Source organism: Chiloscyllium plagiosum, unplaced genomic scaffold, assembly GCF_037043375.1.
Source record: "Chiloscyllium plagiosum isolate Xiang-an unplaced genomic scaffold, Cpla_swu_hap1 HiC_scaffold_37, whole genome shotgun sequence".
Classification (NCBI taxonomy): Eukaryota; Metazoa; Chordata; class Chondrichthyes; order Orectolobiformes; family Hemiscylliidae; genus Chiloscyllium; species Chiloscyllium plagiosum.
In genome coordinates this window covers 10,409,298-10,481,386 of record NW_028270175.1, presented here as the reverse complement: position 1 = coordinate 10,481,386, position 72,089 = coordinate 10,409,298, and positions in this window count along the sequence as shown.

Genomic DNA, 72,089 nt, shown 5'->3' with positions numbered 1-72,089 from the left:
GTCCCCTTCCTATCAGAAGGATATTCTGAAACTTGAAAGGATTCAGAAAAGATTTACAAGGATGTTGCTAGGATTGGAGGATTTGAGCTATCAGGAGAGGTTGAATAGGCTGGGGCTGTTTTCCCTGGACCTTCAGAGGCTGAGGGGTGACCATATGGAGTTTATAAAATCATGAGGGGCATGGATAGAATAAATAGGCAAAGTCTTTTCCCTGGGGTGGGTGCTAGCAGGTTGGGATATCTGATCGGCATGGACGAGTTGGACCAAAGGGTCTGTTTCCGTGTTGTACATCTCTATGACTCGACGACTCTATCTGTCTTAAATGGGCAACTTTTTATTCTGGTATTAAGTCCTCTGATCCCACACTCTCACACAAAGGGAAATTACCTTACTGCAGCTGACTTGTCAAGTCCTCAAAGAATCTTATGTTTTAATAAGGCCTCCTCTCATTCTTCTAAACTCCAATGAGAACAAGCTCAACCTACTCAATTTTTCCTCATAAGAAAATCCCTCCTTTCTCACAATCAGCTGAGTGCAGCTTCTCCAAACTGCCTCCATTGTCAGTAAATTTCCTTTGAAACCTTTGTCTGGTCCCAACTTGTATCCTTCCTAAACCCTAAATGTGTTTGCTGATTCTGTACCCATTGTCATTGCCAAATGAAACCTTTGGGACTTATTTAGAAAGAGACAACTTGATGCTAATTCATAACATATGAAACCTGGGCATTAATTCACAAGCACTGCCGGCTTGGAATTGGTATTTACACCTTAATGGTGGATGGATTCTCTGACAGGGTGATTTTATTAGCTTGTGCAGACAGTGACTGCAATAAAACACTAAAAACGCTTTCACTACCAGCTAATGATGGTGCATTTGATGTACAAGGACCTTACTTTATGGCCTGAGATATTGCTTTGGAAAGTTTTTAGTTTACAACATGCTCTAGGCAGCAGCTGATAGTGTGACATTAGTTACAAGAGACAAGAACTATGAAGTGGAATCGCTTATTTTCTCGTGTTTGTTATGTCACAATATGCATTGTGAAGCAAATTATAGAACTTCAAAGAGGTTGCATTTGTACCACACCATAACGTAGTAAAACTTCCCAAGGTACCTCACAGGAGCATTATCAAGCAAATTTTTGATGGAGAGCCACATGAAGGCAGGGTATTCTTCTTGTATCCTCCTTGATACTCTGATCGCCTACCCAGTTATTAACACACAGATGTGGCCAAACTTCCTGTATCTCACCCAAATGAATGTTCAATATTCTTGTCTTCAAATCTCCCTACTCCATCATCTCTTGAGGCTTGACAACACTAAGACCTCTGCATTTCTGTAAATTAAACCTCTCTAATTTTGCTCACTCCATTACTAGCAGCTGTACCTTCAGCTGTGAAAGCATTAAATTCTGGAATTTCTTCCCTTGGTCTCTCCTTCTCAACTGCTATTGCTCCCTCAGCTTTGTTTAAGGCTTTCCTTTCATATTTGATCCAGTTTTTATCCATCTGATCTAATATGTCCTCATGTGGCTCAATGTTTTAAAGACAGTGGTTCCTATTGCACGTAATATTGGGAAAGTCACTAGAGTATCTGCAATACTCACTAGCTCTGAGTACTTTAGAACCCCAACTTAATGTTCTCAGGCTGGAGATTTGAATTCCTCCACGGAAGATGGTGAAATTTGAATTCTATAATAATCTGGAATAAAAAGCACACTGGTGACCATTTAACCATTGCAGCAATTATTGTATAATCTCATCTGGTTTGCTAATGTCGTCTTAGGGAAAGAAATCTGCCATCTTTACCTGGTCTGGCTGGCATATGACTCCAGACCCACAGCAATGGGGTAGATTCTTAACTGGGTATTTGGGATGAGCAATAAATTCTGGCCCAGGCCATGACAGAAAGGGTGGCATGTTGGCTCAGTGGTTCACGCCGCTACCTCACAGCACTAGGGATCCGGGTTCGGATTCCACACTCAGGCAACTGTCTGTATGGAGTTTGCACGTTCTCCCCTGTGTCTGCAGATTAGGTGGATTGGCCATGCTAAATTGCCCAAAATGTCTCAGGACATGCAGGCTAGGTGGATTTATCCTGGAAAATACAGGGATTGGGCAGGATGCTAGAGGGTTGGTGTGTACTTGAAGGCCTGAATGGCCTGCTTCCACGCTGTAAGAATTCTATGAAAGGAATGCATCTGAATGGAAATTAGGCCCAAAAGCCTGGGTGGCACAGTTGCTCAGTGGTTAGCACTGCAGCCTCACAGCACCAGGGTCCCAGGTTAGATTCCAGCCTTGGGTGAGTGTCTATGTGGAGCTTGCATGTTCTCTCCATGTGTGGGGTTCCTCCCACAGTCCAAAGATGTGCAGGTCAGGTGAATTGGCCATGCTAAATTGCCCGTAGTGTTAGGTGCATTAGTCAGATAGAAGTGGGTCTGGGTGGTTACTCTTTGGAGGGTTGGGTTGGACTGAAGGGAGCTGGAAAAGCGCAGCAGGTCAGGCAGCATCCAAGGAACAGGAGAATCGACGTTTCGGGCATAAGCACTTCTAGGAATCTAATCATAAACTTCTGTGCTAAAAATATGCAAATAGTAGCTTAAGTGTTGAAGAGGACATGAGGAAGCTATAAAGGAATATAAGTGGGTTAGGTGGATAGCTAATCAACTGTTAATATTAAGCATACAATTATTTTGACAGGAAGAATGAAAAAAGCATACCTCTCAATGGTGAGAGATTTCAGAACTCCAAGATGCAAATGGTTCTGGGTCTCCTACTGTATGTCTCTCAGAAGATTTGTCAGCAGATACACAAAGATATTTGGAAAACGAATTGAATGCTATTGTTTGTTTCAAGAAAAATTGAATATAAAAGTAGGGAGATTATTTCTCAGTCACAGAACATTGAGATCACAAAGTTATAGAAATGGCTAGGAGAAAGTGAGGACTGCAGATGCTGGAGATCAGAGCTGAAAGTGTGTTGCTGGAAAAGCGCAACAGGTCAGGCAGCATCCAAGGAGCAGGAGAATCGACGTTTCGGGCATAAGCCCTTCTTCAGGAATGAGGAGGGTGTGCCAAGCAGGTTAAGATAAAAGGTAGGGAGGAGGGACTTGGGGGAGGGTCATCGGGAATGCGATAGGTGGAAGGAGGTCAAGGTGAGGGTGATAGGCCGGAGTGGGGGTGGGGGCGGAGAGGTCAGGAAGAAGATTGCAGGTTAGGAATGCGGTGCTGAGTTCGAGGGTTGGGACTGAGACAAGGTGGGGGGAGGGGAAATGAGGAAACTGGAGAAATCTGAGTTCATCCCTTGTGGTTGGAGGGTGCCTAGGCGGAAGATGAGGCGCTCTTCCTCCAGCCGTCATGTTGCTATGGTCTGGCAATGGAGGAGTCCAAGGACCTGCATGACCTTGGTGGAGTGGGAGGGGGAGTTGAAGTGTTGAGCCACGGGGTGGTTGGGTTGGTTGGTCCAGGTGTCCCAGAGGTGTTCTCTGAAATGTTCCGCAAGTAGGCAGCCTGTCTCCCCAATATAGAGGAGGCCACATCGGGTGCAGCGGATGCAGTAAATGATGTGTGTGGAGGTGCAGGTGAATTTGTGGCGGATATGGAAGGATCCCTTGGGGCTTTGGAGGGAAGTAAGAGGGGAGGTGTGGCTGCAAGTTTTGCATTTTTTGCGGTTGCAGGGGAAGGTGCCGGGAGTGATAGCATGGAAACAGACCCTTCAGTCCAACTCATCCATGATGATCAGATATCCTAAACTGATCTAATCCCATTTGCCAGCCCATATCCCTCTAAACCCTTCCTTTTCATATACCCAGCCAGATGCCTTTGAAATGCTGTCATTGTACCAGCCTCCACCATTTCCTCTGGCAGCTCATTCCATACTCGCACCACCCTCTGCATGAACGAGTTGTCCCTTTTAAATCTTTCCCCTTTCACCTTAAACCTGTGCCTTCTAGTTTTGGACTCCCCCACACTGGGAAAAAGACCTTGTCTATTCACACTATCCATGCCCCTCAAGTGCTGTGTACTGTAATGCTCACCCTGTTTTTAAGGAATAGTGTAAATGCATTGGAGGCAGTTCAGACAACGTTCACTAGACTAATCCTTGGAATTGGTGGGTGGTCTTGAGGAAACACTGGACAGGCTGGGCTTAAATCTGCTGGAGTTTCAAAAGTAAGGGTGACTGAGCTGTAACATTCTGTTCCTAAGGGGTCCAAACAGTTATGGAGAAGCTGTTTCCTCTTGTGGAAGATTTTAGAATGAGGAATCACTTATTAAAAATAAGGAATTGCTCTGTTAAGGCAGATAAGGAGAATTCCTTTCTCTCAGTTGATTGAGTCTTAGGAACTTTTTCCTTCCTAAGGCAGTAGAAGCAGTGTCATTGAAAATCTTAAATACAGAGAAAGAAAAATTCTTAATGAGCAAGAGGGTGAAAGGATATTGAATGACTCCACATTACTGTCTCGTTCAGCCTGAATCTTATTGAAAATTTGAGGAAGAGAGTAGCCAATTGCTGCTCCTAGTTTGTAGGATTGCATGTATCCCTTTTGATTCACTTTCTAATCAACCTGTTTTGGAGTTGCTATCACACATCTCTGGAATACGTAAATCTAGGCCTCCTAGCCCAGAGGGAGAGGCACTACCATAGTGCCACAAGAGCCCTATCATACTTATTTATTTCTTTTTTTCGCATGTCCAGAACAACTGAACAGTTTCTTTCCCCTATCACCAAATCACCGTGACTTTGTTTTTTTCTATTAACCACCAATTATTAACTACCAGTTAAATCACCCGTGTGGCCAGTTGAATATGCCAGAGGAAGTGGTGGAGACTGGTACAATGACAGCATTTAAAAGGCATCTGGGTGGTGTATGAATAGGAAGGGTTGAGGGATATGGTCCAAGTGCAGCAAATAGGACTGGATTAGTTTAGGATATCTGGACGAATTGGACCCAAAGGTCTGTTTCTGTGCTGTACGTCTCCATGCATTAATGACTCTGTGTACTTGAAAAGCCTGTTTACGTGCAAGGTAAATCATTGAAGATGAGGAGTAGGTAGGGAAAACAGGAAGGGGCTGAATAAAAATGGAGTAAACTTGGAGTCTTCAGGCCTGTCCATCTCAGTGTACATAGAATATAGAACAGTACAGCACAGAACAGGACCTTCAGCCCACGATGTTGTGCCAACCATTGATCCTCATGTATGCACTCTCAAATTTCTGTGACCATATGCATGTCCAGTAATCTCTTAAATGTCCCCAATGACCTTGCTTCCACAACTGCTGCTGGCAACGCATTCCATGCTCTCACAACTCTCTGTGTAAAGAACTCACCTCTGACATCCCCTCTATACTTTCCTCCAACCAGCTTAAAACTATGACCCCTCGTGTTAGCCATTTCTGCCCTGGGAAATAGTCTCTGGCTATCGACTCTATCTATGCTTCTCATTAACTTGTACTCCTCAATTAGGTCCCCTCTCCTCCTCCTTTTCTCCAATGAGAAAAGTCCGAGCTCAGTCAACCTCCCTTCATAAGTTAAGCCCTCCAGTCCAGGCAGCATCCTGGTAAACCTCCTCTGAACCCTCCCCAAAGCATCCACATCTTTCCTATAATAGGGTGACTAGAACTGGACGCAGTATTCCAAGTGTGGTCTAACCAAAGTTTTATAGAGCTGCAACAAGATCTCACGACTCTTAAACTCAATCCCCTTGTTAATGAAAGCCAAAACACCATATGCTTTCTTAACAACCCTGTCCACTTGGATGGCCATTTTAAGGGATCTATGTACCTGCACACCAAGATCCCTCTGTTCCTCCACACTGCCAAGAATCCTATCCTTAATCCTGTACTCAGCTTTCAAATTCGACCTTCCAAAATGCATCACCTCGCATTTATCCAGGTTGAACTCCATCTGCCACCTCTTAGCCCATCTCTGCATCCTGTCAATGTCTCGCTGCAGCCTACAACAGCCCTCAATACTGTCAACGACACCTCCAACCTTTGTGTTGTCTGCAAACTTGCTGATCCATCCTTCAATCCCCTCATCCAAGTCATTAATAAAAATTACAAACAGTAGAGGCCCAAGGACAGAGCCCTTGTACACAGGACAATTTTTTTTAATCAGCTGAGGTTGGGACACTAACACTTTTAGTCTGTTGGGTCACATGACAATGGTGCCCCTCCATGTCCTTGCTAACCTGCCCTTTAATGAGCTGCTGGATTCAACTGACAGGATTCATTAGATCTTAGATACCCATCATTAAAGAAAATGCTTTAAAGGATAAATCTACAAATAAAATGTATTTGATGTGCAATGTGCATGTTCATGTATTGAATAAGGGAATTAATTTTGATTTTTGCATTTATAGGGCCCTCATGTGTTTGTATTTCAGATTTCCTCAACTGGGTATTTTTAACTAACGTCTAATCAAATGGGGCCTGTTTCATGAAAACTTAATTCTCCAGATCACCTAAGCTGACTGGATGGAACTGATTGCCATCACCTTGGGCCAGCCTTCTCCTCAGGGCAAGAACAATGCATGGCCTCAGACCAGCCCATGGAGACAGGCTGCTTGGCGTCAGACCTTTCAAGATAAACCTACAGGCAACGACAAGGGAGCTTGGCTCATCCCTTATGAGCTGGTTGGAGTGAACAATCCCGGACATTCTATTATTCCCTCTCGTTTAGCCTCACCTCCTGGGGTCTGTTCTATATAAACCTTATTTGTCTGGTAAAACTTTGACTAAGGCAGACATACAGTGGGGGGGCTTGGGTCAATATTGGTTTTGTGAACAGATGGAAAAACGTTGAAATGTTCAATTCTGTTCGGTTACCACTGTGCTATTTGTTTCGGCTCTGAAAGGCTCGGGAGTCTATTAGTGTAAACAGCCTTTTGTCTTAATGCTAAGGCTCTGGTAGGAGGCAAGAAACCGAAACAAAAGTCTCCAAGATTAAAGTCTAGCCAGGAGTGCAAAGGAATGAGAAAAGAAGTCAGGCTTTAAAGAGATGCGAATAAGAAAGGAAACCAAAGGACTCAGGAATCTATAAACTGATTGGGTAGAAGTTCAAGCAAAGTAACCAGATCCCTATCATATGTGTTTTTATTGGCAGAATCTGATGTTCTGGTTTTTCTTTCAAAAAGTATTAGCCCCTCTGGATATAAGTAGAGATTTACATCACTTTACTGGCTCCTCAATAGGTTCCACTCCCCTGCTCTCTTTCCCCATAGCCATGTAGTTCCTCTGCTTCATTATAACTTTCCCTTAAAGATATATGAAGTAGTCTGTCCAAGAGTCTAAGCACCTACATCCCTTTTTGTGGTCAGGAGCTTCTCCTACTCTTTCCCCACTCTCTCCGACCAGGTTTTAATAAGGAGCCCTCAAAGAACATAACCTTTCTCTATTCAATCACAATTCTTTACCATTTCAACTTGGATACCGTTGGTAACTCACTTGCTGATCGAGTCAGATGGGTTTAGGTTTAAATTGCATTCTGGGGCTTGAGCTCAAAAGTAAAGCTAATTCTCTGTTGCAGTCCTGAGGGTGTGTCTTTCAGATCAGATATTAACTCAATACCCTCTTACAATGTTGTAAAAGATCCAATTGCACTGTTTCAATGAGGAGCTGGGGAGGCAATGGTATTGTGGTATTACCACAGGGCTATTAATCCAGTGACCAGGTAATGTTCTGGGGGTTCTGGGATCAAATGCTATGTTGAAATTTGAGTTCAATTTTAAAAATCTGGAATTAAGAGTCTAATGATGATCATGAATCCATTGTCAATTGTAGGAAAAACTCATCTGGTTCACTAACGTCAGTTAGGGAAGGTAGCTGCTATCCTTACCTGCTCTGGCCTAGATGCCACTCCAGCTCCACAGCAATATGGTTGACTATTAAATACCCTCTGGGCAATTAGACAGTGATGCCATGTCCCGTGAATGTAATAATTATTCCATGATTGCTGCAGCCTTCTTCTGCACTAATCTAGAATGCTAAGAAAATCTTGAAAGAATGGGGGCATTTCTTGGTTGGGCCAGCATTAGCTGCCCATCCTTAATTGCCCTGGGAGAAGTGGTGGTGAGCTACTGCAGTCCATGGGGTAAGCAGCCCCACAGGGCTGGTAGGAAGGAAGTTTCAGGAATTTGGCTCAGGGACAGTAGGATGAGTTCCGACTCAAGTTGGTGTGAGGCTCAGAGAGGAACTTGCAGGTGGAGATGATTCCATACAACTGTTACTCTTTTGTTTTGAGGTGGTGGAGAGCCTTGATGATTTCCATCTTAGTGGTGGCTCACATTGTCGCCACTGTGCATCAGTGACGGAGGGACTGAATGCTCGACGGTATCAAGCTGCTTGTGTTGTTTAGAGCATCTTTCTCATTCAAGCTAATGGCAAGGATTCCATCACATTCCTGAGTTGAGCATTGCAGATAGTGAACAGGTTCTGGGCAGTCAGGAGTGAGTTACTCACCACAGTACTTCCAGCCTCTGAGTCCAAATGGGACAACCTCCTGGCTCAGGGCTGAGAGTGTCATCAAACTGGTTCATCCTCACAGGATGGTCAGGACTGGAGCTGGAGAATATCAGGCACCAGAGCAGCTGCATCACTGCAGGAATTTTCTTTATTTCAAATATATATTTTGTTCAAATCTTTGTATACACAGCCACTAAAGTTGTTTGGTTCTGTACAGTCTTAGCATATGGAGAACATACAAACATTGGAGTTTGACTTTTCCAACAGTTCCAACAAACAAACCCAAGACATTTTTTTCTTATGCAAGATATTATATACAGTACCACCTCGATTATCTGAAAATCAATTATCCAAACAAGATCGCAAGGTCCCATAAAAACGGCATTAGGCAACTCAGCATTTGGTTATCAATTCGACAGCATTATGGCGTGCATTGCTGGATAATCGAGAAATGTTCGGATAACCAGCACTCATAAATTACTGCTTGTTTACAATCAGATTGGTTATCCGAACAATCAATTATCCGAACAAAATACTCCCACCCATCTCATTCAGATAATCAAGGTTCTACTGCACATATGTTTGAGCCTCCAGGAGGGTCCAATAACTGAACAGAGCCCTGCTGTACTTTGGCCATAAGACCTCAGACAGTGGTCCTTCCCCACTGCACCTTGGCAGCAGCTGCCCCAGGCTTTAGTGCGTCCCTCAGCACGTAGTCCTGGACTTTGGAATGTGCAAGTCCGCAACACTTGGTCACAGTCAACTCCTTGCTCTGGAAGTCCACATTTCAGCCAGAGCAAAGAGTGCCTTTCACTGAGTTCATGGTCTTCTAGGTACAGTTGATGTTTGTTTGTCCCAGCACATGTCCTGGGGAACAGCCCGTAGAGCCCAGAGTCCTGTGTCACGGAGCTGCTCGGGCGACCCTTGAGGAAAAAGCACTGCATCTTTCTCCAGACTTCATTTGCAAAGGCACATTCCAGAAGGAGATGTGTGACAATCTCTACCCGCCACTGTTGCTTTGAGGACAGAGTGTGGTGGTGCACAGAGATTGGGCAGATGTGGGTGATGACATGTCTAGCTTTCTGTGCTCAGACAATGTCCTCATGGGCCTGTCTGCAGTCACCAAAAACTAACAATGACGGTGCAAAACAATGAGAGAAGTCCCATGATCAGATCCCTGTCATCGCTTCAGTGCAATAAACGGTCAGTGAGACAGAGAAAATCCTGCAGCAATTATCTGCATTAGTGACCCAGAAATAAAAAAATATCAAGACATAAAGGCATCCAGTAACAGAAAAGAGACAGACGAGACCACCTGGATTAAAACAGGGTCAATAGTCACCCTCCACTCTCTAACGTGCTCAAGTAATGTTTTTATCACGAGGTAAGATTTGCTGCTACCGTAAAGATGGAGCTATATGGATGATTCATTCCGGTGAAAGTTTGACGGATATCCCTCAGAGGTTTTCATGTAAAGGAGCAATAAAAGAGGTATCCATGACAATTCACCAAAACTCCTCAGATAACACTTGTCAAACTCGTGACCATTCCATCTCAATGGACAAGGGCAGCATGTACATGAAGACACCCACTACAGTTCACCCCCTCACCACCCTGACTTGGAAATATATTACCATTCCTCCACTGTCACTGGGTCAAAATCCTGGAATTTCTTCCCCAACAGCATTGTCGGTCTACTCATAGCATATAGCACTGCAGCGGTTCCAGAAGGTAGCTCACCACCACCTTCTCAAGGGGCAACTAGGGATGGGCAATAAATACTGGGCCCAACCAGCGATGCCTGTGCCCTGTGAGTCAATTTCTATAAAATTGATGACAGGTTTGAAACCGATAGCGTGGGGTCAAATTCAAAACGTGTGGTGCTTGAAAAGCACAGCAGGTCAGGCAGTATCTGGGGAATAGGACTTATGCCCGAAATGTTTACTCTCCTGCTCCTCGGATACTGCCTGATCTATGCTTTTCCAGCACCACACTTCTTGAATCTGAACTCCATCATCTGCAGTTGTGTCCGTCTCCTAGCTTGGGATCAAAGTTGACTATTTCAAAAACAGGAAAAGTAGTTAGCCATGGTCAAGGATCATAGAATTTCTAGTGTGGAACCCACTGATTCCATATTGACCCACTGAACAGCATCCCACCTGCCAAGCCTACCCCATAACCATTTCCAGAGGCCAATCCATCTAAACTGCACATCTTTGTGGGAGGAAATCCACATGGATGTGGGGAGAATGTGTAAACTCTGCACAGACCATCACCCAGGGATGGAGTCAAACCCAGGTCCCTAGCACTGAGGTAACAGTGCAAGCCACTGTGCCACCATACCACCCTCCATAAGCATTTCTCTCCAATGGAAAGAGACCATTTGTTATATCTAGGGTGAGGGGCATCACTCTGCAAACCAGGGATAAGGCAAGGAGTTGAGCCGTCAATAACCTGCCACAGAAGGTGCAGGGATTGAATCTGTAGCATTGGCGTTGTTCTATACCACACTGTAGCCAGTTGAGCTCCCTGACCCTTCCAATGAAGGCATGGAAGGAATTGAAAACCTACATCGAGTGAAAGCAGCATGTTTGTTGGGGTTTGGGGAATTGAAGCTGTCTGATCAAGGACAAGGGGCTGTCACTGTTTCTCTAGTGCTGTCACAGCCAGTAGCTGCGTTGGTTGGATTAATCTGAGATAAAATACAGAACCGCCATATCACTGGAGAAGCAAGGAGCTAGTGGTATTATCGCTAGATGATTAATCCATAGGGTTAGGTAATGTCCTGGGCACCTGGGCTCAAATCCTACCACGGAAAATGGTGAAATTTGAATTCAAGGATTTCTACGGATGACCATGAATCAATTGTTAGAAAAACCCACCCGTTTCAATAATGTCCTTTTAAGGAAGGAAACTGCCATCCTTACCTGGTCTGACCTACATGTGACTTCAGACCCACAGCGATGTGGTTGACTCTTCACTGCGGTGTGAGCAAATTAGGAATGGGCAATAAATGCTGACCCAGCCAGCGACACGCTCACCCCATGAATGAATTAAAAAAAAGGAGCTGTGATAGTTGTCGGGTTAGATTTAGGATTTCCACCAGCCCCAGTAACACCTTGATGTTCTCACGATTCTTCACACCAGACTCTGGCAGCAGCGGTCCGTAGGTGAGTTAGCCAGGAGTTTTACAGCTATCTCTCTTCAATATCCACTCAAGACAACAACAGAAACATGTTTATATATATAGTGCCACTAGCATTCAAAACAAACCCACATTGTGGAGGGGATACTGGATCACTTCGTAATGAGAAGATGAAGGGATTGAGTGTCGCCGTCTCCTGGGATTCCCTGTGCATTGCAGCCAGTTATAGCTCCTCCTTTGTTTCTGTGGTTGGGATGAATTAACTCAACGCAACATGGCTAACTGAACCAGAAACATTCCATCACTTGATGCTGGAACAACTAAAATAAAGTTGCAATTGTCTAAAGTAGAAAGGCATCCCAAATCTCTTCTTGACTAAAATAGGTAGCGTGGTGGCTCAGTGGTTAGCACTGCTGCCTCACAGCACTAGGGACCTGGTTTCGATTCCAGCCTTGGGCAACTGTCTGTGTGCAGTTTGCACATTCTCCCCATGTGGATTTCCTCTGAGTGGTCTGGTTTCCTCCCACAATCTAAAGATGCGCAGAATAGGTGAGTCGGCCATGCTAAATTGCTCATAATGTTCAGGAGTGTGTAGGTTAGGGGAATAGGTCTGGATGGGTTACCCTTCAGAGGGTCAGTGTGGATTAGTTGGGCCGAAAGACCTGTTTCCACACTGTGGCGATTCTAATTCTAAAAGGATTCTGCTGGTATGGTATACAGGTAATATCACTGGGGAGAAATGGCAGTGGTGAAATTAGATTTTGGTTGATAAACATGGAATTTAAAACTACTCCAATGCTAACCATAAAGGTTTGTTGTAAAGATTAATCTGCTTCCCTATTACCTTTTATGGCCACCCTCACCTGATCATGCCTACAGATCCGCAGCGACATGGTTGACTCTTAACTGCTCTCTGAAATGGCCCTAGCAAACCACTCAGTCCTCCCAAACAAAGTCGAAGAAAAGGAATTAAACGAGACAGACTGCCCAACAATGATCTAAGCCCTGGAAACAACCGCAGTCAACGCAGACCCGAAAAGACAATGGATGTCATCAAGGACAAAACAGCCTGCTTTATTGGTACCATACCCACCAACTTGAACGTTCATTCCCTTCACCCCTGAAACACACTGGCAGCAGTGTGTACCATCTACAAGATGCACTGCAGCAACTCACCAAGGCTCTTTCGATTGCAATATCTAAGTCTATGACGTCTACCTCCCAGAAGGACAAGGGCAACATGGAAACATCTAAGTCTATGATGTCTACCTCCCAGAAGGACAAGGGCAACATGGGAACATCACCATATGCAAGTTCCCCTCCAAGACACACAACTTACTGACTTGGAAATATATCATCATTCCTTCACTGCCAATATATTGGAGCTCCCTTCTCAACAGCACTGTCCAAGGATTGCATTGGTTCAAGAAGGCAGCTCACCACCACCTTCTCCAGGGCCATTAAGGTATGAACATAGTGACACCCATATCCCATGAACCAACAGAGAGTGAGTTAAAGCAGGATCTTAAAGTTGATGAGGGAGTTCCAAACACAGATGGATTTAGGGTGTGGGTCTAGGATGCTGATGACCCAACCACCAATGGCAACGCAAAATGAGGCACAAGACTTCAGGGTTAGAGAGGTTAGGGGGGTTATGGTATGAAAAGCTGGTATTTCCATCACGAATGCTGTCCTCACATAAATAATGAGACACCAATTACCTGTCAGAGCAGCCAGTTGTCCTGAAGAACAGATAACTGCAACTAATATTTAGCAACATGAGACTTTAGTTTTAGGAAAACCTGTTCTCAAGTTCTTTTCTTTCCCCGGAACTCGCTGTCCTCTTGCATTTAGCGTGTCATTAGACATAATCACCATGAAGCAATAATCTTTATCATCCTCTCAATTAGCAGGCCCACTCCCTGCTTTTCTCTTTCATCGCCACAGGGAACAGCACAAGAATCTTCTCTTTTATGTTGGACCCCAGGGCTGCTTCCCATAGCCTCCGGGAATACTGGTATCCCAAACAGCATGGGCTTTTCAACTCCAATCTCTGTCTGTCTATAAACCTGAGCTTTCAAAGTGTTGTCTGCCTGGAAATTTTGCTGTTGGTGGAGAAACCAGCCCAAGCCTTTAGTGGGACATGATATATCCAGATCCTGATCTTTAAAGAAAAATGCAGACAGGAGAATGAAAGTCAAGAACAACACTGCAATGTCAATACAACACTGGGAGAACCTAAAGGCTCTGACTACTGCTTCCCTGGCCTAGTACCACCTTCCCCATGACTGCAGGCGCAGGAACAGAGACCGGCGATGAATGAATCTCAGAATGTATGATAAGAGTACATCACACCATTTCTGATTCCCTTCAGACTTCACGGAGAATCCTACAGTGGCGACCTGACCATTATTTGAGTGGGCTGCTGTTTTCTATTGAGACAAATTCCAACCCTCTTCCCCCCGCAAACTCCTGACTTTGTTGCAAAGGGTGCATTTACTCACAGGCTGGTGATTCTCTGCCTTGACAAAATGCATTCAGCTAGTGCCTTTCCTGCTCTCAGGGCACCTCAAAGTGGCTCCTAACGAATTTATAATAGCAGGTGGTAGTTGTTTTGGACACAGCAAGTTCCCACACACGGCACTGATAATCTGTTTCCAATGATGACTCAGGAAGGAGTTTTGGCTGGGGGGGGGTAGTGTGTGGAGGGAGGTTGTTTTGCCCATGCAGTGGAGTTTTTTTGGCAGATGTGGGGTGGGTGATGACTGAGGTTTACTGTTGTTGTTGTACTGAAGAAAGTTGGCTGAGAGGGAATGCTGGTTGCGGGAGGGATAATGGATTATCCCTTTTGGGATAAGCACAGAACAGGAGGACACCTCAAATGTTTCCCTTTAATTTTAGATCAAGAAAGACAGAGATGTTAAATGGACTTACCCAGATCTACCCAAAGGAAAAAAATCCAGCCAATAGTATTAGTATCTTCCTAATCATCTTTTAAACTAGTTTAAAGTTGCGTCATTAAGTACATTCAAGGCAAGGATCTGCAGACCTTTAAACAGTACAGGAATCAAAAATTATAGGGCAAAGGCAAGAAAGTGAAGTTCAGGATTATCAGATCAACCACAATCTTATTTGAGTCGAGAAGCAGACTCGATCGGCAGAATGTGGGTTGAGAGTGTGGTGCTGGAAAAGCACAGCAGGTCAGGCAGCATCCGAGGAGCAGGAGAATCAACTTTTCTGGCATAAGCCCTTCATCAGGAAGTGCTTATGCCCGAAACGTTGATTCTCCTGCTCCTCGGATGCTGCCTGACCTGCTGTACTTTTCCAGCACCACACTCTCGACTCTGACTCTCCAGCATCTGCAGTCCTCACTTTCTCCAACTCGAGAGGCGAACGGCCTAACCCTGCTCCTACGTCATAATTTCCGGGATATTGTTAGGGTCTGGGAGTTAGCCCTCAATAACGTCCTCCCCTACCAAATAGAGTAAGGAGTGGGAATGGAAAAGCGCAGCAGGTCAGGCAACATCCAAGGAACAGGAGAATCGATGTTTCGGGCATAAGCCCGTCTTCAGGTCTTATGCCCGAAACGTCGATTCTCCTGTTCCTTGGATGCTGCCTGACCTGCTGCGCTTTTCCAGCAACACATTTTCAGCTCTGATCTCCAGCATCTGCAGTCCTCACTTTCTAACCTAAGGAGTGGGATTCTCAAGTTTCTGAAAACTGTGGGACAATATAAATTCTAAAACTTTAATTTAAACTAAATGTGTCATTCAGAGTCAGATGGAAAGAACCAATATCAATGTTAAATAGGTTCTGGGGAAATAAAGGAAATTCAATCTTACTTCCAGTAGAAAATCCTGTTTTAAATTTCAACTATCTCTTAAGCAGCACATGTGTCAGTGAAAGTAGACAGGCTGAAGCAAGTGAAGTCCAAAAAGAGAACCAAGATTGGTCAAGTTGCAAGGTTTTGATGCAAGAATCTAAGTTTAAGAGGCGGCTAGACAGATATACAATTAGTTGGGAATAGATTCTCCTGCTCCTCGGATGCTGTCTGACCTGCTGTGCTTTTCCAGCACTACACTCTCGACTCAGCTCCAGCATCTGCAGACCTCACTTTCTCCTAATAGAGGGACATAGACAGCGTAAAGGGAAAAGGTTTTTAGTTTCGGAAGGTCTTGTGTGTTGGCACAGGTTTGATGGGCTGAAGGGCCTGTTCCTGTGCTGTACTGTTCTTTGTATTTAATGTACAAAAGGCACCAAAAGTACTTTCAAATACTCAGTGTTAGTTATCCATTCACAGGCAGTTTTTGTAGCAGAACAATCCTGGCATTGACTCTACAATTCGATCTATTGCCTGAAACCAACCTGGGGTTTGCCAAATATTCTTTAAATCAATTTGCAACAGTAAGTGTTTTGCTGTTTTCGCAATATCCCTGACTAAGTAAGTTGTAAAACATTGGTCCCAAGCTCTATGACAGGCCAGGAACTGTAATTAGCTTGCTGAAAAAATAAACAGAAGATTAAACAATGCTGGAGTTTCACAGTCCAGAGGATGTAACATTTTCATGTAAGATCTGTTTTGCAAAGAGAAATGTTGCCAATGATCCAGTCTAACTGATTGGGCAGTTTGCCTTATGCAAAACCTTCCCATATTGCTTAAGTTTCTCCAACTTATGACTGAGATGGAACCCCAGATCAGTGCCTTCCTCCACGCGAGGGAAATTGTACATCATGGAAGGAGAATTAAAAGTGGAATTGGACTCCAAGTGGGGACATGTCATCTGATAATATTGAAGGTTATCCATGTTCCCTCAATGACCCTGAAGTAATGGAAATTAAGTTAAAAATTCCTCACTGTTTGTAATAGATTTTTGATTGCTTGATCAATGGGACTGCAAAAAGACTATCTAGTCTCCTCCATTTGTTAGACTGAACTAAACAAGCAGTGTTTCCAAGTATTGGTCATATATTGTGAAGAATGATCTGAGACATAGTTCAGCAAGAGCTCTTTCTCTTATAGAGAGTGAGGTCATTGAGGAAAGAATGTCCATCACCAAGGACATGACTCAAAATGGGTTTTAAATGAAACGTGAATAGCTTATTTCAAAAACCCTTGACTAGGGACATTTCAAATACTGTAAGATATTTCTAGAGCTTAGTGAAATCCCCAATCTTACTGAGGCTGTGAACTTTATTCCATTGATCTGCTGGCAGTATAGAAGCCATTTGAAATGAGTCAATGTCTGTCAAGGTTGAGTGTTCTATTGTAACATCAGGAAGTGTCGCTTGATTTGATAAAGTCTGCAAAAGACCAATTTAAAGGTATGACCATGTTCTCGCTCTCAATGTACAATCATCAAAATATTCCACCAGACAATGGTGCATCATCAGATGTATGATTTGATAGTTCTGGTAGTATACACTAATGCTTTTTGTAGTTACTCTTGACTGTCACAGCTAATTTGCTTACACTAGGAATAAAGTAAATAAACTCCAATGCTAGGGAATTCTGAAGTGTCATAGGAAATTTTATAACTGTGTCCCATTGGAATACAACATGACAATACAAGAGAAATCTCATCCTCTTTGTTTCCCTTTGTACCATCATACCTGCCCTAGTTTAGAGTGAATAGCCATTACCACTCATCCAGCTGGGCATTGGTTTAAAGCAATTGGATAGTGTTTGATCTTTACATTTCTGCAGGAAAGGTGTAGTGCTCAGCAATATGACATTCCTAGCGCCTTGTATGCGCTGTATATGCCTGGAATACTGTTAATAAGGAATTGCCGAATAAACTATAACTTCACTGAATGGTGGAGCAGGCTCAATGGGCCAGATGGACTACTCCTGCTCCTAGTTCTTATGTCTTATTGGAATTCCAATCTAAAAGCGAGCAAGACCCATTAAGGTGATAATTATTTTGCGACAATTTTATTTTTTTGCCTTATGTTCATTAACAAACATCTGATCAAACTTATCCATCCAATCATAACCCAAAGTGTTTGTAAATAATCATTTGTAAGTGTTAGTTTTCAGCAACATACTATCAGGAAATCACAGAATTGTTATGGCACAGAGAGGCCATTCAGCCCACCAGATGAGCATCATTACCTAATGCTAATCACCTGCTTTTCCCCATACCCTTGCACATTTTCATTCAAAACATGATCTATTTTCTTTTGATGCCTCAATTGAACCCACCTTCATTAGATTAGATTTCCTACAGTGTGGAAACAGGCCCTTCGGCCCAACAAGTCCACACCGACTCTCCGAAGAGGGACCCACCCCCCAACTAATGCACCTAATCACTATGGACAATTTAGCATGGCCAATTCACCTGACCTGCACATTTTTTGAATGTGGGAGGAAACCGAAGCACCCGGAGAAAACCCACGCAGACACGGGGAGAATGTGCAAACTCCACACAGACAGTCGCCCAAGGCTGGAACTGAACCTGGGACCCTGGCGCTGTGAAGCAGCAGTGCTAACCACTGAGCCACCATGCCACCCCATCACACTTCCAGGCAATGGATTCCACACTCTGACTATCCACTGAGTTTTCTCCCCTTGCTTCCACCCATGCTACTTTTGCAAATTATGTTAAATCTCTGCTCTCTTTCTTTTGGCAAAGCAGAACTGTTTCTCTCCATTTAATCGATTCAGCCTGCTCAGAATTTTGAAAACCTTGATCAGATCTTCCCTTTGCCGCCTTGTCACCATCGAGAAATTAGAAGAAAGTGAGGCCTGCAGATGCTGGAGATCAGTGTGGTGCTGGAAAAGCACAGCAGGTCAGGCAGCATTCTCCTACTCCTCGGATACTGCCTGACCTGCTGTGCTTCTCCAGCACCACACTCTCAACCAAAGAAAAATTCACAACTTCTTCAAACTAGCCTCATAACTGAAGCTTCTCAACCCTGGAATCTTTATTGTAAACTGCTTCTGCATTCTCTCCCATGCTTTTACATGCTCGCTGTAATGTGGCACCCAGGACATTACTGGTCTGACAAGTCTTATCTGCCTTCAATAGGTAATCATTCATTCATTGGTGGTCCCTCACAGACGAGGAAGACTCTTCCACTCTCAAGGTCAGTCTGTAGGTGGCTGTACAGATCGATGCGGCTGCACCAAGTGTAACAGTCTGTGGAAGAAGGTGGTCGCGCGAAGGTGTGTGTGGGAGAGTTGGTGTAGCAGCCCGCGCCTTGTGCTGTTTTGGCCTGGCTTCTGATTTTTCCCAACAGCAAGTCTTGAGGTGCTGGCATCTTTCTGGATGCTCTTCCTCTACTTTGGAGGGTCTTGGGCCAGTGATTCCCAGGTGTCTGTGGGAATACTGCATAGGTAATAATTGCTCCGTCGTAATGTCTAAGGAGAAATTGTGGAGTAGCATTAGAAGGACCACGTTGCCAAATATGGTAAATAAATCCAAATAGACCTGATTCTTGAGGTGATTCCATGGAGAAAGTGAGGTCTGCAGATGCTGGAGATCAAAGTTGAAACTTTATTGCTGGAACAGCACAGCAGGTCAGGCAGCATCCAGGGAACAGGAGATTCGACGTTTCGGGCACAGGCCCTTCTTCAGGAAGGGCCTGTGCCCGAAACGTCGAATCTCCTGTTCCCTGGATGCTGCCTGACCTGCTGTGATTCCATGTCAAAGCTTTTAAGAATGTCTGCCTGTATGTGGGAAGATCTCATAATTAAGGGTAAAGAAGTGGTGAATGACAAAACATGGACTCTTTTTCAAATCCTGTGGTTGTAAGGACCATGTTTCCATGCCCCAGGTCCATGATATACAATGTTAATTACTTGCTCAATGTATTGCTCATGTTTGGTTTTTTCCCTCATTGGAGTCTCGAGCTGACATCCGGAAGGTTGAGTTTTTGAGGGTTTTTTCATGGTGAAGTAGCATTTTCTGACTATGTCACTTTCTTTTTGAACCAATTTAATCTCAAGATATTGCAGAGTCTGGCTCAACATGCATAGATTGATAAAAACAGTGGTGTGATATCATATGTGGTAGAGGTTGAGGTGTTGAACTAATGTCACAAAGAATTTGAACTTTGGTAAGGGTAGATGTGTTGTTGTGAACTGTCCATAGCAATACGTGGTGTAGAAACATTTGGGAGGCAATGGTCTGGTGGTATTTATCACTGGACAATTAATGCCTCATCTTCCACCTTGGGAGCCTCCAACCACATGGCATCAAAGTCGATTTCACCAGTTTCCTCATCTCCCCTCCCCTATCTCATCCCAGATCCAACCCTCCACCTCAGCATTGCCATCTTGAACTGTCCTACCTGTCCATCTTCCTTCCCACCTATCCGCTCTGACCTATCACTATCACATCCCATGCATTTACCTATCGCCTTCCAAGCTAACCCCTCACAACGCACTTCCCCATTACCCACATTCTTCATGAAGGTATTATGTCCAAAACGTTGACTCTCCTGCTTGCACTTAGGTCCCGTAATGACTTTTTGCTTCATTTCAGATTTTTACTGGATTCAGAAATTGCTGGAAAATCTCAGGTAGGTCAGGCAGCATCTGTGGAGAGAAAGCAGAGTTAACATTTTGGGTCCAGTGAGCCTTCTTCAGAACTGATTGTAGCTGGGAAAAGGATGGGTTTTTATACTGGGGAGAGGAAGGTACAAATGTTAGGTGGAGATAGTGCCCTAAGAGAAACAGTTGAACAGACTAAGGAGGGGATAAAGACTAGCCTGGGAGAATGAATAGCTGCTAATAAGACCGTAAGACATAGGAGTAGTAATTAGGCCATTTGGCCCATTGAATTAGATTAGATTTGAATTAGAATTAGATTAGATTAGATTGAATTAGATTTTTAGATTAGATTAAATTTTGAATTAGATTTGAGATTAGGTTACTTACAGTGTGGGAAACAGGCCCTTTGGCCCAACAAGTCCGTACCGACCCGTCGAAGCGCAACCCACCCATACCCCTTATTACATCCTGTTCTGGTCTCTTGCCTATCAAAAGGATGTTGTGAAACTTGAAAGGGTTCAGAAAAGATTTACAAGGATGTTGCCAGGATTGGAGGATTTGAGCTATAGGGAGAGGTTGAATAGGTTGGGGCTGTTTTCCCTAGAGCGACGGAGGCTGAGAGGGGACCTTATAGAGGGTTATAAAATCATGAGGAGCATGGATAGGATAAATAGACAAAGTCTTTTCCCTGGGTGGGGGAATCCAGAACTAGAGGGCATCGGTTTAGGGTGAGAGGGGAAACATATAAAAGAGACCTAAGGGGCAACTTTTTCACATAGAGGGTGGTACGTGTATGGAATGAGCTACCAGAGGAAGTGATGAAGGCTAATACAATTGCAACATTTAACAGGCATCTGGATGGGTATATGAATAGGAAAGGTTTGGAGGGATAAGGACCAGGTGCTGGCAGGTGACACTAAATTGGGTTGGGATATCTGGTCGGCATGGACGAGTTGGACTAAAGGATCTGTTTCCATGTTGTACATCTCTATGGCTCTATGGCTCTATTTGCATCAGTGTCATCTCCCATCACTTGGTCTGATGGAGGTCCTAAATGGAATTTTGTTTATTAACATAATCAATTACCTGAACTGCTAACTGAAAGACGTGTCCAATTCTGATAGAATATGTCATCTTGTTAGGACATTCAGTGAGGATTTTGATATTAACTTTGCAAAGAATTTCTAAACCCCAATGTTATATTGAGTTAAGGTCAGCTAGACCTGATCCAGAGATCTAAATTTAGGTCTTTGTACCACTCTCAATAAAGCACTCGTTCTACACTTATCAAAAAGATTTACTTACATATAAATAATGAGCTCTGTATCAAACACATGGGTACAACTCTGGTGAATTATAATCTCTGAACATAACACCTCTCAAATTATTTGTTTGAACTGTAGATTGAGAAAGAAATTCTCAAGATGCTAAATGAGTTTAAAGCACCAATACATCTGTCTGCAAAGTAAAGTATTTAACTGAGAGTATTCCCATCTTCCTGTGAGCCTATTTAACCAAGATGACTGATACATGAAGAAAGATTGAATTGATTGGGCTTGTACTCACTGGAATTTAGAATTAGGGGAATCTCATAGAAACACAAAATCCTGTGAAACTCCACAGACTAGATGTGGAATAATGTTCTCAATGTTGGGGAAATCCAGAACTAGGGGTTACAGTCTAATCATAAGGGGTAAACCATTCAGGATTGAGATAAGGAAGAATTTTTTCACTCATTGTTGCGTACTCATGGCATTATCTCTCATGGAAAGCTGCTGGGGCCAGTTCATTGGGTATATTCAAGAAGGAGCTGGACTTGGCCATTGCACCTAAAGGGATCAAGGAACATGAACAGAAAGTGGGATACTGAGATTGAGTGATCAGCCATGATCATATTGAATGGTGATGCAGGCTTGAAGGGCTGAATGGCCTACTCTTGCACCTATTTTCAATGATTCTATATTTCTATAATAATATCCCGCACATTATTATAGTCTGGGGCTATACCTCAGTAATGTACACCCCTCCAAACAGCATCGGATTGTTGAGTCACTGAAGACTCTGTGAGACAACATAAATTCTAAATTATATCAGAGTTTATTAAAGGTCTAAACATGCACTTAAAGCCAGGTGGGAAAAGAATCAATCCCAATGTTAGATAGGTTCGAGGAGAAAGAGAGAAAATACTCTTATTTCTCAGAGAATCCCGTTCTAAACTTCAATTATTGTCAAAGCAGAACATTTCAACTCTGATATTCATCAATTATTACAATTGTGTTCATCTATATCTCCTGAATGAAGACCACTGAGTTGACAAATGACTCCGCCCCAGTGGAGAGAATTATCTTTGAGCCTCAGTACTTGAACTCATTGAGTGACCTAAGCGAGATTTAGATTAGATTTAGATTTACATTACATTACATTACAGTGTGGAAACAAGCCCTTCGGCCCAACAAGTCCACACCGACCCGCCGAAGCGCAACCCACCCATACCCCTACATTTACCCCTTACTTACCTAACACTACGGGCAATTTAGCATGGCCAATTCACCTGGCCGGCACATCTTTGGACTGTGGGAGGAAACCGGAGCACCCGGAGGAAACCCACACAGACACGGGGAGAACGTGCAAACTCCACACAGTTAGTCGCCTGAGGCAGGAATTGAACCCGGGTCTCTGGCGCTGTGAGACAGCAGTGCTAACCACTGTGCCACCGTGCCACACACTAAATGAGATAAATGAGTCTAAAAGATCTAGTCTTTGTTCTAATCTTTATACTGCACTTGAAGGCTGCAGGATAATTTGGGAGTGGTGTCTTACCATAAGAATTAGAAACAGGAGTAGGCTATCCGCCCCTCAAGCCTGCTCCACCATTCAAGAAGATCGTGGCCTATCTGACACTCCTTATGTCCACTTTCCTGCCCATTCCCCATTAGAGTTGATTCTCTTAATAATCAAGAATCTATTGATCTCAGCCTTAAACACACACAAGGACTCTTAGTTGTTATTAAGTTCAACCTCATTATTTTCAAGACTTGGTTTTAATCGCTGCTAATTTCTACCTTCAAACAGCCTCTTTGATTTCACTGAAATGTTCAAAACTGTCAATTTCTATATGAGCTATGGTCTCCGTGATTTTTAGAAAGACAAGATTGCAAGGCTTGTAGCAATCAGTTTTCATTCTTGTTGGAGTTTGAGTTTTAAGATTATAATGTCGTTCTTGGCTGAAAAGTTTCCAGTTGGCTATGGTCTAGGATTATCAGCGTAAACTCATCTTAACAAATCCTATCAAAAACAGAAATGGCCGGAAAAGCTCAGTCAATCTGGCAGCATCTGTGCCAGGTCCTATGTTGTGTTTCATTTTCCTGACAGAGTGTGCAAAACAAATGTGCTGATGTGCAATTTTTTGGGGCCCAGGCTTTCTCATCAGGGATTCTCATATTGTTGTCAAAAATCACAGGATGAATCCTTTTTCTTTCAGTTAAGTGCCAATATTTTTTTTGAGGGTTTTTCATCCCAGGTACTGGTCCATTTTATTGCCACTTCTGAGCCAACAGGGATCATTAACTACCCACCCTATCCCAATAGTATCCCTCTCATCCAATTCTAGACTCACCTACTGCATAACGTTTCCACATAAATCCCCACTGTTAGGATATTCTGGGATTTAAAAATGCCTAGAGTTGGCACCATCTTTTTGCAGGAGAAAGTAAGGACTGCAGATGCTGGAGATCAGAGTGGTGCTGGAAAAGCACAGCAGGTCAGGCAACATCCGAGTCAGCACCCATCAGGATTCCTGATGAAGGGGTCTTGCCCGAAACATCGATTCTCCAGTTCCTTAGATACTATCTGACTTGCTGTGCTTTTCTAGCGCCACTCTCTCAACCATCTATTTGCACCGAGAGAAGCCCAGTTAGTTTGGAGCTGCCCTGCCCAGTTCCTGACATTTGCCCCAGACGTGACAGATGGTGGAATACGGCACTCCCAGAGGTCCTGCTGGGCAGTATGGTGCAGAAGAGTGGCTTCTTCATTCCCCCAGGGCCAGCAGAGGCAGCCAAGACACTAGACCATGCAAAGCCTATTCCAACTGTGCCATCCAGGTCAGTGCAGTCTCAGCTGTCTGAGAGGAATACGTAGCAATATGTCAGAAGAAAGTACTTGATTTTCTCCACCCTGCCACAAAGTGCCACCATGTTCTCTCTGATACCTCACGCTCGCTCTATCTCTTTACCCAACTCCACCACAGCTCATTCTCTACAATTCTCACCAGGTTGTCTGCAACATCTTCCCTCACTCTCACCCACCCAAACCCTGACAGCACTCACCCTGCATGCTCCCAATCACTCCAGAAAACTCTCCACATGCAACAATAGTAACAGCTGCACACACCCACTGTTATTTCCCTTAATACCTAGCCTGTCTCCCCACCCCCGTCTCTCATTCCAGGGGAGAAACACCTCCCAATAGGGCAGGAAGAGTCAAGATGGGTAGTAGGCTGCCTGACACAGCCCCTCACCCCTTTATGTGGAGACTGTCCTGACTCTGACTGTCCTGAGCTGTTGACCCACATTGTCCAAGCCTTGGAGCTGGTATTGGAGGCTATCCTTGACTTACTGCTCAGGGCCCCTTGAGGCAAAGGCAATCTCTTTGACTGGCTCGAAGGTAGAAGACAGAGGGTGGTGGTGGAGGGTCGTTTTTCAGACTGGCGGCCTGTGACCAGTGGAGTGCCACAAAGATCGATGCTGGGTCCACTACTTTTCTTTCTTTATATAAATGATTTGGATATGAACATATGAGGTATAGTTAGTAGGTTTGCAGATGAAACCAAAATTGAAGGTGTCGTGGACAGCGAAAAAGGTTACCTCAGATTACAACAGGATCTTGACCAGATGGGCCAATGGGCTGAGAAGTGGCAGATGGAATTTAATCCAGATAAATGTGAGGTGCTGCATTTTGGGAAAGCAAATCTTTGCAGGATGTATACACTTAATGATAAGGCCCTAGGGAGTGTTGCTGAACAAAGAGACCTTGGAGTGCAAGTTCATAGCTCCTTGAAAGTGGAGTTGCAGGTAAATAGGATAGTGAAGAAGGCATTTGGTATGATTTCCTTTATTGGTCAGAGTATTGAGTACAGGAGTTGGAAGGTCATGTTGTGGCTGTACAGGACATTGGTTAGGGCACTTTTGGAATACTGTGTGCAATTCTGGTCTCCTTCCTATCTGAAGGACATTGTGAAACTCGAAAGGGTTCAGAAAAGATGTACAAAGATATTGCCAGGGTTGGAGGATTTGAGCTATAGGGAGATGCTGAATAGGCTAGGGCTGTTTCCCTGGAGCATCGGAGGCTGAGGGGTGACCTTATAGAGGTTTACAAAATCATGAAGGGCATGGATAAGATAAATAGACAAAGTCTCTTCCCTGGAGTAGGGGAGTCCAGAACTAGAGGACATAGGTCCTGGCTGAGAGGGGAAAGATATAAAAGAGACCTAAGGGGGTGGTGCGTGTTTGGAAGGAGCTGCCAGAAGAAGTGGTGCAGGCTGGTACTATTACATCATTTAAAAGGCCTCAGTATGGGTATATGAATAGGAAGAATTATAAGGGATATGGGTCGGTTGCTGGCAGGTGGGACTTGATTAGGTTGGAATATCTGGTTGGCATGGACGGGTTGGACCAAAGAGTCTGTTTCTGTGCTGTACATCTCTATGACTCTATAACTTGACTGAGGACAAGTTTCCTGGCTTTATGTCTGCACTAAATTGATTGAATCATCTATTGTCATGCAGATTGAACATAAAACCAGTCAAAAGTGAGTACGGTCGCCATGTGTAGGTGCCATCTTAAAATAAAAGGTAAAAATAAGGAATGAGAACTTTTAAAGAGTCTAACGTTTCCTTCTCCACTGCTCCAGTCCTGGTCCTTGCGACACCAGAGCCCTGCTCCATGCTACACCACAGTCCCCACTCCGTGCGACACCACAGTCCCCACACTGTGCTACACCACAGTCCCCACTCTGTGCTACACCACAGTCCCCACACTGTGCTACACCACAGTCCCCACACTGTGCTACACCACAGTCCCCACTCTGTGCTACACCACAGTCCCCACACTGTGCTACACCACAGTCCCCACACTGTGCTACACCACAGTCCCCACTCTGTGCTACACCACAGTCCCCACACTGTGCTACACCACAGTCCCCACACTGTGCTACACCACAGTCCCCACTCTGTGCTACACCACAGTCCCCACTCTGTGCTACACCACAGTCCCCACACTGTGCTACACCACAGTCCCCACACTGTGCTACACCACAGTCCCCACTCTGTGCTACACCACAGTCCCCACACTGTGCCACACCACAGTCCCCACTCTGTGCTACACCACAGTCCCCACACTGTGCCACACCACAGTCCCCACACTGTGCCACACCACAGTCCCCACTCTGTGCAATGCCAGCTCACGCCATGTTGCTGGCAGTGCCCCGCTCCAGGCCTCACAGGCTGGCCCACTCTGTAGCCACGTTGCCTCTGCTCCTGGACCCATTGAAGCCAGTTTCCTACTAAAGAACTCTCCTTAACAGGTAGGTTTGAACAAAAACTAAACAAAACTGAAAAAACAAAGAGGAGAAAGGGATAGGGAAAAATGGATGAAGAGGACAAGTCTGGGCACAGGAGCCCAACACTGCCTCCTCCTGTGCCGCCATCTTGTAAGTGACAAGCCTGAGCAGAAAGTAACTTACTCTGTATTCATGCAACTGGGATAGAGTGGGGAAGGTGAGGACTTCCAAGTGACAGTTGACTATCTAATTCGGAGTGGCATTGCACATTGGTGAGGGAACATGGAAGTTGAGCATAATTATGGAGATCACTATTCCTCTTCCGGCTGGACAAGATCCCTGTAGTTAATTAGAAGTATATCCCTCAGATCAGACCCTGCTGCTCCTTATTGTTACAGTGACTGTACTGATGAGATTACTTGTTTTGGAGTAATCAATAAACATTAGAAATTCAAAATGCTGCTCTATCTACCTCCATTGTATACATTTTTCTGTCTGCACTTGAGTAAATTCAACTGGTAATCCTTTCCAGGGAATGTCATCCTATCTCCTGATAAGACACTCAAAATTAAACAGGAGCCGACAAAGCAATTTTGGTCCAAAGGGAGCAAACCGAATATGGAAAGCTTCCCCATCAACTTGTCATGGAACATTTTGTAGCTGTTTGAGGAAGCGTGTGCAGCTCTGGTTGCCCTGTTAGAGGAAGGATTATTATTAAACTGGGATGTAGAGGTGTTGGAATGGGGTGGACAAGGTCAGAAGTCACATGACACTGGGTTATCATCCAACAGGTTTCTTTGAAATCCAAGCTTTCACAGGCCGGATGAAGCAAAGCATTCTTTTGTGCTGCAATTTTAAATGGGTGACCACACAATGTGATCTCTTTTGGCTTTGGTTTAGGCAAGAGTTCCAGCTGGGGCATTGGGCAAAGTCAATGCTTTGGAACCTTTAAAGTCTACCTGAAGTGGTGACATTGGCTGTGACTAATCTGAAGGATGGACATGCCACAGTAGCCCAATCTGAGTATTTTGCAGGAACATAACTGCACGTCAAGGGTGCAAAAGGTGACCCTTGAGCATTGGTTTTCCTGTGTGTTCCAGCTGTTTTGATTATTGAATAAATTAGTGCTGCAGGAAATCAGTGAACCAATGCCCGGCAACTGACTATGTAATGGTTTGCGCTGTTTTTGGAAGGAGTCAAGGGTTCATTATGACAAGTCCATTGAGAAGCAAGGCACGAGAGCACAGGAAAGACAATTATAAACATCTGTAACAAACGGGAATGATCTCAAATGAACTATCACCATGAAACAAAGCTTCATCATTCTTCTTCATGCCAGCCAGTACTTACTGCAGTTGACTGACACTGCCATATTGGTGGATAATATATGCCTTTCCTAATGTTACCGTGACAAGTGGAGGTCAGGTCTGCCTCCAAACCTGGACAGTGCAGTCACTACACAGCATCAGTTTGCATTTATGTAGTGCCTTTTATATAGTAGAATGACCAAGGCATTTCTTGGGAATGTAGGAGCAGGAGATGGCCTTTTATGCCTGCTCTGCCATTCTAGATCACATCTGATCGTCTACCTCAACAGCACATTTCCATGTTATCTCCATAATCCTCTGATGTCATTGTTTTAGTTAGAATTCTATCCATCTCTGTTTTGAACTTGCCAGGTGACTCAGGGGCTTGGTTAACTTGGATAGTAAGTTTGCAATGAGAAGTGATGTTTAGAGTGTCGATTTAATCCTTGGGCTGGCTGTGGTTACCACAAAAGTTCTGACTTCTCAACCTCACCTCTTGCCTGCAGCATTATAACCCTTGGGCTAAACCGCCACCACCAACTGTCTCTTGAAAGAGAGAGCAATCCTATGGTCCTCTGCAATTTATGGTGACTTTACTCAGTGACTGCACATCCACAGTCTTCTTAGATAGAGAATTTCAAAGACAGTGTCTCGCCTGAGAGAAGAGATTTCTCTTCATTGTGGCCCTAATTCCCAACGGGGTCAAGAGTGCAGTGCTGGAAAAGCACCGCAGGTCAGGCAGCATCTGAACAGCAGGAGAATCGACACTTCGGGCATAAGTCCTTCATCAGGAATCCATTCCATGCTGCCTGACCTGCTGTGTTTTTCCAGCATTATACTCTCGACTCTGATCTCCAATATCTGCAATCTTAACTTTCTCCTAGTTTATCCCAATGGGACAAGTTTGGTTTGGGAAACTTGGTCAGCATGGATGAGTTGGATCAAAGGGTGTGTTTCTGTGCTGTGACTCTGGTGTTTCCTGGTTCTAGACCTCTCCCCACCCTAGAGAAATATCTTTCTATTTAAGAATAGCACAAGTTTCCACGTGATTTCCCCTGAGTTTTCCGGTTTCTTGAGAGTGCAAGCCGTGTCTGTTCCCTCTCTCCTTATAACATAGTCCCACCATCCCAGTCTGGTGACCTTCCAACTACACTCCCTCTATGGCCAGTATAGCACTTCCTCGGCAACGGGAATGGAATTGCACAATTCCGTGAAATTGAAGCAAGACATCTTTGCTCTTTGGCTCAAATCCTCTTGTGATAAAAGCCAATGTTTTGTTTGCTTTCCTAATTGTTTACTGTACCTGCAAGTTAGCTTTCAGTGATTTACAAATAAGGACACCCAGGTACCTTTTGGGATTTCAATAATCTCTCAACATTTAAGAAATTCTCTGTTCTTCCTACCAAAGTGGATAGTAATTTACTTATCCATGGTGTATTCCATCTGCCATGTACTTGTCCACTCACTCAGCCAAACCAAATACTCTGAAATCCCCCTGCATCCTCCTCACGACACCCATTCCTACCTGGTTTTGAACTGTTAACAAAAGGTAAAGGGAAAGTCATCATGAGGGTCACCGCATCTCAGGTGAAGGGAGAGACTAAGAAGGAGAGTCTTTCAGGGTAACTTCAGCCAGCATTGGAAGTGAACCCATGCTATTGGCATCAACCTACATTGCAAACCTGCGCTATTGGCATCAACTGAGCTAACCAACCCAAAAGCAGAAACTGTGGGAAAAACTCAGCAGGTCTGGCATCATCTGTGATGTGTACCTACCTTATCCTAGAAACAATCAGTTCTGGATTAGGAGCACTGGACACAAAACATTAACTCTGCTTTCTCTCCACAGACTTGCTGAGTTTTTCCAGAAATTCCTGTTTTTGTTGCTGACTTACAACACCTACAGTTCTTTGATTTTCTTTTTGAGCTAATTGACCACTCAGTCATTAGCCAATAAAACAACATTCAGATAAGAATTGACACAGAGCCAGAAAAGGAGGCATTAGGACTTGGCAGAATCTTCAAGGTGGACAGGAAGAGGGAGATGTTCAGAGAAGATCTTCCTGACATTTGAGCCCAGGTAGCTGAAGCCATTCCCACCAGTGAATTCTGTCTCAGGGTCCATAGTACTTGCAGTGAGTCTGCTTGTTTGGTAAGATTTTTTGAAAATTTCAGCATTGAACTGTCACTTATTCTGAACTTTTTATTTATTTATTCTGAAAAATTCAAAATTCTGAAAACCAGCTAGTCCCAAGCGTTTTGGATAAAGGATTGTGTACCTGCACTAATTTTTAATGCCCTTTTTATTTTATTGTTTTTTAAGACCCCTAGTCACACCTGTTCTTTTTTTTTCTTGAACAGAACCCCTGACATTCCTGTTTATTTTTTTTAATTTTTTTAATCCCCACACTACCACCTAAGTGCGGTAGTGCTTATTTTTAATGCCATTTATTTTTTTATGCCCTTTTAATTTTTTTTTTCTACAAAGTGCACGAATCTTTATTCAAATTCCACCACCGGGAAGATAGGAAAACACCCGAGTGGCCAGTGACAAACACTGCCCTTCACATCAAAGGACAATACCGTGTGATCAAAACAGTGAGGGGGAGGGTAGGGACTAAATCAAAATAGAGTTGGAGGGAGAAATGATGCACTCCACTCCCTGTGGCGCCCACCTCTCCCTGAACATGCCCTTTTTATATATTTTTTCTTTTTTTCTTTTTTTTTCTTCCCTTTCTTTTTTAACCCCCACACTACCACCTAAGTGCGGTAGTGCTTATTTTATCCCCAGCACCCATGGTGTGTGTGTGCAGGTGTGAGACACAGTGGAAGACACAAAGTGCACGAATCTTTATTCAAATTCCACCACCAGGAAGATAGGAAAACACCCGGGTGGCCAGTGACAAGCACTGCCCTTCACATCAAAGGGCAATGCTGTGTGATCAAAACAGTGAGGGGGAGGGTAGGGACTAAATCAAAATAGAGTTGGAGGGAGAAATGATGCACTCCACTCCCTGCGGCGCCCACCTCTCCCTGAACATGCCCTTTTTATTTTATTTTTTTTTTTCTTTCTTTTTTCTTTTTTTTTATTTTATTTCTTAGTGCTTATTTTATCCCCAGCACCCATGGTGTGTGTGTGCAGGTGTGAGACACAGTGAAAGACACAAAGTGCACCAATCTTTATTCAATTTCCACCACCAGGAAGATAGGAAAACACCCGAGTGGCCAGTGACAAACACTGCCCTTCACATCAAAGGGCAGTGCTGTGTGATCAAAACAGTGAAGGGGAGGGTAGGGACTAAATCAAAATAGAGTTGGAGGGAGAAATGATGCACTCCACTCCCTGCGGCGCCCACCTCTCCCTGAACATGCCCTTTTTATATTAGTCAGCAAGGGCTCCCTGATTGGCCCAGGTTAACCACCCAATCAAGGATTTCATTTTCAATAAGATCCACCTGGTTCCAATCACTACAGATATTTCAAAGGATTATAGGGTTGGAGGTGGTTAGAGGTGGAGAGGCGTGAGGCGTGAGGTGTGAGGCGTGAGGCGTGAGGCGTGAGGCGAATTGAACATGAGTTATTTGTGAACTAGATATCAATGTTGATCAATAAGTACCAGGCTGATGGGTGAATGGACTGTTGTACAGTTGGATACGGCTAACCCAAATGTTGAATGAGCTCAAGTTACTGGAGAGTAGGAAATGGGAGGCCAACTTGGAGACATTATCCTGGTAATATTAGCACCTTTTCTCAGTTTTGGAGTGAGACTATTGTCCTTATTATAGTTACAGAACTTAGCCCTGCTTTCTCAGCATTACTGAGAGATTAATATTTAATGTTAAAGGTGCTGTCCTTTCAATGAGCTGGGATTTCCTCAGGTCTCCTGGACAACACCCGGTTTGACCCCACACTCTGACCTTTCAGGGTGTTGTCTAAGAGAGGGATGCTGGCCAGGAGACTGGAGAATGGCTATTTTTTTTTTGTGGCATTCACCCTAAACAGCCGGGATGAAAAGGCAATCCATTTGTCGATGTAATGACAGACAGCAGCTGTGGGAGACTCTCCGCTCAATGTGCAAAGGTATGGATGGCACGATGGCTCAGTGGTGAGCACTGCTACCTCACAGTCCTAGGGTCTTGGGTGGCTGTGTGTTTGGAGTTTGCACATGTCTGTGTGGGTTTCCACTGGGTATTTTAGTTTGCTTCAAAGAGGAGCAGGTTAGGTGGATTGGCCATGAGAATTACAGGGTTGGGGTCTGGTTGGGACACTCTTTGGAATGTTGGTGTAGATTTGATGGGTCGAATGGCCTCTTTCTACACTGTAGGGATTCTGAGAGTGTAGTCATATTGGCTGCTGTCCAGACTATCAAGAAGGTGCACTCTTGACCTCAGAGTTTCAAATACAATATGAAGCATTGCTCTTTGCTTTTCTTATGAGGCTCTTTTAAAGGAAGAAAAATTTATTTATTTGTGGAATGTCGGTGTTGGGCCAGCATTTATTGCCCATCCCCAGTTGCCCCTTGAGAAGGTGGGTGTGAGCTGCCACCTTGAACCAATACAATCCACTTGCTGTAGGCTGACCCACAAGGCTGTTAAGGAAGGAATTCCAGAATTTTGACCCAGTGACAGTGAAGGAATGGTGATGTATTTACAAGACAGGATGGTGAATTTACATCACAGTTTACTCACCTCAGAGTTCCCAATTTCACAGCCAGTGAAATGATTTCAAAGTTGCTGTTAGAGCATTGGGAAACACTGTGCACGGCAAGATCCCACCAACAGCGATGCCATTGCGACCCCAGGTAATTTGGCTCTTTGGCCATGATAAATATAAATCATAAATGCCATGACACAACTGTTTGTCGAGACTGTACTGTGGTGTTTTTAACAGTCAAGTTTCTGGAGAGTGGATTGATCAGAACTACACTCCCGAATGCAAGTTGTAATCACTGCATCCCTCACAACCTGTCACAAAGTGCCCCAAGTCAGACATCTCAACTTGAAGGTTCCTTTGCTATCGTATAACAGGGGGCCCACTCAGTAGATGGGTTCCACTGAAGCCACAGCTAAACACTAAAAGACTGGATGGTTAATAAACAGAAATGTAAATACGATAACTGTAAATTTGATTAATTCAATCTGTTCTCTGTAATGTTAAGACATGCAATGTATATATATATGAACGACATGACCAATTGTACAGGTACCAAAGATTTATTTCTATGAATAAAGTATATTTTGAAGTAAAATAAATCTCAACTTGACCTTTGAACAGGCCTTTCTTAAAAGAATCTTGCAATCAAAATGTAGAACCACAAAGTTGTTGCTCTATAATCTGAAACTGGCTCTTAGGGCCCAGAATGCACCCTGGATTCTTAGTTTAAAAATCACACAACACCAGGTTATAGTCCAACAGGTTTATTTGGCAATGCTAGCTTTCGGAGCGCTGCTCCTTCATCAGGTGGTTGTCCAACAAACCCTGGATTCTTAGCTTCCAAAAACTGGTGGTGCACAGAGGTGTTTGCATTTGTTGTGTCTGTTAGATTGTGTCCCTGGGATCTCTGAAAACATTTTTTGGCGTACCTTGTTCAGTCTGCTTATAAGAAGGATATTACTAAGTAGGAGACTGTGAGCAGAGAAGATTTACCAGGGTGTTACTGGGACTGGAGGGTTTGAGTTACAAGGAGAGGCTGGATAAGCTGGGACTTTTTTCACTGGAGCGTAGGAAGTTGAAGACTGACTCTACAGAGGTTTATAAAATTGTGAGGGGCACAATAAGGTGAATAGCCAAGGTCTTTTCCCTAGGAATGGGGAGTTCAAAATCTAAGAAGCATAATTTTAAGGTGGGAGGAGCGATTTCAAAGGGACGTGAGGGGTCTTTTTTACACAAAGGGTGGAGCAAGGAGTAGATGCAGGTACAGTTACAACTTTTAAAAGACATTTGGACAGGTACATGAATAGGAAAGATTAAGAGGGATATGGACCAAATTGCAAGCAAATGGAACTCGTTTAGTTTGGGTAACTTGGTCAATAAGGATAAGTTGGACTGAAGTGTCTGTTTCCATGCTGTATGACTCTGACATATTGCTCCTTTTCCCAGGCACACAATGACAGACTGTTGTCCCTGAGGCACCTTTTCTTTAATCACATGGTGTTGATGTGATTGATTCCTATCCTGACATGTTCACTGCAAAGCCCCATTTGCAGAGGCTGATGACTGTTCTGACAGTGCCATTTATACCAGCTTTCCTCTCTCCACCTACTTGCATGTTAATTTAGCTTGCCCGCCCCTCAAACTACCACTTAGCACCTAGTGATGACAGGTCATTGAGTTTCCAAATCACAGGCACGTCCTATTTAACTACAGATAGCCCAAGGCAACAGAATTCTAGACCATGCTCCAGCCATTAGGAATGTGAAGACAGGCAGGCAACATATGGAAGTTATGGAACAGGAGAAGGCCATTTAGCTCAGTGAGTGCACATTTGCTCTGTGTAGAGGGAATCAAGCAGACTTACTGCCCTAAAAGGGGGTACACAAGAGGTTACTTGTTTTCTATGTTAGATTGTGTTCCTGGAAATCTCCGAATATACATATTGCCCCCTTTCCTAGGCATTCACTGGACTCAGAATGCTAACTCTGTTTTGTCTCCACAGATGTGGCCAGCTTTGAGTGATTAGTTTAGATTAGATTACTTACAGTGTGGAAACAGGCCCTTCGGCGCAACAAGTCCACACCGACCCTCCAAAGAGCACCCACCCAGACCCATTCCCCTACATTTACCCCTTCACCTAACACTACAGTCAATTTAGCATGGCCAATTCACCTAACCTGTACAGTTTTGGACTGTGGGAGGAAACCGGAGCACCCAGAGGAAACCCTCGCAGACATGGGGAGAATGTGCAAACTCCACGCAGACAGTTGTCTGAGGTGGGAATTGAACCCGGGTCTCTGGCGCTGTGAGGCAGCAGTGCTAACCACCTGTAGAGGTATATAACACAGAAACAGACCCTTCGGTCCAACTTGTTCATGCTGACCAGATAACTTTGCTGAATTTCTCCAGTAATTTCTGTTTATAATTCAGATTTCCAGTATCCACAGATCTTTGTTTTATTTTAGCCTTATTCTCCTGTTCTATTGTAGTCATACAGCATGGCAACAGACCCTTCGATCCAAACAGTCCATGTCAAATATAATCCCAAACTAAACTAGTCCTACCTGCCTGCTCCTGGCCCATATCCCTCCAAACCTTTCCTAGTCATGTACTTATCCAAATGTCTTTTAAATATTGCAATTGTACCCGTATCCACCACTTCCTCAGGAAGTTCGGTTTATATACACGAACCACCCTCTGTATATAAAAATAACTGGCCTCATGTCTTTTTTAAATCTCTCTCCTCTCTCCTTAAAAGATGGGCTCCCTAGTCTTAAAATCCCCCCATCCTGGTGAAACGTCAACCACCATTAACTCTATCTATACCTCTCATTTATTTTATAAACTTTTATCAGGTCGCCTCTTAATGTCCTATGCTCCATTGGAAAAAGTCACTGCTTTCCTTATAACATCAGCCTTCCATAGCCAGCAACATCTTTTTAAATCTATTCTGAATCCCCCTCCAGCTTGGTAATACCCTTCTTATAAAAGGGCAACCAGAACTGGACATAGTATTCCTGAAGAAGGGCTTATGCCCGAAACGTCGATTCTCCTGCTCCTTGGATGCTGCCTGACCTGCTGCGCTTTTCCAGCAACACATTTTCAGCTCTGATCTCCAGCATCTGCAGCCCTCACTTTCTCTCATAGTATTCCAGAAGAAGCCTCATCAATCTCCTCGTCAGAACTCTGCAAATGTGTTTCACAAACAATTTCCTTTTGAAATGATTGATTATCTCTGATTGCACCATCCTTATAGGCAACACGTTACTGGTTATCCCCAGTAGATGCACCATCCTGACTTGGAACAACCACCTGATGAAGGAGCAGCGCTCCGAAAGCTAGTGCTTCCAAATAAACCTGTTGGACTAGAACCTGGTATTGTGTGACTTTTAACTTTGAACACCCAGTCCAACACCGGCTCCTCCACATCACTGCTGTTCTTCAATTATCACATTTGAAATCCTGGGACTGCTGCCTTAACTGCATTGTTTAAGAAGGTGGCTCCAAAGATATTCTCAAGGACAAATAGGGACAGACAATAAATGCTGTTTCACATGAAAGAATGTTTGGAAACCACACCCAAGTCAAAGTAGGTAGAGAGGTGAAATGATTGAAGTTTTTAAGATATGAAGGTGATCCATTCAGAGAACTAAATGGCAATAAATTATTTCCATTATTTGAGGAATAGTAATTGGGACTGCCATTAAGAAAACATTTCTTCACACAGGATGTTAAAAAATTGAAACTCTTTTCCAAAAACAGCAAGTGATGAAGAATCTGTTGCTAATTTTCAATCTGAGATTGGCTCATCTTTGTTCTGCCTTCCTTAATCAATATCATTTGTTTGCAAATCAGCCATGTTGTCAGTGAATGGTGCGAACAGGGTCCAAGGGCTGAATAGCCTCCCCATTCCTCTCTACCTATGATTGCAAAGGAAAGATTTTCAAACTTCAGTGCTTTCCTATTTGTATGAAATAAAGATGTACAGCTTAGGTGGATTAGCCATGGGAAATGCAGGGTTACAGGGATAAATTAGGGGGATGCTCTTCGGAGGGTTGGTGAAGACTTGTTAGGATGAATAGCCTGTTTTCACACATTGGGGATTCTATATATAACTGTACAGTTCTGAAAAGGGTCACCAGACACTGAGGCTCAGTGGTTAAAACTGCTGCCTCACAGTGTCAGAGACCTGGATTCCAGCCTTGGGCGAGTGTCTGTGTGGAGTTTGCACATTCTCCCGTGTCTATGTGGGTTTCCTCCGGGTGCTCCGGTTTCCTCCTACAGTCCAACAATATGCAGTCTAGGTGGATTAGCCATCCTAAATTATCCAGCCATATGCAGATTAGATGGATTAGCCATCCTAAATTATCCAGCCATATGCAGATTAGATGGATTAGCCATCCTAAATTATCCAGCCATATGCAGATTAGATGGATTAGCCATCCTAAATTATCCAGCCATATGCAGGTTAGGTGGATTAGCCATCCTAAATTATCCAGCCATATGCAGGTTAGGTGGATTAGCCATGAGGAAATGCAGAGTTACAGGATGAAGTGCATCTGGGTGGGATGCTCATCAGAGCAACAGCGTGGACTTGAATGCCCTGTTTCTGCACAGTAGGGCTTCTGACTCAAAGTGGTGATGCTGCCTTTTCTCCACAGATACTGCCAGAGCTGCTGAGTTTCTCCAACAATTTCTGCTTAACAGAGGGGAATGGATAGGATAAATAAAACAAGGTCTTTTTCCCGGGATGTGGGCTCCAGAACTAGAGGGCGTAGACTTAGGGTGAGAGGGGAAAGATATAAAAGGGACCCAAGGGGCAACGTTTTCACTGGGGATGGTGCGTGTATGGAATGAGCTGCCAGAGGAAGAGATGGAGGTTGGTACAATTAGAATATTTAAAAGGCTGGGTGGAAGAATATGGGCCAACTGCTTGCAAATGTAACTAGATTAGGTTAGAATATCTGGTCGGCATGGTGGAGCTGGACCGAAGGGTCTGTTCCATGCTGTACATCTCTATGAATCTATTTGTATATCTTTAGGTCAGAATCAAGGAGGCATGTGTCTCTGCAACAATTCCCTGTCTGTGATCTGGCCTTAAATCTGCCTCCTTTCTCCTGGAATTATAGGGACTGTTGGTATTTGTGTGTGCTCCTAACTTGCTGTGTTAGATTTAACACTGGGACATGGTCTCACAGAGGCTGCTATCACTGAACCTAATTTTCACTGAAGTTTCAACATGCCTTTGAGTCAATGAACCCTTGAAACAAGGATCCATGACCGCTCTCCCTGATCCTTGTTCAGCACTTTGAGAAAAACTGAATTCCATAATGATCATCAATTAACTGCCTCGGGCACTCAGCACTAATGCGTGTGAAGACGATTTACATTCTAATCACTGGCATTGGAGGTGGGGGTGGTGGAAGCAGTATTTGTGTGTTTTAGGTCCAGCCAGTTTCCTGATTGCATAAGTGAGAAAAGAAGCAGAGCTTAGGAGCAGTAATACTTTTATACTAATTTCCTGACTCTCAATGGAGACAGGACAATGTGAATTTGACTCTCCCACCCCCACCCCACGCAGACTCAGCAATTACTCTGCCCCTTCCTGTCAGTGGGTTACCCAGTATATTTTAATGGAATCTTTCCCACAGGCTTTTGTAGCGCTTTTCTATAATAGCAGCCTGGGTGCCAAGGGCTGGAAGGTGTGTGGGTTTCTGATGTTCAGCTCTAATCCTCACCTTGGATCAGACTATTGCAGAATCAGAAAGAACCTGGACCTGCAACCTTGAATTAAAGGCTTTTTTTTAGATTAGAGTCCCGACAGTGTGAAAACAGGTCCTTCAGCCCAAGTCCACACCAACCCTCCAATGAGTAACCCACCCAGACCAATTTCCCTCTGACAAATACACCTAACACTATGGGCAATTTAGAATGGCCAATTTGGACGGCAGGGTGGCACAGTGGTTAGCACTGCTGCCTCACAGCGCCAGAGACCTAGGTTCAATTCCCGCCTCTGGCAACTGTCTGTGTGGAGTTTGTACATTCTCGCTGTGTCTGCGTGGGTTTCCTCTGGGTGCTCTGATTTCCTCTCACAGTCCAAAAATGTGCAGGTTAGGTGAATTGGCCATGTTAAATTGCCAGTAGTGTTAGGTGAACGGGTAAATGTAGGAGAATGGGGCTGGATGGGTTGCTCTTCGGAGGGTCGGTGTGGACTTGTTGGGCCGAAGGGCCTGTTCCCACACTGCAAGTAATCCACTTAGACTGTGGGAGGAAAGCAGAGCACCCAGAGGAGACACAGGGAGAACATGCAAACCCATAGTCAGTCACCCGAGGCTGGAATCGGATCTGTGACCCTGATGCTACGAAGCAGCAGTGCTAACCACTGAGCCACGGTTGGTTAGTCAATTTAGTATTTGAAATGCTAAGAAAACCCATCAGCAACAGATCTTAAAAACAACGGGCTGAATCTTATGTTTTTTCACTAAGTCTGAGGCATTGGGCCGTTGAAGGGTCTGTCGCTGTGAGACCTTAACGAGTTCTCTCACGGTATCTTACCAAACTCACATTATTTCCTACCTATTGAAAGGCAGCACGAAGGCTCAGAGCACCAGGCACCAGGGTTCGGTTCCACCCTCAGCTACTGTCTGCGTAGAGTTTGCACGTTCTCCCCGTGTCTGCGTGGGTTTCCTCCCATCATCCAAAGGTGTGCAGGTTAGGTGGATTGGGAGTCCAGGGTCCAGGGTCTGCTTCTGTGCTCAAAGAGTGTAGTGCTGGAAAAGCACAGACGGTCAGGTAGCATCCGAGGGGCAGGATGTTTCGAGCATAAGCTTTTCATCGACTCTCCTGCTCCTCGGATGCTGCCTGACTGGCTGTGCTTTTCCAGAGCCACACTTTTTGACTCCGATCTCCAGATCTGCAGGCCTCACTTTCTCCCTGTTTCCGTGCTGCATGACTTTATGATTTAAGAGGATTGAGATGCAGAGAGGTATCTGCATTAAGGCTGCTGGTGGGTGGGTCGGAGCGGGGGGAGCGTGGATTAAGTCCATCACCTCAAGCTTGAACAGCTGACAGTACAGCTGTCAATGATGGAACATTAGATATCTGGGATGTACAAGAGGTCATAGTTGGAGGAAAACTGATATCCCGGGGTGGGGGTGGGGTGTGTGTGTGAAGGATGAGTGGGCCTGAGATAGCTACGGAGATGGAGACAGTCAAGGTCATAGAATCCCTACAGAGTGGATTGAAGCCATTCAGTCCATTGAGTCTGCATTGACCCTCCAAACAGCAGATCCAGTTCCCCCACCTTATCCCCATGTATTTCCCATGGCTAATCTACCTAGCCTGCACACCCTTGTGAGTGGAAACCGGAGTACCCAGTGGAAACCCACGCAGTCACAGGGAGAATGTGCAAACTCCACACAGACAGTTGCTTGAGGCTGGAATTGAACACAGGTCCCTGGCACTGTGAGGCAGATGTGCTAACTACAGAGGGATTTTTAGATTTCTTTTAGAACAGGAATACGAATTTTAAAATCGAGTCAATGCTGGATAGGACCGGAGACACCAGAGTCTGGAGGGAATGAGCTGTGGGTAACTAACAACTTGCAATAATAGGCGGCAGGTCAGCCACGAATGGCTGGCAGTTTTGTGTGAGGAATTGGCACCATTTCTACTCAGTGTGAATCTCTTACTGCTATAAATACTGGCACACTGAGGCAGGTGCTAACCCAGCCTCCCCTCAGTCACTGAGTAATATTCACACCTTCACCCAAACAGATGTAATGAGCAGTGTTGTCAAGCCAAAGCAGCCTCCACCATCAGATGCTCAAATTGCACTAAAGTTGACTTTTTTGTGTGTGTGTGGTTTGTGGCCAGCCCCAAACCCTCACTTGCCTCATTACAGCAAACATAAATATGGCAACTCCAACTTGTACATGGAGGTCATAGCTTGGAGGCCTTACTCTGATTAATGGGTAACATCATCCTCGTTAGCGAGAGATGACCAGAGGAGAGTTTAACATGAGGCTCATCACACCTCAGGCAAGGAGTGAGACTGAGAAGGAGGATCCTGAACTGGTTTGTCTAGATAGTGAATTTCCAGTGTTTGTTTCCTTGATATGCTCCCGTCCAGAACCAAACTGCATTCGTGACTGTTGTATATACAAAGGTATTCTTTGTGATTAAAGTATAGAATTCCTACAGTGGGGAAGCAGGCTATTTGGCTAATTAAGTCCACACCGACCCACCAAAGAGCATCCCATCGAGGCCCACCCTCCTCTCCCCGTATTTTCCATGGTTAATCTACCTCGCCTGCACATTGCTTGATACTATAGGCAACTTAGCATGACCAACCCGCACATCTTTGGACTGTGGGAGGAAGCCAGAGCAGCTGGAGGAAACCCACACAGAAATAGGGAGAATATCCATACAGTTGCCTGAGGTTGGAATTGAACTCTGGCTATACATTGAGCCACCATACATTTTTGAAATACTGGAAAGTGTAAGAATTGAACTCACACTGTCAGCATCACTCTGTATTACAAACCAGCCATCCAGCCAACTGAGCCAACCGATTTTCTCTAGTTGATATTGTAATATGATTACAAAGAACTGTGGGTGCAGGAAATCTGAAATAAAAACAGTGTATGAGAAATTCAGCATCTGTGGAGTGAGCAACAGTAACCATTAATATTGTGATGAAGGTTCACTGAACTCGAAACGTTAACATTGTTTCTCTCTCCACAAATGCTGCCAGACCGAGCAGCGATTTCTGCTTTCGGTAGAAAAGTCAGAATGTTATGCTTCAGTCTTGCAGGACATTTTTGAGAAGGTGCAGATTTGGTCTCTCTAGTTAAGAAAGGATTATAAATGCATTGGAGGCAGTTCATAGAAGCGATACCTGGATAGAATGGTTTGGTGCCCAAGAAGGGGTTGGATAGTCTGGGCTTGTTTTCCCCTGGAGTTCAGAGTGAGGGGCTAACTTTGTTATAGTGTATAAAATCCTCAATGAACTTGACAAGGTGGGCATGGAAAGGATAGGTTTCTTAGAGTCATAGGGATGTGTAGCACTGCAACAGACCCTTCGGTCCAACTCATCCATGCCAAGTTTCTGGTATTGAGACTGGCTCTAATGCAATGAGGGGTACGTCAGCTTCCAAGAGATCAATTGTGTTGGGGGATTCTGTAGTCAGAGGTACAGACAGACGTTTCTGTGGCCAGCAGAGAAAAAGCAGAATGGTGTGTTGTTTCCCTGGTGCCAGGATCAAGGATGTCTCAGAGAGGGTGCAGAATGTTCTCACGGGGGAGAGGGGCCAGCAGGAGGTCATTGTCCATATTGGAACCAATGACATTGGAAGGGAAAAGGTTTAGACTCTGAAGGGAGATGACAGAGAGTTAGGGAGAAATTTTAAAAAGAGGTCCTCAAAGGTAGTAATATCTTGATTACTCCCAGTGCTACGAGCTAGTGAGGACAGGAGTAGGAGGATAGAGCAGATGAATGCATGGCTGAGGAACTGGTATATGGGAGAAGCATTCACATTTTTGGATCATTGGAATCTCTTTTGGGGTAGAAGTGACCTGTACAAGAAGGGCGGATTGCACCTAAATTGGAAGGGGACTAATATACTGGCAGGGAAATTTGCTAGAACTGCTTGGGAGGATTTTAACTAGTCAGGTGGGGGGGTGGGACCCAGGGAGATAGTGAGGAAAGACATCAATCTGAGACGGGTACAGCTGAGAACAGAAGTGAGTCAAACAGTCAGGGCAGGCAGGGACAAGGTAGGACGAATAAATTAAACTGCATTTATTTCAATGCAAGGGGCCTAACAGGGAAGGCAGATGAACTCAGGGCATCGTTAGGAACATGGGACTGGGATATCATAGCAATTACAGAAACATGGCTCAGGGATGGGCAGCTTAATGTTCCAGGATACAAATGCTACAGGAAGGATAGAAAGGGAGGTGAGGGTGGGTGGGGGGGGGGAGGGGGTGTGGCATTTTTGATAAGGGATAGCATTACAGCTGTGCTGAAGGAGGATATTCTCGGAAATACATCCAGGGAAGTTATTTGGGATTTGGGTGGAACTGAGAAATAAGAAAGGGATGATCACCTTATTGGGATTGTATTATAGACCCCCCCAGTAGTCAGAGGGAAATTGAGAAACAAACTTATAAGGAGATCTCAGCTATCTGTAAGAATAATAGGGTGGTTATGGTAGGGGATTTTAACTTTCCAAACATCGACTGGGACTGCCATAGTGTTAAAGGTTTAGATGGAGAGGAATCTCTTGTGTGTACAAGACAATTTTCTGATTCAGTATGTGGATATACCTACGAGAGAAGGTGCAAAACTTGACCTTCTCTTGGGAAATAAGGCAGGGCAGGTGATTGAGGTGTCAGTGGGGGAGCACTTTGGGGCCAGCGATCATAATTCTATTCGTTTTAAAATCGTGATGGAAAAGGATAGACCAGATCTAAAAGTTGAAGTTCTAAATTGGAGAAAGGCCAATTTTGACGGTATTAGGCAAGAACTTTCAGAAGTTGATTGGAGGCAGATGTTCGCAGGTAAAGGGACGGCTGGAAAATGGGAAGCCTTCAGAAATGAGATAACAAGAATCCAGAGAAAGTAGATTCCTGTCAGGGTGAAAGGGAAGGCTGGTAACTATAGGGAATGCTGGATGACTAAAGAAATTGAGGGTTTGGTTAAGAAAAAGAAAGAAGTATATGTCAGGATTAGACAGGATAGATCGAGTGAATCATTAGAAGAGTATAAAGGCAGTAGGAGTATACTTAAGAGGGAAATCAGGAGGTCAAAAAGGGGACAGGAGATAGTGTTGGCAAATAGAATTAAGGAGAATCCAAAGGGTTTTTACAAATATATTAAGGACAAAAGGGTAACTAGGGAGAGAATAGGGCCCCTCAAAGATCAGCAAGGCGGCCTTTGTGTGGAGCCACAGAAAATGGGGGAGATACTAAACAAGTATTTTGCATCAGTATTTACTGTGGAAAAGGATATGGATGATATAGACTGTAGGGAAATAGATGGTGACATCTTGCAAAATGTCCAGATTACAGAGGAGGAAGTGCTGGATGTCTTGAAACAGTTAAAGGTGGATAAATGCCCAGGACCTGATCGGGTGTACCCGAGAACTCTGTGGGAAGCTAGAGAAGTGATTGCTGGGCCTCTTACTGAGATATTTGTATCAACGAGAGTCACAGGTGAGGTAGCGGAAGACTGGAGGTTGGCAAACGTGGTGCCACTGTTTAAGAATGGTGGTAAAGACAAGCCAGGGAACTATAGACCGGTGAGCCTGACCTCAGTGGTGGGCAAGTTGTTGGAGGGAATAATGAGGGACAGGATGTACATGTATTTGGAAAGGCAAGGACTGATTAGGGATAGTCAACATGGCTTTGTGCATGGGAAATCATGTCTCATAAACTGGATTGAGTTTTTGAAGAAGTAACAAAGAAGATTGATGAGGGCAGAGCAGTAGATGTGATCTATATGGACTTCAGTAAGGCTTTTGACAAGGTTCCTCATGGGAGACTGGTGAGCAAGGTTAGATCTCATGGAATACAGGGAGAACTAGCCATTTGGATATAGAACTGGCTCAAAGGTAGAAGACAGAGGGTGGTGGTGGAGGGTTGTTTTTCAGACTGGAGACCTGTGACCAGTGGAGTGCCACAAGGATCGGTGCTGGGTCCTCTATTTTTGTCATTTACATAAATGATTTGGATGCAAGCATAAGAGGTACAGTTAGTAAGTTTGCAGATGATACCAAAATTGGAGGTGTAGTGGACAGCGAAGATGGCCACCTCAGATTACAACAGGATCTGGACCAGATGGGCCAATGGGCTGAGAAGTGGCAGATGGAGTTTAGTTCAGATAAATGCGGGGTGCTGTATTTTGGGAAAGCAAATCTTAGCAGAACTTATACACTTAATGGTAAGGTCCCAGGGTGTGTTGCTGAACAAAGAGACCTTGGAGTGCAGGTTCATAGCTCCTTGAAAGTGGAGTTGCAGGTAGATAGGATAGTGAAGAAGGCATTTGGTATGCTTTCCTTTATTGGTCAGAGTATTGAGCACAGGAGTTGGGAGGTCATGTTGCGGCTGTACAGGACATTGGTTAGGCCACTGTTGGAATATTGTGTGCAATTCTAGTCTCCTTCCTATCGGAAATATGTTGTGAAACTTGAAAGGGTTCAGAAAAGATTTACAAGGATGTTGCCAGGGTTGGAGGATTTGAGCTACAAAAGAGGCTGAACAGGCTGGGGCTGTTTTCCCTAGAGCATCAGAAGCTGAGGGGTGACCTTATAGAGGTTTACAAAATTATGAGGGGCATGGATAGGATGAATAGACAAAGTCCTTTCCCTGGGGTTGGGGAGTCCAGAACTAGAGGGCATAGGTTTAGAGTGAGAGGGGAAAGATATAAAAGGGACCTAAGGGACAACTTTTTCACGCAGAGGGTGGTAGGTGTATATAATGAGCTGCCAGAGGAAGTGGTGGAGACCGATACAATTACAGCATTTAAAAGGCTCTGGATGGGTATATGAATAGGGAGGGTTGAGAGGGATATGGGCTGGGTGCTGGCACGTGGGACTAGATTGGGTTGGGATATCTGGTCGGCGTGTTTAGGTTGGACCAAAGGGTCTGTTTACATGCTGTACATCTCTATGCCAACCAGATACCCCAACCCAATCTAGTCCCACCTGCCAGCTCCCGGCCTTATCCCTCCAAACCCTTCCTATTCATATACCCATCCAGATGCCTTTTAAATGTTGCGATTATCCCAGCTTCCACCACTTCCTCTGGCAGCTCATTCCACACATGCACCACCGTCTGTGTGAAAACATTGCCCCTTAGGTCCCTGTTATATCTTTCCCCTCGCACCCTCAACCTATGCCTTCTTGTTCTGGACTCTCCCACCCCGGGGAAACGACCTTGCCTATTTACCCTATCCATGCCCCTCATGATTTTATAAACCTCTATGAGGTCACCCCTCAGCTTCCGATGCTCCAGGGAAAACAGCCCCAGCCTGTTCAGCCTCTCCCTATAACCCTGGAAACATCCTTGTAAATCTTTTCTGAACCCTTTCAAATTTCACAACATCTTTGGAGTATGCACATTCTCCCCGTGTCTGCGTGGGTTTCCTCCGGGTGCTCCGGTTTCCTCCCACAGTCCAAAGATGTGCAGGTCAGGTGAAATGGCCATGCTAAATTGCCCATAGTGTTAGGTAAGGAGTAAATGTAGGGGTATTGGTGGGTTGCGCTTCGGCGGGTCGGTGTGGACTTGTTGGGCCGAAGGGCCTGTTTCCACACTGTAATGTAATCTAATCTAATCTTTCCAATAGCAAGGCAACCAGAATTACACGCAATATTCCAAAAGTGGCCTAACCAATGTCCTGTACAGGCGCAACATGACCTCCCAACTCCTATACTCAATGTTCTGTCCCATAAAGGAAAGCATACCAAACACCTTCTTCACCATCCTATCTACCTACAACTCTACTTTCTCTTATGGATGAGTCCAGAACTAGGAGACGCTGTTTTATAGATTAGATTAGATTAGATTACAGTGTGGAAACAGGCCCTTCGGCCCAACAAGTCCACAACGACCCGCCGAAGCGAAACCCACCCATACCCCTACATTTACCCCTTACCTAACACTACGGGCAATTTAGTATGGCCAATTCACCTAACCTGCACATCTTTGGACTGTGGGAGGAAACTGGAGCACCCGGAGGAAACCCACGCAGACACGGGGAGAACGTGCAAACTCCACACAGTCAGTCGCCTGAGTCGGGAATTGAACCCGGGTCTCTGGCGCTGCGAGGCAGCAGTGCTAAGCACTGTGCCACCGTGCCGCCCACCAACCGTTATACTTTAACGGTTACTCTTTTAGGACAGAGATAAGGAGGTTTTTATTTCTCTTGGAAGGATGTGTGACGGGGGTGGGGTATCTCTGCCTCAGAATGCAGTAGAGGTAGAGTCATTGAGTATTTTTAAGGCCAGGACAATAAATCTTGTGAAGCAAAAGAATCACAGGCATTGCGGGAGGATGGGAATGTGGAATTTGAAACACAAACAAATCGTATTGAATGGGGAGACCTTGAGATTTTAATCCATGCATGCATATCATCTCCTGACTTTGACAGGAAAGCTACCCGGGAATGCATAGTCTGCCAATGCATTTGAAGTTCCCAGATCAGCAACACAAGCCTAGTGTAGTGTCATCAGCTGTCTCTCACTTGCTGCTCTTTTCAAAAGGCATTTTTCTCCAATAAACTTTATAATGTCTCTCACCTTACGGTTATGTGTGAAACATTAACTTCTATCACTGGCAGTGTCACACATTAGTTGCTTTGTGTTTGTGTGTGTACGCTTTCACATCTTTGAGGGTTTCCAGCCAGTCCCCCCTTCTGTCAATCTTTCGTCCCAGGCCCAGTATCACTTTAACACCTTCCTGTGGAGCAATTAGAGCTGTCGTAAAGTACAGTCACCATAGTAACAGGAAATAGTCTGCACCACTTACAATACACACCACTGAGGATTTCTGTGATTTTGGAGGGAAGGGGGCAGCAGGTAGGAAGCAGCCAGTTTATTATTTGTGGTGTCTTAGAGATGTACAGCACAGAAACAGAGCCTTCGGTCCAACTCGTTCATGCCAACCAGATATCCCAATCCAATCTAGTCCCATTTGCCAGCATTTGGCCCATATTCCTTTAAACTCTTCTTATTCATATACCCATCCAGGTGCCTTTTAAATGTTGTAATTGTACCAGCCGCCACCACTTCTTCTGGCAGCTCATTCCATACCCGCACCACCCTCTGCATGAAAACGTTGCCTCTTAAGTCCCTTTTACATCTTTCCCCTTTCACCCTAAACCTATGCCCCTCTAGTTCTGGACTCCCCCACCTCAGGGAAAAGACTTTGCCTATTTATCCTATCCATGCCCCTCATAATTTTGTGAACCCCTATAAGGTCACCCCTCAGCCTACGACACTCCAGGGAAAACAGCCCTAGCCTATTCAACTTCTCCCTGTAGCTCAAATCCTCCATCCCTGGCAGCATCCTTGTAAATTTTTTCTTAACCCTTTCAAGTTTCACAACATCCTTCCAATAGGAAGGAGATCAGAACTGCACACAATTTTCCAACAGTGGCCTAACCAATGTCCTGTACAGCCACAACATGACCTTCCAACTCCTGTACTCAATACTCTGACCAATAAAGGAAAGCACACCAAATGCCTTCTTCACTATCCTATCTACCTGCGACTCCACTTTCAAGGAGCTTTGAACCTACACTCCAAGGTCTCTTTGTTCAGCAACACTCCCTGGGACCTTACCATTAAGTGTATAAGTCCTGCTAAGATTTGTTTTCCCAAAATGCAGCACATCATATTTATCTAAATTAAACTCCATCTGCCACTCCTCAGCCCATTGGCCCATCTGATCAAGATCCTGTTGTAATCTGAGATAACCTTCTTTGCTGTCCACTACATTTCCAATTTTGGTGTCATCTGCAAACTTACTAACTGTACCTCTTATGCTTGCATCCAAATCATTTATTTGGATGCGAGCATAAGGATTGGTGCGGATCCAGCACCAATCCTTCTGGCACTCCACTGGTCACAGTTCTCCAGTCTGAAAAACAACCCTCCACCACCACCCTCTGTCTTCTACCTTTGAGCCAAATGGCTAGTTCTCCCTGCATTCCATGAGATCTAACCTTACTAACCAGTCTCCCATGAGGAACCTTGTCGAATGCCTTACTGAAGTCCATATAGATCACATATACCACTCTGCCCTCATCAATCATCTTTGTTACTTTTTCAAAAAACTCAATTAAGTTCATGAGACATGATTTCCCATGCACATGTTGACTGTCCCTAATCAGTCCTTGCCTTTCCAAATACATGCACATCCTATCCCTCATTATTCCCTTCAACAACTTGCCCACCATCGATGTCAGGCTCACTGGTCTATAGTTCCCTGGCTTGTCCTTCCCACCTTTTTTAAATAGTAATACCACGTTAGTCAACCTCCAGTCTGCTGGCATCTCACCCAGCAATCACTTCCCCAGCTTCCCACAGAGTTTACATTTGATAAATAGTTACGGTGTGGAATGGACAAGACCATAAAACATAGGAGCAGAAATTGGGCCATTCAGCCCATCGAGTCTGTTCCACCTTTAAATCATGGCTGATAAGTTTCTCATATCCATTCTCCCGCTTTCTCCCCGTAACCCTTGATCCCTTTGATACTCAGGAACCTATCTCAGTCTTAATTATACTCAATGACCCCGCCTCCACAGCCTTCTGTGGCAGTGAATTCCATAGATTCACCACTCTCTGGCTGGAGAAGTTTCTCCTTATCTCCATTCTAAAAGGTCTTCCCTTTACTCTAAGGATGTGCCCTTGGGTCCTCGTCTCTCCTAACAAGGGAAACATCTTCCCAACAACCACTCTGTCCAGGCCATTCAGTATTCTGTACATTCTAAACTCCCATCAAGTATAGATCCAGACTGTCAGGAAATGTGGTGGGGCCAGGTTCACTTGAGGCATTCAAGAGGGCATTAGATGGTTTTGTTTTGGATACAGCCTATTGGTCTTATCACTGGACTGTTAACCTAGAGAACCAGGGAACGCTTCAGGGCACACAAGTTCAAATCTCATCATGGTAGATGGTGGAATTTGAATCCAATAAAAATCTGGAATTATGAATCTCATAGTGGTCAGGAAAAACCCATCTCCTTCACTAATGTCTCTTTTAGATGAGGAACTTGCCATCTTTACCTGGCCTGGCTGACACATGACTCCAGACCCACAGTGATGTGATTGACCTCTCCTGCCCCTCTGGGTAATTAGGGATGGGCAATATATGCCTAGTCAGCAACACTCTCATCCCGTGAATAGCAAGTAGTTTGCAGGAATACAGGGAAAAGGCAGGAGATTGGCATTACATAATATAGACAGAACAATGGGCAGAATGCTCTGTAATAATTCAGTGTTTGCTGTCAGATGGATCCTATCACCTTGCACCAACGTTCCTCTGGGAGATATGAGGAGAAGTCAGAAGCCAGGCTCAGAGATCCAGAATAAAGCTCGGAAACAGCCTGCTGCAAGAACAGACTTTGCTGGAGAAACTCAGCAGGTCTGGCAGTATCTGTGGAGAGAAAGTAGAGTTGACGTTTCGAATCCAGTGACCCTTCATCAGAACTGTTAGTAGCTCAGAATAACTGGGATTTATGCCAAAGCCTAAGTGGGGAGGAGGTGATGGGGACTAGATAGGTGGAGACAGAGGCTAGCGAGAGAGAGAGATATGGAAGTGACAAGGAGAGAACAGCAGGCTGGGAAGGAAGAAAAGCTGGATCAGGACTCATGAGAGCTAAGAGAGAGAAAATGGGTTAGTGGGTCGGTTGAAATGAGGAATTCAAAACACAAATGGATCAACCATGATCTTATTGAATGGGGATGCAGGTTGAAGGGACCAAATGGTCTGTTTGGTTTCTAATCCATACGTATTCATTGTCCCCTGACATTTACAGGAAAGCTACCCGGGAATATCCAGTCTGCCAATGCATTGAAGTTCCCCGATCAGCAGCACAAGCACAGTAAGAAAACAGCCCTGCATTTCGATAATGCCCTTCACGGGATGGAGCATCTCAGGGCACTCTGCAGGACAGTGATTTGACAGAAGGCGATACTGCGGCAGGTGGACAAAGCTTGGCGCAAGGTGAGGAGGAAAGCGAGTGAGAGGGGCGCAGAGAGGTTTAGGAAGGAAAATCCCATTGGTTGGAGTAGAGACAAATGAAGGCATGGGGACCAATAGCAGGGAGCACAATACGGTGGCATTGAAGGAGTGGAGACTTTTCAGATGCTGATTGGGCAGGAGGAACCTGTAATGTGTGTATTGCTCTGAATGAAACCCTGCAGGATAAATGTAGAAAATAACAAGCTGTTACATAGTCCTCAGCCCAAGAATTATTTGGACATGACAGTACTATACTGCTTCCTTTGGACAGAGTGAGACTAATAGCATCCCCACAGTGTGGGGACAGGCCGTTCAGCCCATCAGGTCTACACTGACCCTCAGGAGCATCCCGCCCCTGCACTTCCCATGGTCAATCCACCTAACTTACACACCTTTTGGGAGGAAACCCACATAGACACAGAAGATGTGCAAACTCCGCCCAGTCACCTGAAACTGGAATCGAACCCAGGTCCCTGGAGCTGTGAGGCAGCCATGTTAACCACTGAGCCACCCTGCCATTGCACAAAGCAGAATGCAAATGTGTTTATTATTATTTGTTCTTTGGATCAGGGCATTGCTGGCAAGCGTAGAATGTCTTGACCCATCACTAATTGCCATTAAAAAGGTAGAGATGAGCTGCCTTCCTGACTCATGTCCGTAAATCTGAAATAGGACATCCACAATGTTGGTTGGAAGGGAGTTCCAGATTTTAACCCAGCCGTAATGAAGGAATGGTAATATAGTCCCAGCTCAGTGATGCTAGGAGGAGAACTTGCAGTTGGTGGTATCCCTATGGATTTGCTGCCCTTGTCCTTCTAGGTTGTAGTGGCCATGGCTTTGGAAGGTGCTATTCAGGAACCTTGGTGAGTTGCTGCCGGGCATCCTGTCGACAATACACACTGTAGCCACTGTGCATCAATGGTGGATGGGGTGGATATTGAAGATCATGAATGGGGTGTTAATCAAGCAGGAAGCTTTGGCCTGAATGTTGTCCAACTTCTGACCTGTGGGTTGGAAACGATGGTGAGGCCTCAGGGAGACAAGGGGTCAAGATACCCACCACAAAATTCTCATCCTTTGACCTGTTCTTGTAGCCACAGTATTTAAACGGCTGGATGAATCAGAACTTATTTCTATGTTGGCCTGTTTAAGTTGCATTGCAGGAATCTGGCCTTTTGGAATTGACTCTGGAGGCTTAAAGAAAGAATTTGTGATTATTGTATTACTTTGCAAAGTCTTGGAAAAAAGAAGTAAGAAAAAATGTAAGACTTTAGGAAATCTCAAACCATTCTGCTCACCGTGTTATTCACCTACTTTTCCAAGAAGGTAATAGGATTGGAGCCTCAGAGCTTAATGTAGGATGAGCAACATGGAAAATCTGAAAATACCATGACTCCCTGTGAAATGGGCATTGGTTAGGCCACTGTCGGATATTGTGTGCAATTCTGATCTCCTTCCTATCGGAAAAATGTTGTGAAACTTAAAGAGTTCAGAAAAAATTTACAAGGATGTTGTCAGGGTTGGAGGGTTTTATCTGGAGGGATAGGCTGTATAGGCCTGGGCTATTTTCTCTGGATCATCTGAGGCTGAGGGGTGACCTTATAGAGGTTTATAAAATTATGAGGGGCAAGGATAGGTGAATAAACAAAGTCTTTTCCCTGATATGGGGAAGTCCAGAATTAGAGGACATAGGTTTAGGATGAGAGGGGAAAGATATAAAAGAGACCTAAGGGGCAACTTTTTCACTCAAAGGGTGGTATGTGTGTGGAATGAGCTGCCAGAGGATGTGGTGGAGATTAGTGCAATTGCAACATTTAAAAGGCATCTGGATAGGTATATGAACAGGAAGGGTTTAGAAGGATATGGGACAAGTCCTGGCAAATGGGACTGGATTAATTTAGGATATCTGTTGACGAGTTGGTCCGAAGGGTCTGATCCATTCTGTACAGCTCTATGACTCCATGTATTGCAATGCAAGTTCCTGGGTTAATCCCAATTATGGTGGAGGGTAGTTTGGCTATTAATTGTCCACTTAAGGTCCTCCATTGGCAGCAGAGTCGGAAGATCAACCACAGACTTCCTGCCACTGAGAGTTGCCCCTTAGATCCCTTTTAAAACCCTTCCCCTCTCACCTTAAACCTTTGCACTTTAGTTTTGGACTCCCCTACCTGCAATAAAGACCTTGTCTATTCAGCCTATCCATGCCCCTCATGATTTTATAAACCCCTCTATACAGTCACCATCAACTCCCCCCCACCCCCACCCCACCCACCACCCCCAACTTCGACCCTGCAGAGAAAACAGCCCTGGCCTACTCAGCCTCTCCCTGTAGCTCAAACTCTCCAACTTTGGAAACATCCATGTCAATCATTTCTGATCAGAGTCATAGAGATGTACAGCACAGAAACAGACCCTTCGGTCCAACCTGTCCATCCTAACCAGGCATCCTGAACTAATCTAGTCCCAAATGCCAGCACTTGGCCCATATCCCTTTAAACCCTTCCTATTTGGGAATCAGTTCCTTAGCTTCCTTTGATGCTCCTTGGTGAGTGGAGGCAGTTAGAAAGCCAGATCTCCACAGACCACCCTCCTGCCCAAATGTATTCCCCTTCTCATTGAAACTCACTATGGGAGACACCGTTAAAATCAAATTCCGCCATTCATTCCTATCAAGTGATCCTGCTTGGCAGTCCCGGGGGCGGTGGTGTTGAGTCAGAACAGCTTCAGATTCAACAGTGATGACTCCCTCTCAGCTGAGTCATTGTCAAGACACACATGCAAGTTGCATGTCTGCCACGTAAGGGTGCCTGTTTCCTTGTGGAATTGTCACTCAGCAGCTTCAGGCAACAGAGCAAATTGCCAAGGAGAATAACATGGTCAACGTTAACTCTGCTTTCTCTCCACAGATGCTAAGTTTTCTGTTTTTGTTTTGAGAATAAAATGGTGCATGTTCTTTTAGCTGCTTTTATTCGGGTATCAACATGCAGACACTGCTCTTTCAGCTACAACAATCCCTTGCCCTTGTGTAGCCCCTTTAACGTCTGAGAGGCTTCACCAGATGAAGGACACTCCAGTCTCCACATGATTGGCAGTCGATTGGATTGTACGATCTTTGTAATCCAGCTCCATCGGGAGCTCAGTCACTGTGCACACAGCAGGTCGAGAAACTGCATTCCACAAAATAAGAGGCATTCAGAGGGCAGCGAGGGGAAGCCAAGGGGTGGACTCATTCTGTTGGCTGTCAGTGCAGAGCACCCTCCATCAATGCAGGACCCACACAGACAATGGCAATGCCAATGGAAATGTGTGAGAGTTGGTAAAGGCTGGCACCCACTTTGATCTTCCTGAACAAAACTCAGCCGTTCTTCTCTGTGAAAATCCTGAAGTATGAATTCACTGGACTTGAATGAGTTCCTCTACTTCCTTTCACGCTGCTTGGTGAGTTAAGTGCCTGAGATTATCTTCTCCCACATGCAGTGTAAAGCTCTAATGGCCTTTGTCTGTCTGGGTGCTGCATTTCCTCCCTCTCATTAATTACTGACTCCACATTTCCCATCATCTGTCTTTGCCTGATGTGTATTCCACACTCTCTCAGTGACAGCCAAGTTGATTTTCGGTGGGGTCAGGGGATGGATGATAGACAGGGACATGGGGTGGCCTTTAGCATATGTACATGATGCATGAGTAACACCTTCCACCACACACTCACCTCCAGTCTGATGAGAGTATTCACCCCTCTCTTCCCATGCCTCCCTGTGCTCCAAAATAGCTTTCTGGAATACACAGTTTCTTTAACTGCTTTGTGAATAGTGACTGACTGGAAACTGCTAAGATCCTGAAAACTATGCACATCATCAAAGTAGGAGCAGGAAGGTCCTTTCCATTCATTGTTTAAGGTGTTACATGGAAATGGAAGCAATGGGTAGTGTCATTTAATTGCTACCTTTAATGAGCAATGCCCCAGTCCTCGTCTCCTGAGTTTGTCCCTTAGGATTGAGGTTTCTCATTCCAGTTGCAACATTTTGCAAATTCACCAAAGATCCTCAGACAGCACCTTCCAAACCCACGACCACTTCCAACTAGAAGCGCAAAGGCAAAAGATATGTGGGAACACCACCACCTTCAAGTTGCCTTCCAAGCCACTCACCATCCTGACTTGGAAATATATCGCCATCCCTTTATTGTTACTGGGTCAAAATCCTGGAATTCCCTCCCTTTAGACATTGTGGGGTTAACCACAGCAGGTGGACTGCAGCAGTTCAAGAAGGCAGCTCACCACTACCTTCTCAAGGGCAACTAGGGGCTGGTCCAGTCAGCGATGCCCATGTGCCACAAATGAATTTTAAAAATTGTGAAATAGCTGATAGGGCCAGTGCATGACCTGCAGGCTCTGCCACATGCAGAGCAGGAGGTATATGCAGGGTTTAGTGGATTTGGTGGGGGGTGGGGGGGGGTGGGGGGGGGGGGTGGGGGTGCTTTGGTCCATTCGCTTCAACTTCACCTCTTCCAGATGACAGCTGTCCTTGTGAACAAGCCTCCCCTGTTTTGATTGGTCATGAACGGTGATCTCTCATGAGTCGGCGGGAGCTGTTTGACCCTCTTCAGGGATCCCGAAAGCATTTCCCAGTAAGCACAGGTATGGCTCTAAAGATATTGCCACCCCTCTCTTCGCCAACTCAGTCCCAGAAAAAATTGAAAATAGAAGCAGACATAGGCCATTTGGCCCTTCAATCCTGCTCCATCGTTTGTTATGATCAGGGCTGATCATCCACTCAATGGCTTGTTCTCGCTTTCCCCCATATCCTTTGATTAATTCAGTCCCAAGTGCTATATCCAACTCCTTCCTAAAATCATACAACATTTTGGCCTCAACTGCTTTCTGTGATGCTGAACTCCACAGGCTCCCCACTCTCTGGGTGAAGCCATTTCTCCTCATTTCAGTCCCAAATGGTTGACCCTCTATCCTGAGACTGTGTGATCCCTGGTTCTGGACTCCCCAGTAATCAGAGGCATCCTTCCTGCATTTACCCTGTCTAGGAGAAAGTGAGGACTGCAGATGATGGGGATCAAAGCTGAAAGTGTGTTGCTGGAAAAGCGCAGCAGGTCAGGTAGCATCCAAGGAGCAGGAGAATCGACATTTCGGGCATGAGCCCTTCTTCAGGATTCCTGAAGAAGGGCTCATGCCCGAAACGTCGATTCTCCTGCTCCTTGGATGCTACCTGACCTGCTGCGCTTTTCCAGCAACACATTTTCAGCTTTACCCTGTCTAGTCCTGTTAGAACTTTGTACATTTCAATAAGAATGCCGCTCATTCTTCTAAACTTTAATGAATATAATCCTAACCAATTCAACCCCTCTTCACATGTCTGCCCTGCCATCCCCAGAACCAGTCTGGTCAACCAATGTTGCACTCCCCCCATCACCAGAACATCCTCAGATAAGGAGACCAAAACTGCATATAGTACTCCAGGTGTGCTCTCACCAAGACTCCCGTATAAGTTCAGCAAGACATCCCTGCTCCTGTACTCAAATCCTCTCACCTTGAAGGAGGCCATACTGTTTTCTTCCTTCACCATCTGCTGCACCTCAATCCCTTTCTCCTGTCCCTTGTAACCTTAAAATGTTCCAAGTAAGGTATTTTCATAGTATCATCGCAATTATAATGTCTAAAGCATGGAGGCCAATTTGCAAATATCAAAGTCCGAAGGCATCCAATTTAGTGATCGTGGTTCAGGGATTATCCTGCAGTTGTCTGAAATGGAATCATGCAGACTTGTAGATTCACCTGAAAAGGTAGACACTCCCTCAATTTGATATCTCGCTCTAAAAGCAGCATCTCTGACAATGCAGCACTCCCTCAATATCACACTGGAGTGATGCCTCAACTCAGATTTTGTGACCAAGTCTCTCGGCTAGGTCTTGAATTCACCGCTACCTGACTCAGGCATAGCTAACTGAACCAATACTGATACATGCATCTTGTAATCCCAGTCCGCAAATGTTTAACGTGTTTACCTTGTACATCCCTCACTGCTAGGTAGGTCAGGTAAAAGAGCAGAATGATAATCAGAGATGAACGGGCTTTAGGTGCTGGTGTTTGGTCATGCTGTGTCAAATGTTCACAAGCCCATTGTAGTTTTATTCATCCGGCCTGTTGCCCCGGAGAGGCTGGGGATTCGGAGAGGGTTAATGTTACCAGCCGGCATTGCCAGGTGTTGAACTCTACCAAGTAGAAACGCAGTTTGGAAATTCTGGACAGCAGAATGTTCCCCCGGAGCAGCAGTCACGTGATGGCTTGGAGCACACTGGAGTGTGCACAAATTGGGGACAAAATGGTTATTTACTTAGCCTGGCCTTTTCTGTCTAACACACTGCAGGGGCTGTGTTTAGACAACCTTAACGTTGAATAGAACAATGGCCATAATAGAATGATGTGAAAGAACAATGATACCAATGTGTGAGGAGAACCACTCTCCAAGTAAACCCTCACCCCTTCCTTCATTGTGCTGGTGGCCAGTTTAATCCCCCTCATTTCCAACCTCTCTTTTTTTGTGTGTATGAAGAACTAAATCTCCTAATTTAAACTTTAAGCAACAATTGATAATTACTCTCATTTCCTTTTCTCCTTTTGTCTGCCTTGAGCCCTGACAGCCCATTTCAAGGTTGAGGCAACAATGGGTCCCATCAACCTTCCCTGAACACACAAGGAGGTCATCAGGCAGGACAAATCACTCGTTTCCCGTAAAACTCCACTCAGTAATTTGAGAACAGATCCCCAACAAATGCCAATTCAGATTTATAACCATGAGTACACTGTACACCGAAAAACTATTCCGTTGCTTTTTTTAAAGCATAAATGATACATATTACTGCTCACAAGCATGCACACAATATTAAAATTACATCCATAGAGTTATCAGTTTTATCTTTATTCCCAGAATGCAGCTTCCCCTGATGGTTCTGTTGGGAATTACATCTGTCATTGAGAAGTTGGTTAATGTTTGTGCTGGAGATGGATGTGAATGGGGAGGCAATGGCCTAGTGGTACCATTGCTGGACTGTTCACCCAGGTAATGCTCTGGGGATCTGGGTTCAAATCCTGGCATGGCAAATGGTGGAATTAGAGTTCAGTAAAGAGTTGGAATTAAGCATCTCTAATGATAGCCGCAAGTCAATTGTCAGAAAAACCCCTCTGGCTCACTGATGCATTTTAGAGGAGGAAACTATCATCTTTGTCTGGCCTACATGTGATTCCAGACCCTGAGCAATGTGGTTGACTCTTAACAGCTCTCTGGGCAATAAATGCTGGCTTAGCCAGTGATGTCCACTTCCTGTGAATGAATAACCCCACACCTACCTGTCACTCTAACCCTCTCATCCACATGTCACCATACCCCTCAGCCACTGCTGTCCTAACCCCTCACTACCTTTTCTGTCTCCTGAGTCTGTATAATTAACAATATTGGGCATAATTTCTAATGACAGAGTTGATGTTTCCCATTTTATACTATCTCCCAACATCAACAATATCCACCCCTGGCCCTTATCCCTGCCTCGCACCATGTAGGTCAATATCAGAGGAAGCAAGAGGAGAGTATCCAGTTGCAAGACCCTTCGCTCCCCAACCCTCAATGGAAAAGCTGCCTATTCTCAGTCACATGTCGGATGCAGAATGGCTGCTCACCCCAAATTCCAAAAGTGGCAAAATGATCTGTGCCCATTGTTTCAGGAGAAAATAGTGGGGCAATGTTATCCAACATGACGTCCCAACTCCTATACTCAAAGATCTGAACACTGAAGGCAAGCATGCTAAGCGCTGTCTGAACCACCTGTCTGTATGTGTCTTCACTTCTCCCAAGTATTCCATTCCCTAAGGACTCTCCAATTACCTGTGAATTGCAGATACACTCTTTCCTTTAAGAATGGCTACACTCTTCCCTTGAAGAAAGCAAAATGCAGCAGCTTTAGGAAGAGCGTGGCCTAACCAAAGAGGCCAGGGAGGGTCAGATTGACTCTCTGATCTCGGTTGTGGTGGAGAGATCGGGCAGTTACTTGTTCACCTGAGAAAGGTTTCCAGGTGCTGCAGGACGAGGGATGTGGGGGTGGGTAATAAACACTGAAGGAGGGGTTCACGTTCTGAAGTTGGTAAATGTATTGTTGAGTCCTGAGGGCTGTAAGGTGGGAGATGAGACGCTGTCTGTCCAGCTTGCATTGAGCTTCGCTGGAGAACCACAGCAGGCCTGAGACAGAGATATTATCCTGGGACACGATGAAGTGGCTGGAAGCTTGGGGCCATGTTTATGGGTGGAGCAGAGCGTAACAGCCACCCAATTTGTGTTTTGTCTCCCCAGTGTAGAGGAGACCAGTCAATTGTAAAATGGAGAGGAGAATGATCAGTTAATGTGTTCTTTTCGATGCAGTTTAATTAGTTGGAATGTTGGCTACCGTACCAGGAGAACTCTCTCTCAGAGATAGGATTGTGTCATATTTACCTAGAGAGCCAGACGGAGCCTTGATTTTAAGGGTTTTTCAGAAACACAGCACTCAGATGAAGTGTTAGCCTCAATGTTTGTTGAGTTATATCAAATTACTCTTATATCAAATTCTTTTGTATGCAGTGATGATGGACTGTGAACAGTTAGTCCATTGAATTGATTCAACTGTGGCATATTAAATTAAGAGGCAGTTAAAACTCAGGCCTAAATTAGGTGTAAACATGAACTGCTGAGATACACTCGAAATATGTGAAGCTCCATGATAATGCCTCGGCCTTTGACCGAAAATGGTGGGAAAATTGCCCAGATTGCTGACAAACGTAAAAGCCAAATGAACTGCCGTCCTGACAGATGTCTGCTGACACCATAGCCCTCTCAATTAACCTGCTGTGTCCTGTTACAGGAATAATGAAAAACACAGGGGAAGATTTCTCCTGAAATTCAGCTACTGTTGTATTTTTTTTAAAGGCCTTGCCAATTTTCCACCTGCCTCCTCCTTGACATAAGTTTCATTGATGAATCTTCAAACTGTCAAACTGGTTTTGCTGGGTGTCATGACTCCATCTTCCCTGGTACTGTACCTACACGCCTTCACTAGGCAAGAACTTAGGACTGTTCTCCTCTGCCCATTCTGATTGATACCCACATCTCCACTCTGAAGACTGCCTACACACTCTGACTGGTGGCATTCATGTCTTAAGGAGAGAAATGATTTGGCTGCCAGGTTCCTCATCAACAATAATCCTGAAATTCACAGATGACCCCATGACAATTAACACCACACATTTGAATGAGATCCCAGAGGAAGGTTCAGTGCTGACAGTTTCAGAACCGGTATAGGGGAAATAACTTCAGAAAAGGAGGACATCGGGTAATGAAGTGTACGAGAAACAGAAGTGAATGCTCCCTATTGTCTCTGTATTAGATAAATCTTCTCTTCTGTTACACTGTAATCCTTTCTCTTTAAATTCCTGAGGGGGTGCTTCTAGAATATCTTTGCACTTATTATCGGATTAACAGCAGCACTGACTACATGAAGGGTCTACTTTTCCCACATCAGAATTAGATTTAATCTGTGGTGTGGACTGTGCTGGAGGCTCAATGGTTTAAAGCATTTAATTGTTGAATTCTGATTGGGCCAAGATCCCAGCTTAAGTCGCATTAATTGGGTGGTCAGGACAGTATGACTGGGGTCAGGGCCATTAATCAATGGGAGGCTTCTCACCCCCTACCACAGTCCCCCACACTTCCATTCTATCCACCTGCCTACAGTCTATCAGAGTGATGATGGGTTATTATTGAGGCTTGTCCGAACATACTGCCCATCGCCCTCGTGCAAACTCTCCCCACCAAATCTTTCTCAATCTCGTGTTCGTATAGCTGCAAAACATCAACACTGCTAACCTTTCCAGCCCCTACAACCCTCCACAACTGCTCCATCCTCCAATTCCTGTCTCTACAGGACACTCCTCCCTTCCCTTTACTATGTTCCCCCCCCCCCCCCCCCCCCAATATCGGTAGCCCTGTTTTCAGCTGCCTGTGTCCTAATCTCAGGAATTCCCTTTCTTTCAACTTTCCCACCTCTATAGTTTTCTCTCCATCCTGCTTGAAGATGTTCCCTAAATATGGGTGGCACAGTGGCTCAGTGGTTAGCATTGCTGCCTCACTGCGCTAGAGACCTAGGCTCGATTCCAGCCTTGGGCAACTGTCTGTGTGGAGTTTGCACATTCTCCCCGTGTCAGTGTGGGTTTGCTCCAGTTTCCTCCCACAGTCCAAGGATGTGCAGGTTAGGTGAATTTGTCCAGGCTAAATTTCCCATAGTGATAGGTGCATTAGTCAGGGATAAATGGGGGGGTGGGTTGCTCTTTGGAGGGTTGGCATCATTACCATACTGTAGGAATTCAGTCTAAAACTGACCTCATTGACTAAGCCTTTGATCACCCATCCTAATGTCTTGGTCTTTTGGCTTGGTGTCAGTTCCTCCTTGATTTATGCTGTTGTGAAGTACATGAGGGGAATTTACTCCTTTGAAAGTGCTGTTTAAATGCAGTTGTTGGAAGCACGGATTGGCAAGGGAACCAGTAAATAGGAGAATGGTGAACCATCGCCAGTAGATGTACTGTTTTCTCTGTAAATGGAACTGAAATGATAAAGATCTTTAAACTGACATTGAGACTTGATTGAGAAGATGTGTATATCCATGTGTAACAAAGCCGAGGTAATAGGCAGCAACTGCAAAAGACTGGCCCTGATAAATCAAATAAGGAATTCAAGAAAGACAAATTTTACCTGAGTGCACTTCAAATAGGGAAAATCACTCCCACATGGTGTGGTTAAGGAGAGTAACATTGCGAGGCTAGATCAAGACGTCCATCAGGTAGAATAAGTGAGAGGACCAGTCTATGCCCCAGCAATGGTCTATTCCTTCTCCTTCCTATCGGAAAGATGTTGTGAAACTTGAAAGGGTTCAGAAAAGATTTACAAGGATGCTGCCAGGGTTGGAGGATTTGAACTATAGGGAGAGGCTGAACAGGCTGGGGCTGTTTTCCCTGGAGCATCGGAGGGTGAGGGGTGTCCTTATAGAGGTTTACAAAATTTTGAGGGGCATGGATAGGGTAAATAGACAAAGTCTTTTCCCTGGGGTCGGGGAGTCCAGAACTAGAGGGCATAGGTTTAGGGTGAGAGGTATATGGAATGAGCTGCCAGAGGAAGTGGTGGAGGTTGGTACAATTGCAACATTTAAAAGGCATTTGAATGGGAATATGAATAGGTAGAGTTTGGAGGGATATGGGCCAGGTGCTGGCAGGAGGTACTAGATTGGGTTAGGATATCTGATCGACATGGACGGGTCGGACCGAAGGGTCTGTTTCCATGCTGTACATCTCTATGACTCTATTGGTCGAATAGTCTATCACCAAAATCCGATGAAATTTTGGGACAAAACACTTGAGTTTGGCTTTCAAGGATTAGATGACACTTAGAAGCTGTTGGATAAATTACTGCTTATGTCTTCACAGCCAGCTGTCTGTGAGATTCAGGCTTACCTGGAGCTCAGTTGCATCAGAAGGCTGGGCAAATGGGAAACTGAAGATTAACATACACCCTCTGGTCTGATGGTAGGAGCAAAGTGGGTAAATGGCTTGGTCTAATGGTGCAATGAGAACAACCTTTCTCTCCAAGTCAGCAAAACTAAAGAACTGCTCATTTCCTTCAGGAAGAAAGGAGGAGCTGAGGTGGAGAGAGTTGAGAGCAACAAGTTCATCAGAGTGACGATAACTGACAATCTGTCCTGGATCTCTTGTGTAGGTGCGATGGTCAAGAAGGCCCAACAAAGCCACCTCTTCCTCAGGTGGCTCAGGAAATCTGGCATGTCCATAAAGACCCTTACCAACATTTACAGTTGCACCAAAGAAAGTATATTGTCCAGGCGCATAACAGTCTGGTATGGCATCTGCTCTGCCCTGGACTGTGAGAAACTACAGAAGGTGGTGTGCATAGCCCAGACCATCATAGAAGCCAACTTCCCATCCATGGACTCCATCTACACTTCTCATCGCCATGGAAAGGCAGCCAATACCATCAAAGACCCCATCCCACCTCAGAAATGTTCTCCTACAACCTCGCTGTCAGGCAAAAGATACAGAAGTTTGAACACATGCACCAAAAATTTCACAAACAGTTTCTTCCCTGCCACTATTAGATTGCTGAATGGGCCTCTCTAACTTCAAAGAATGTTAATCTGAATTTGTGCACCTCCTGTGCAGCTGTAACCTGTAAATCTCACTCTGTCTAAACACCTCTGTATGTCTTTGTTTGCTCTGATCTGCCTGCACTTCTCACAAAACAAAGCTTTTTACTGTACTTAGGTACATGTGACTACAATAAGTGAAATCAAATCAAGTGGGAAAGCAAGTCTTGGCAGGACTTACACATTTAATGGTAAGCTCCTCTGGAGTGCTGCTAAACAAAGAGACCTTGGAGTGCAGTTTCATAGCTCCTTGAAAGTGAAGGCACAGGTCGATAGGATAGTGAAGAAGGTATGGACGAGTTGGACTGAAGGGTCTGTTTCCACGCTGTACATCTCGATGACTCTATGACTCTAAATGTAGGGTTCCCAGGAACACCTCTGGTGGGTGGTCAGTATTTTCCATATGACATGTGAGCCCCAATGTTTGAAAAGAATGACTGACTGATCATATGGCCAGGAGAGAGTGAGGACTGCAGATGCTGGAGATCAGAGCTGAAAAATGTGTTGCTGGAAAATCTGCTGCGCTGATCACATGGCCACCCAACAAGTCTAGGAAACAATGGATCATCCCCTTTCTGGGGAGTTAATGAACTATGTCGGGACTTCCTAATGATGAGATCAAACTATCTAGTCATCAATTTGTCCGGGTTCTGTGCTTGTTAGAAAATGGCACTTACTTGGACTGAGTTCCAGGGATAGAGAAGGCCTTTGGCCCTTAAGCCCAACACCCACCTGTAGCTTCAATCACTGGCCAGCCGTCAGTCTAACCTGTTAGTCCTTAAACAATGCCTTTGTCAGAGTCAAAAAACATGGCTGGATAAAGCACAGCAGTATCCGAGGGGCAGGAGAGTCAACGTTTCAGGAAAGACACTAATTTCTGTACAGTTTTTCATGCCTTCAGGCTGATCTAGAGTTCTTTACAGCAAATCAGTACTTTTGAAGGTCGTCAGTGTGGTAATCTAGGAAATGTATGAACCAATTTACACTCAGGAAGATCCCCCACACAACACCAGAATGATAGTGACTAGATAATCTACCTCTGTGATGTATATGGAAGAATAAATATTGACTGGATCACCAGGAAGAACTTCCCTGTCCTTCTGGAATCTTTCATGTCCACCTGGTTTCCTGTTTAAAAGGCAGCCTCCAACAGTATTGCACTGGTGTATCAACACTGATTTTTGTCTCCAAGTTTCTGGTATGAGGTTTAAACCCACAAGATTCTGATCAGCCATTGCTGAGTTTGATAGCAATCTCGTGACGTGGATTTCCCTTTTTCCTGAAATCTGGCACAACAACAATGGTATCTCCAGGCGCCCAGTAAACGTGATGCAATCATATCGGTTAAGCAGACCTTCATATTTCAGTCCCCCTGCCCTCTCCAAAGGGAGGGAATCTAGTCCCGTTGCTGTTGTCACTTATCTGATCCATCCAACCAGCTGGTCTCCCCATCAACACCAGACCAAGAAGCCAAAGTTGTTGTGGCTGTGCGCACTTTGACATACACGTTGTGGAACAAAGCTATGGATGGTGATGGCAGAGGCTGGAATTTTCTTGCTATCCCGTGAAAAAGCAGGAATCTCTCCTACGCTTACCATTTGTAAGTGGTGAGTGTTAGAAAGAATTTTATATTAGACTACCTACAGGTGGAAACAGGCCCTTCGGCCCAACAAGTCCACACCGACCCTCCGAAGAGCAACCCGCCCATTCCCCTACATTTACCCATCACTAATCCACCTAACACTATGGACAATTTACCTAACCTTCATGTCTTTAACTGTGGGAGGAAACCCACGCAGACATGGGGAGAACGTGCAAACTCCACCCAGACAGTTGCCGAGGCAGGAATCAAACCCGGGTCCCTGGCGCTGTGAGGCAGCAGTGCTAACCACTGAGCCACCGTGCCGCCCCTTTTAAGTTGATACTCAGCTGTTTGGCAAGTCACAAACACACCTTCCTTGGCCATCAAGTCCTGGAGTGGACTTAGAGTCATAGAGAAGTACAGCATAGAAACAGACCCTTTGGTCCAACTCATCCATGCCAATTAGACATCCTAAATGAATCTAGTCCCATTTGCCAGCACTTGGCCCATATCCCTCTAAATGCTTCAATATACCCATCCAGATGCCTTTTAAATATTGTTAATGTACCGGCCTCCACCACTTCCTCTGGCAGTTCATTCCATACAAGCACCACCCTCTGTATGAAAAGGTTGGCCCGTGCGTCCCTTTTAAAATTTTCCCCTCTTACCCGAAACCTATGCCCTCTAGTTCTGGACTTCCCCAACCCAGGGAAAAGACCTTGTCTATTTACCCTAGTCATGCTCCTCCTGATTTTATAAACTTTTCTACAAGGTCACCCCTCGGTCTCTGTCGCTCCAGGGAAAACAGCCCCAGCCTGTTCAGCCTCTCCCTGTAGCTCAAATGCTCCAACCCTGGCAACATCCTTGCAAATCTTTTTTGAACCCTTTCAAGTTTCCCAATATCTTTCCAACTGGAGGGAGACCGGAATTGCATACAATATTCCAAAAGTGGTCTAACCAATGTTCCTGTACCTGCAACATGACCTCCTGACTCCTATACTCTATGCTCCGGTCAATAAAAGAAAAGATATCAAACGTCTTCTTCACTATCCTATCGACCTGTGACTCCACTTTCAAGGAACTATGAACCTGCAATTCCAAGGTCTCTTTGTTCAGCAACACTCCCTAGGACCTTACAATTAAGTGTATAAGTCCTGCACTGATTTGCCTTTCCAAAATGACTGGAACCCAGGGCTTCTGGCTCAGAGGCAAGGGCACTATTTATTGTAACATAAGACCTCCCTGAATCAAATATGCTTCCATTAATCTATAGTGGGAAGTAAAATACATTGATAAACATTAATTTTAATTTAAATGTTATAAGAAGTAAGGTAAATGATTGGATGTTCCTCTTATCAAATCTCTCCCTTATTCTATTTCTTAAGATCCTCTTAATATCTACCTCTTTGATAAAACTTCTATTCACTTGTCCTAACATTTCCTTAAGGCTCAATGTCAATTTTTGTTTGATATTCCTGCGACATCCCAGTTTACTTTGTTAAAGATACTATATATATGCAAGTTAGTATTTCGAAAATTCTACTTATATCGTAACATCGTCAAACAGCTGAGTATCAACTTGTAATTCTTTCCAATACCCCTCAATCACAAGTGGCAAGACCAGGAGAGATTCCTGATTTTCCATACGATAGCAAGAAAATTGTAGCCTCTACCATAACCATCCATAGCTTCGGACTGCAACATCCATATGAAAGCGCATTTTTGCCACAACCATTTCGACTTCTTAGTAGGGTACACTTGGGGAGGCCAGTTGGTTGGATGGATCAGATTGGTGCAACAGGACTAGATCCCCTTCCCTTTGGACTGGGGTGAACTTCACCCTTATCCTGTTCATGGGAGAGGTCACAACACAAGCCTTGGCCAAAGGACTAAAGAACTTACAGTGGATGTGCTGTAAGTGTCACTCCCACTCCCCATGACTCTTTCTTGGTGTATGGAGGGTAGAGTTTGAGTTGGTGTACCAGACAAGCTTCCCAGTTTGTGATAACATTGTAGGTCGATTTGAGCTCAGCTGGAGAGGTGTCACTTGGCTCCGGTCCAAAACATCGATTTTCCTGCTCCTCGGATGTTACCTGACCTGCTGTGTTTTTCCAGCAACACCCTCTCAACAACTGGAGATGTACCATTGGCTACAGCTGACATGGAGTAGGGCTGGGAAAGTCAGTCAGAGTTAGGCTGTGTTTATTTAGTACCTTTTAAGCTAATAAAACATCTGAAGGTGCTTCACTGGAACATTATAGAAAATGGACTGAGACTGAACCACACAAGAAGATTTGGCTAAAAGTCATAATGGTGGGCTTTAAAGGATGGGAGAGAAGTAGTGGGAGGGGTAGGCTTAGGGTAGGAATTCCTTGTTTTTACCTTAGGGTAGGAATTCCAAAGCTGAGGGTCTGGACAGCTGAAAGTTCAACTGGTAATGGTCGGGTGAAGGAAGTAAGGGATTGAGATCCACAAGTGGCAGGATTGCTACTCCTGATCATCACCCATCATTACCTTCAGTATTTGAGCTCCACTGTGAGGGGCTCCACAGTTGGATAGCCTTGCCACACATGCCACAAACCGCTGGCTATTGAATGAACATGTGTTTATCCTGCTGGGAGCTGAGTGACACACAGCAAACCCTTGGGAGAACTGGAAACTGGAAAGAAAGTAGGGGGAAGAAATGGGAGATATAATGCCCTGTGTTTCTAAACTAAATGAGAACAACACTGAAGGTTCATTTCTCATGAGAGCCTTACATTGCTCATACTCCCAATGAATGGGCTATTGATTGTTTGACAGTCAGTTTAATCCTATAGGCAGCAGAATACCAACAGATGCTTAGCACCTGTTACGCTGTGTACTTCTATTCCCACCCTCGTTCAGTACTACACGACTGGATGTATGCCTTATCAAATATCTCCTGTGCTAGAGTTCACTGCTTCCTCTCGATGAGAAGTGATATGAGATCTGAACTCTGAGCAGCCCTGTCCCTTCCAGCATGAGGCTACACATTGAGATTTTCCCAGGCAGGTTTGTTTTTGAATGTGTGCCATACTAAGGAGATCAAACAGTCCTCATGGGATTGCCACCCAGTTGGAAGGCTGGAAACCTGGAACAATTCTCAATGCCTTTTCAGTATTGTCTGAGCTTAAGAATGCTGAACACAGCATTCTATCCTTATTGTGTCCCCCTAGCTTTAAAATTAAACAAATTTCTCCCCTGAGTAGGTCAGCTGGAAACCTTGCAGAACAGGAAGGGGTTCGATGCTGATACCTCGACCGAGCAGTAACACATCAAGAGGTGGATTGGGGTGGTCCTGGGTGTTGTCTCTACTGCCCACACTTCCAAACTGTTCCTGTGGCAGGGAGAAAGAAACCCAGCAAGTGCCCGTGGAAGGGGCAGATGGAAGCTGCTTTCATTTCACGCCTCATTGCAAACTCAATGTACGTCAATTTGAGCAAAAGCATTTGAGTATCTGGACGAGAACCATGTCGAATTTGAGGCATATTCCAACACCCGAGTTCATTATCTATACTAGACTACAGAACAGGCTCGAGGGAGCACTACCTTGTCAGCAGTGCAATCTCTCAGTTGAAATGTTACCTCGATTTAGAAAGATGCAAACAATCCTATGGAATTCACTGAAACAAACACATTGGCGATGTCCAAAGAGTAATTGACTGTGAAGTGCATTTATATGTCCTGACAGGGAAGAACGTGTGAGGATTGAAAGGACATATATTAAAAGTAGGGCATTTGGTAGTGTTGTAGAACAGAGAGACCTAGAGGTTCAGGTTCAAAATTCTTTGAAGTTTGCGTCACTGGTAGACAGGGTGGTTAAGAACACATTTAACACTCCTGTCTTCATTGACAGATCTTTGAGGATAGGAGTTGGGATGTTATGTTGAGGTTGTACAAGACATTAGTCAGGCCTCTTCTGAAGTACTGTGTGCAATTCCGGTCGCCCTGTTATAGTAAGGATATTATTAAACTGGAGAGGGTTCAGAAGAGATTTACCAGGATGTTTCCAGGGTACGGAGGGTTTGAGTTATAAGGAGAGGCTGCATTGGCAAAGATGTTTTTCACTGGAGAGTAGGGCATTGAGGAGTGACCTGATAGAGGTTTATAAAATCATGAGGGGTATAAGATAAGGTGAATGCCAGGTGTCTTTTCTGTAGGGTGGGGAATTTCCAGATCAGGCGGCTATTTTTAAGATGAGAGGAAAAGGATTTAAAAAAAGAGATGAGGGGCAATTATTTCAGAATGGTTTGTGTGTGGATTGAGTGTCCAGATGTACTGGTGGATGTGGGTACAGTCACAATGGTTATATGACATTTAGATGAGTACATGCATAAGAAGCATTTGAAGGGATATGGGCCAAGCGAAGGCAGGTGGGACCGGTTTGGTTTGGGATTATGGACTGGTTGAACCAAAGTGGTTGTTTCCCTTCTATATGACTCTGATTCTATGGAAGGATGTTCCAACAGCTCCGTGAAGGATACTTGCTGGTCTGCCTCAAACATGCTGGTCTTCCAGTGCAAAACGTTACCCGTGACTGAGCATTTGCAGACTCCAGGACTATATGCTGAGTTGGCACTAGAGTTAATTGGGTAAGGTCACCATTTAAGGCCTTTCAGCCATTGTACACTGGGGAGGCTGGAAACTGTCAAACTGCTTGGACTGTGTGCCTGAAAAGGAACACATCTCATCCACATCCCGCACCTCCACCCTCGAACCCCACCCCTCCAACCACAACAAGGACAGAACCCCGCTAGTCCTCACCTTCCACCCCCCCATCTACGCATAAACTGCATCATCCGCCAACATTTCCGCCATCTCCAAACGGGCACCCTGCCAGGGATATATTTCCTTCCCCACCCCTATCTGCTTTCCGCAAAGACCGTTCCCTCTGCGAGTACCTGGTCAGGTTCACGCCCTCTAACAAGCCACCGTCCCCTCCTGGCACCTTCCCCTGCTACCGTAGGAATTGCAAAAGCTGCTCCTGTGCCTCTCCCCCCTCCTCCTTCCAAGGCCACAAAGGGGCCTTCCACATCTCTCAAAGTTTCACCTGCACTTCCACACAAGCTTTTTACTGTATCCGTTGCTCCTGATGCGGTCTCCTTTACATTGGGGAGACTGGACACCTTCTCGCAGAGTGCTTCAGAGAACATCTCTGGGACACCCGGACCAGTCAATCACACTGTTCCGTGGCCAAACATTTCAATTCCCTTCCCACTCTGCTGAGGACATACAAGTCCAGGGCCTCCTCCACCGCTGCTCCCTCACCACCCGACCCCTGGAGGAAGAACGCCTCATCTTCTGTCTTGGGACCCTTCAACCCCAGGTCATCAATGTGGACTTCACCAGTTTCCTCATTTCACCTCCCCCCACCTTACCCCAGTTCCAACCTTCCAGCTCAGCACCGCCCTCATGACCTGTTCCACCTGTCAATCATCCTTCCCACCTATTATCTCCACACTCCCCTCCAATCTATCACCTTTACACCCCCCCCCCCATCCACCTATTGCACTCTCAGCTACCTTCCCCCCAGCCCCACATTCCCCCCCTTTCTCATTTATCTCTCCACCCCCGAGGGTCCCAGCCTCATTCCTGATGAAGGCCTCCGGCTCAAAACGTTGATTTTCCTACTTCTCGGATGCTGCCTGACTTGCTGTGTTTTTCCAGCATCACTCTATTCCTGCCTGGAAAGGGATGTCCATTGCAAAGATTGAGTGTTGAAATTGTACTGGAGCACCTCAGAAGAATGTGCTGGACAGAGAAAAAATGAATGATATTGTGTATGCTGTAACCCCAGGGGGTTGGTTCAGCTCAGTTGGCTGGATAGCTGATTTGTAATGCGGAGTGGTACAATAGTGTGGTTCAGTTCCTCTAAACAGCAGAGATTCTCCCTCTCAATCTCTCCCCTTACCTGAGGGACAGTGACCCCCAGGTTAAGCCACCATCAATCATCTCCCTAATGAGAGAATCGGACTGTGTTGACTTTGCCTTTTGAAATCTGAATGTTTCTAATTTTACATCCGTCCATGTTACACAGTGAGTGACATTGTATTCCAGCACAGAAACAGACCATCCATAGTACAGGTTAATCCTAAATGTTTAAGCTCCATTCTACTATTTTAGAGCAAAGCTAAAATCAGGTTAACCAGCCCCTGATAGGGCACTGTCACAAAAATACAACCCAATGCCGAGATTTATCAAAGGTGAATGAAATATATTGGATCAAAACAACATTGTAAAAGATGATGATGAAGCTCAGCCCTTGTGGTGCCTACCGCTGTTGTGCAGGTGAACCCCACATGCTCCCTCTCCATGGATATCTGAGCACAAATGTAACCAAGAAAAGGGGCAGATAGCCAGGCACAATGATCCCCAGCTATCCCCCTGCCTGGACCTGTTATTGACCACTTAAGCCAAGTCCAGGAGTAGACCCGTAGGGACTGCTCACTCCTCCCTACACGAGGCACCCATTGATCAGGAGCCTTACCCACCCTCCTTCAATATATCCTTCTATTCCTTTCTCCCTCTAGCTTCCTATCTAGCTTCATCATAAACACATCTTTGCTGTGCCCCTCAAATGCTCCCTGTGCTAAATGTTGTGTAAGTTATTGATCCTGACTGGGATGGCAAGTTCAATCCAATCCAAGGGAATGCCAACTTATACAGCTGATTTGTGGGCCATCATTGGCATGGAGTAGCAGTGGGGACAGTTAACTGTCAATCTTAGCCTTCTGACCAGCGTTCAATATAATCAGAGTTTACCTGCATGGTCTGAGAACTAAGAATTACAGATATATAGCACAGAAACAGACTCTTCAGTCCAACTTGTCCATGCTGGCCAGATATTGCAAACTAATAGAACATAGAACAAAGAACAATTCAGCGCAGAACAGGCCCTTTGGCCCTCGATGTTGCGTTGACCTGTGAACTAATCTAAGCCATTCCCCTACATTATCCCATCATCATCTATATGCTTATCCAGGGAATGTTTATATGCGGGGAGAAAGTGAGGTCTGCAGATGCTGGAGATCAAAGTTGAAACTTTATTGCTGGAACAGCACAGCAGGTCAGGCAGCATCCAGGGAACAGGAGATTCGACGTTTCGGGCACAGGCCCTTCTTCAGGAATGAGCAGAGAGTGTTCAGCAGGAGAAGATAAAAGGTAGGGAGGAGGGACTTGGAGGAGGGGCGTTGGAAATGTGATAGGTGGAAAGAGGTCAAGGTGAGGGTGATAGGTCGGAGTAGGATGGAGGCGGAGAGGTCAAGAAGAAGACTGCAGGTCAGGAAGGGGGTGCCGGGCTGGAGGGATCCGGCTGAGACAAGGTGGGGGGAGGGGGGATGAAGAAACTGGTGAAGTCCAAGTTCATCCCCTGCGGTTGGAGGGTTCCCAGTCGGAAGATAAGACGCTCCTCCTCCGACCGTCGGGTTGTTGTGGTTTGGCGGTGGATGAGTCCAATGACCTGCATATCCTCGGTGGAGTGGGAGGGGGAGTTGAAATGCTGTGCTACAGGTTGGTTGGGTTGGTTCGTCCGGGTGGCTCAGAGGTGCTCTCTGAATCGCTCCGCAAGTAGGCGGCCTGTTTCCCCAATATAGAGGAGGCCACACCGGCTGCAGCGGATGCAGTAGATGATGTGGGTGGAGGTGCAGGTGAATCTGTGGCGGATATGGAAGTTTCCTTTGGGGCCTTGGAGAGAAGTGAGGGGGGAGGTGTGGGCGCAAGTGTTGCACCTCCTGCGGTTGCAAGGGAAGGTGCCGGGAGTGGAGGTTGGGTCGGTGGGGGGTGTGGATCTGACAAGGGAGTCGCGGAGGGAGTGGTCTCTACGGAAAGCTGATAGGGGAGGGGAGGGAAATATATCCTTGGTGCTGGGGTCTGTTT